This window comes from Boleophthalmus pectinirostris, unplaced genomic scaffold (assembly GCF_026225935.1).
Source record: "Boleophthalmus pectinirostris isolate CB_2022bp ecotype Guang Dong unplaced genomic scaffold, ASM2622593v1 HiC_scaffold_10, whole genome shotgun sequence".
Lineage (NCBI taxonomy): Eukaryota > Metazoa > Chordata > Actinopteri > Gobiiformes > Gobiidae > Boleophthalmus > Boleophthalmus pectinirostris.
This window is the reverse complement of record NW_026570971.1, coordinates 28589052-28661140: the sequence shown is the minus strand read 5'-3', so window position 1 is coordinate 28661140 and position 72089 is coordinate 28589052. Positions and strand designations below refer to the sequence as shown.

General features: G+C 39.1%; 2 protein-coding genes across 2 annotated transcripts; both read left to right on the top strand.

Annotated features, from left to right (window-relative positions):
* Nucleotides 1–34427: 34427 nt before the first annotated feature.
* LOC110170855 (E3 ubiquitin/ISG15 ligase TRIM25-like) lies at nucleotides 34428–35746 on the top strand. The gene has a single exon (XM_020936539.2). It carries the CDS (start codon nucleotides 34491–34493, stop codon nucleotides 35379–35381), a length of 891 nt encoding a protein of 296 aa, XP_020792198.2. The 5' UTR covers nucleotides 34428–34490; the 3' UTR covers nucleotides 35382–35746.
* A 5533-nt stretch (nucleotides 35747–41279) lies between these two features.
* LOC110166441 (tripartite motif-containing protein 16-like) lies at nucleotides 41280–44510 on the top strand. Its single transcript, XM_020931676.2, is given in 2 exon segments — nucleotides 41280–42506; nucleotides 42509–44510. Coding segments are annotated over 2 exon segments (1668 nt in total). The 5' UTR covers nucleotides 41280–41326; the 3' UTR covers nucleotides 42997–44510.
* Nucleotides 44511–72089: the final 27579 nt, after the last annotated feature.

Sequence of the window (72089 nt, the reverse complement as noted above, 5' to 3'; positions counted from 1 at the left end):
CGTTTTTTAAAGTTTTTTTTAAGTGATGCAAATGTCCGGGTTTTCATGACCTTCATTGGGGGCATTAAACTGCGGATCTCTCGTAGCTCTTCGTGACTCAGAAGGAGCGAGCAGACACAAACAGTCGGTCAGTCTGCAACATGCCGTAACGCAAATGTGCATTTAACAATGACTTGGACAAGAAATTCTCCGTTTTCCGTCCCAGTCGCAACAAGTGGGAGGCCATGTACACAGGTTGCGAAGTGTGGTCCCTCGTTTATCGCGGGGGTTACATTCTAAAAATAACAATAGGTGAAATCCACAAAGTAGTCAACTTTATATTTTACAATTATTATATCTGTTTTAAGGTTGTAAAACCCCTCAGCACACACTTTATACACTTTTCTCACAAAGGACAGTTACAACCCTTTTTGCATCCGTCTTAAAACTTATTGCTGTTGTCGTCCTTTTGTTATTTTCCTCCTTCTTTATGTACCGAACTGAAGATTCATTTATTCCATAATGGAGCCCTACAGTGCAGAGTCCTGCACGGGTCTATTTTTGGAGACCCCCAGTACAGCTCCGCACCTGCCCGTTAACCCGAGATTATATCAAACTTTTGCGCTGCACACACCATGAACTGAACCAAAACTAAACCATGACTAACCCAGAACTAGCCTACAACTGATTCCAGGACTGAAGAGGAGGAATAAACCAGGACTGAACTAGAACTAAACCAGAACTGAAACAGGACTCACTGTCGGGACGGGCCCGGAGGTGACCGCAGGAGAAAGGACCGACGGAGAACTCCACACCTCATGGAGGTATATGTTTGCAGACAAACTTCTCGGCGTTCTCTCTCTTAAAGATTAGTCCTGGTTTAGACCTGGTTTGGTCCTGACCCACCCATGTGTAAAAAAAAACAAACAAAAAAACATGCAAAATTGACACTGGGACGACTGTAGCTCAATGTCGAGGCCTCACCTCCCACCCCCGGTAAGGTGTCCAGGTTTTCACAAATGGAAATATGGTCACCTTAGCTCGAAAAGAGACACACGTCCCAGAGCCAAAACATGCAACTGTACCTGCTGGCCGTGTATTTAACATGACTGTGAAAGCCTCAAAATCCATTCTACTGACACAGAATCACAGTATAGTCGTGTCAGAAAGGTGGTTGTTCCCAGATAATGAGAGAAACCTGCCACGATTTGCAGTTGGATTTTATGTCCGGGCGAGTTTGAATCTTTCTGACACTTAGCGCTGTCTTTATGAGGCCTCGGGTGACGGCGGCCATTCTCCACGTGGTTCATTATCCACATCAAGTCAAACGCCATAGACTGTGCGCTCTTCTGTTTTCAGAGCGTGGGATGAAGTCCTCTTTAAGGCACACCAGCAGTGTTCGTCATTTAGAGTTTCGTAACCTGCCACTCAAGGCTGACCTCCCGTTTCCAACAGACAGTGAAGGCAGCGCTGTGAATTACCCAAGGCTTAAACCCATTAGAGGGGATATTTTTAGTCATCATTATGGTATTATCCACAAAGCACTGGGGGAGATGAGAGGTTTTATTTGGATGCATATGGATAAAACAGTTTGGCTTATATCAACACATTCTGTTCCAAATCAGTCTACTTTAAAGAGTCCATATTATGCTATTTTCTGATCTGATCTATGTTATAATGTAGTTTCCTCATATATATATATATTTTTTTAAAGAAGGTAACAACATTATAACATGTCTTAAAGGTGCAAATCTTAAAGGTGCAAAAAATGGGTCAGATCTGTGGAAAGGCAACCCTATTCACCAAGAGAATTATTGTATTTTTGAGTAACAGAAACCCCTGCAAAGAATAAATGTTAGACAGGTGTGTTTCATTGTTACGGCCCCAGGCCTTGGCTCTAATTTCTTTGTGTGATTTTTGCCGGCTTCTCTTGATTCCTGCTGCAGGAGCCCTGGTCTGTGATTGGTGGGGCAAGTCTACGCCCACCTCACCTGCAGCCACCGCCCCCTATTTAAGGAGATTGCCAGCACCTGTTTGGGGCTGCTGGCCTTGGTGGCCAGTCTGCCATTTTGTGTTTCGTGTATGTAGTTTACTTTAGTTCTGTTTTGTGCCTTTTTTGATTTGGTCACTCGATTCTGTTTGTGGGCTTATGTGGTTTAATTTGGGGAACTTGTGTTTTAGTTTAGTGTCCCTTAATTTTACCACTCGTTTTTTGTAAGCCTGCGTGACCCCTTTTGTGGCACAAAACTCGGTTTATTCTGTTGTTCTGTTTCTTAGTTAGGTTATTTTCTGTATATTTTAGTCTTTTGTTAATGTACCTTTACATTCCTGTTAATTAAACATTATTTAATTTATTCCATTTTACATCTTGGTTTTATTTTTTGTTACTTCCCTAACCCCAAACGACCTGGGTCGTAACATTCATGTCATACAATAACATCTCCATGGAGACGATCAGGTGAAAATTATTGGTATAATCCATTCATCCATTTTCTCTCACTTATCTGGGGCCGGGTCGCTGAGGGAGCAGTCTAAGCAGGGACTCGCAGGCTTCCTTCACCCTGGACACTTCCTCCATCTCCTCCAGGGGGACCCCAAGGCTTTCCCAGGCCAGCTGAGAGACATAGTCCCTCCAGTGTTTTCTCAGTCTTTCCCTGGGGCCTCCTTCTGGTGGGACATGCCCAGAACACCTCCCGAGGGAGACACTCAGGAGACATCCAGAACAGATGCCACCTCAACTGCTCCTCTCGACATGGAGGAGCAGCGGCTCTACTCCGATCTCCTCCTGTGTGACTGAGCGCCTCACCCTATCTCTAAGGGAGCACCCAGCCACACTGCGGAGGAAACTCATTTCGACCTCTTGTGTTTCGCAATCTTTTGCTTTTGGTCATTACCCAAAGCTCATGACCATAGGGGAGGGGAGGACTGACGGTAAATTGAAAGCTTCGCCCTTTTGGCTCAGCTCCCTCTTCACCACAACATTTTGATACAGCGACCGCATCACTGCAGACAAAATTTTTAATTGGTTTAATATAGACCTTTGATACATGAAACCCAAATAGTATCACACCACCTCACTTTGAACTTATGTAAACAACAATAACATTTAAAAAAAAGAAAAAAAAAACATGTCTCCCTGATTGACACAGGCAAACACAGCCCTGAGTCATTGCATCACTCTGTTGATTTCACAGCTCAGAAGGCAACAGGATTCGGCATGTGTGCGGCACGTAGCAGCCAACAGAAGGTGTCTAAAACAGGAAGAAGAATTTCTCTGGCATGGTTTTAGCCCTGTTGATTGGGGTTTAGACTTTCATTAAAGACTTGATGCATGCAGGCTTTGGCAGGCTCCTTCTCGCACTGTTCTCCCCTCATTTCTTGGCGCACTGCTTTGAAATAAACAGTGGTGGAAGGTACTAAGTACAAAAGTAAAAATACAACATTTAAGGTATCTGTGCTTGACTTAAGTGCATTTTACAGTGGATACTTAATACTTTTACTTCACTACATGTGAGAGCACTATACTTTCTACTCCATCTACTACATTTTAAATCAGGACTGGAAAGTAAAAAGTACTTTTCTTTATGGTGTGGGCACATTTAATTTAACATCCCAACTTTAAGCAAACCAAACACATAAAAACACAAAACAGCTGGAAAAAACATCAACTGAATCACTTAAAATCCACTTCACTCGTTACCAAAATCGCTGCATGTCATTCTTTAATTGTTCTAAAACTCTCTGCAAAACACTAGTGCTAGAGATTAAAAACAATTGAGAGATTAATTATGATCTGTAATTAATTGATCTAATTAATGTTTTTTTTTTTTTATTCTCACCTAAAATTGCTGAGAAAAGCTCTCAACTTGAGGTATTTTCATTTAAATTATTATTATCATTATTGTGACTTTATAAAGTCGTTTCTTGTTTAATAAACTTTAGCAGATGCAGTCATTCTCCTGTGTTCTTTTGTCCAACTCCAAATAATTTGAAAATACAAATAAAATAAAACACCAGGTTAGAGCCCTGCACCTGCAGGACCTGACACAAAACAGTGCAGTGCAGGACACATTCTGAAAGCTCACTGCGGCACTGGAGCAGAACGAGACTGCACGATGTGGGATGATAAACTACAGTCCCACAAACTAAATATGAGAGTGAAGTCAAATATACAAATGATGAATGTTTGCCCATCATAGATCATTTGTGCTGGATATTTTATTTTGGCATTAATTAAAACATTTTAACCAGACAAAATTTGTGGTCAAACCTTGCACACATTTTAGACAATTCCTTTCCTCTTCTCCATGTTTGATAGAGCATAAGAAAGTGAACATTCCCATTAGGGATGGGCATTCCATGAAATGTTATTAATCGATCGTCGGGAGAATTAACGATTGATTTTCGATTAATCATTAACATTTTTATATAATAAGTATCATAATTATTATTACTGTTACTAGTCTGCATAAATAAACTGAACTTTACAACATACAAACATCACTACTCTAGAGCCACATCAGCCCGTCTGACATTAGAATGTGTTTAATGCAGCTTTGTGCAAGTCTCACAGAAACAAAACTTAAAACTGCATGGCTCATTTGGATTAAACTAAGCGGAGAAAAAAAAAAAATGCTCTTGTGTGCTGATGCGGTTCAGCTTCTGTCGAACTAAAGGATTATATGTGTTCTCTCTGTGACAGAGGGATGTTGATGCTGAAGGTGAGTCTGTTCTGTGTCTGTGTCGCGATGTTTTCAGAGATCAGACATGTGCAAGTTTATCGAAGATGCGGGCGGGAACGGGATTGAAAATTACAATTCTTTGTCATTTTCATTCCCGTCTGCACAGTGCGGGAGCGGAACTGTGTCCAAACAACACATAAAAACAGATTTTATAATAAGGCAACTCGCATACAGAAACAGTAAAGTTAGAGATTAAAAATAAGATTAACGTGATTAAAAAACATAATGCGTTAAACATGATTGTAATTAATTAATCACAATTAACATGATAATTTGACACCCCTGCAAAATACTTTTACTTTTACTCTTTAAATACATTTTTAAACAGGTACATTAATACTTTTAGTTAAGCAGATTTTTTTCATGTGATACTTTTACTTTTACTTGAGTAATCTTTTGCTCCTGTATCTGTACTTTTACTTAAGTAACAAAAAACTAACTATCACACTGGAGTACTTCTCACCATCCTTACAATCACTCTGTAAATACTGTTAAAGGTGCCTACTGTATGTAAACCATATTTTTTAAACTTACAGCAATAAAATCTGTAAATAAATATATACAAAACAGATATGTTAAAGGTGCACTACTGTATGTAACTTTTTAGTTGGGGGTGTGTCGCCTGCTTGTTTCTGTGGATATGTCATTTATCTGTCTAGAATGTTCCACAGTATGACATTAAACAGCTCTACCTTATATTTATTACATTACAGGTGGTTTTATAGCTCAAAAATACCTACAAAAACATGCATTCTGACACTGAGCGGGGTCGCCTCTCCACAGATCTGACCTGTAACTCGGTCTGGTTTGGTCTCCACAAAGATAGAAAAGTTTAATGCCATACTGTGAAACATTCCAGACAAAGCAATAACATCTCCATGAAGAAAAGCATGAAAAGCATTTGACAGACCCTCCACCAGAAAAGTTCCTCAGTGCATCTTTAAATACCATACGGCGCAACATTCCAGGCGAAGCAATAACATCTCCGTCGCACTGTTCTCCCCCTCATTTCTTGGCGCGCTGCTTTGAAATACACGCCATTATAGAGCCCAGTGTCTGCCTCACTCTTCCACCAACGCACTGAAAGAATTTAATTACACAAAGTTCATTCATGTCAATTCCCATCGGCCTGCTCCGGCGATTGAAAAGCCAAGAATCTGAAAAGGGATTCCATTTCTGCAAGAGTAAAGTATGTGAAATAAACCATAGCATACTATAGAAACCCTAGATTAAAAGAGAAATGTTAAATTGCACTAGGCCCATATTACGCTATTTTCTGATCTGTGATATAATGTTGTTTTTTTCTATAAAGACATACCTGGAAGTGCGTTTTTTTCAGGGGTGTAGTGGGCGTGGTATGCGGGGGTACGCAGTCCACCCACTACTCCCGTTGTGAGATATAAGAAAATAACACATTTGAAAAGCTACAACTTAAAAGTCAAACCGGAGCGATTGGCAGTGGTGAAAACAACCTGCATAGGCTCATGATGTCTGCTCTTCTGTTCTATAGTGACCTGAGACATGAGGGACCGGGACTGATCCCAGGTCTAAACCAGAACTGAACCAGGACTAAACCAGGACTAAACTAAAACTGAACCAGGACTGAGTGTCGGGATGGGCCCTCAGGTGCGCCTGCGTAGACCACAGGTGCACCTCCGGGCCCGTCCTGGCACAAAGCTCAGAGTCCCACGGGGCTAAGCGTAGCTGTAGCCCGATTGTGCTTTGAGGACACCCTACTCCATGGGTTTGGGATTCTTTCTCTTGCTTTCAAGTCCTGGTTTAGTCCTGGTTTGGTCCTGGTTTAGATCTGATTTAGTCCTGTTTTAGTCCTGGTTTAGTCCTAGTTTAGTCCTCCTGGTTCAGTACTGGTTTAGTCCTGGTTTAGACCTGATTTAGTACTTCTGGTCCAGTCCTGGCTTGGTCCTGGTTTAGTCCTGCTGATTCAGTCCTGGTTTGGTCTTGGTTTGGTCCTGGTTTAGTCCTGGTTCAGTCCTGTTATTGTCCTGGTTTAGTCCTAGTTTAGTCCTGGTTCAGTCCTGGTTTAGACCTGGTTTAGTCCTCTTGGTTTAGACCTGGTTTAGTACTTCTGGTTCAGTCCTGGTTTGGTCCTGGTTTAGTCCTGGTTCAGTCCTGTTGTAGTCCTGGTTTAGTCCTAGTTTAGTCCTGGTTCAGTCCTGGTTTGGTCCAGGTTTAGTCCTGGTTTGGTCCTGCTGATTCAATCCTGGATTGGTCTTGGTTTGGTCCTGGTTTAGTCCTGATTTAGTCCTGTTTTGGTCCTGGTTCAGTCCTGGTTTAGTCCTAGTTTCGTCCTCCTGGTTTAATCCTGGTTCAGTCCTGTTTTAGTCCTGGTTCATGTGTTGTAAACTATGATTTCTGTTCTGTAGGTGATTCTGAACAGCGTTAATGTTAATAACATCAATAATGTCACGAATCATGTAACCCCACTTAAAAAAATCCCCACTACACCACTGGTTTGTTTGATCCACTCCAACCCTGCATATTTAGGCTGACTTCTTCTCTCAAACTGAAAACACTCCGTTCCACCTTGTGATGTCATGAAGTGCTCCAATATGTTTTTAAACTCTGTACAACTTCACTAAACACATTTGGACAATTTCAGATCTGGAATTGCCAATCTCTTCTGAACAAAAGGTAAAAGGAGCTGTTTACTTGAAAACTACCACTTCATTACATCACAAGGTGGAACAGATCATTTTGAGCTTTGAAGATGTAGACAAACTAATAATAAAGAATAAAAATGAAATAAAACGCAAATCCAGGTGTGTTTTTGTGGAGGTAAGAGCATTATAGCATGACTTAAAACTCACACGACACAATTTTGGAGCATTTTAACACCGAATTGTCTCCATGGCGATAAATATAGATATTTTAAAGCAAGTGACTAAATCTAACAGTGACATTTTCCCATAATTCCATCTTCCTCTCTCATGGTGATGTGAGACAATATCAAAGTGGATCTATTTGGTCTAAACTCATTTCATTTTCAAATATACAGCTGCAAACACACACTTCCTGTCGTGGTCTTGAGCTTCAAAGTTGGAATTTGAATGCGGCCCTGACATGTGATCCTCCCCGTCCAAACATCCTCAGAAGTCTTGGATAAACCTCCCATTGTTTTGTAAAGAAATAGGCTTCTTTGCATGGTGATACTGGACATGTTTTTAACCACCAAAGTTTGTGGGTCGATGCTGGGAAAGGCTGAGTCGAGCGGTGGAACAAAAAACTGAAGATGTAAGCAAGAGGATTGAGTATTTGAGAATCTAGAGTAAAAGCGGTTCATGTTTTTTTTTTGCAAGGAAAACAACAACAAAAAACTTTCTCCCGTGATGTCACCATAAACTGTATAAAACAAGTGAACTACTCAGAGGCTAGTGGTTAAAGGGAAGAATTTGGAGTCAGTTGCATAGTAGGAATAGAAACAGATTTACTGACAAAATAGAAATAAAAACACTAGGATCATGTAGAGCAGGTTAATACTTCCCTTCACTGGCTGCCTGTGTGTTTTAGAAGTGATTTTAAGATTTTACTGATCACTTTTAAAGCTCGTTTAGGTCTTACACCAAGTAACATTCAGAACTTTTAACTCCATACGAGCCTCCCGCAGCCGCAGATCCTCAGGCAGGTCCCTGTGGCTGTTCCAACGTTCAGGCTCCGTACGAAGGCTGATCGAGCCTTTTCAGTCCAGGTGCCTCGGCTTTGGAATGACCTGCCTGAGGAAATAAATCACTTCTTAAAACTCAGTTTTATCAGTTGGCCTTCTGGGACTGGTTTTATCTTGATTTTATTCCTTATTTATTTTTATTATATTTTTATTTTATTTTATTTTGTTTTTTTATTTTTATTGGAACAGTCTTCCTGAACATGTGAGACAGACTCTTCTGTGACGCTGTTTAAATCCAGGCTCAAAACATTTCTGTTTAACTGTGCATATAACTGAAAGGTTTTCAGTCCGCACTCTTCTCTCCAATTTATGTCTCTCTTTTTTTTTTTTTATCTTCATGATTATTTATGTTTTGATTTGTTTTTATTATGATTTTAATGTATTTCTTATTCTGTAAAGCACTTTGAATTACTTTGTACGAATTGTGCTATACAAATAAACTTGCCTTGCCTTTATTTATTTATTTATTTATTTAACAAAGCAACGTGGTCTACTCCATGCACTGTAGTGAAGACTGCAGGGAGCGCTACACTGGAGAAACAGAACAGCCACTTCACAAGAGGATGTACCAGCACAGACGACAGAGCAATATTGGACCTCAGTCTGCTGTGCATCTCCACCTAAAAGCCTTGGATTACTCCTTTGAGGACAATGAGGTATAGATCTCAGCCAAAGAAAAGAACTGGTTTGAGAAGAGAGTTAAAGAAGCTGTTTTTTGTTAAGAAAGAGAATCCTTCTCTAAACAGAAATGAGGACTCAGACACCATCTATCTCCTATTTACAACTCCAACCTCAAACAGAAATCAAACCAAACAAAGAAAAAAATAGGGATGGCCAGGTCAGGCCCAGAGGTGTGAAAGCTCCATTATGGCCCTGAATGATTATGCTAATAAAACCCCACAGTCAGTACAAGATCAATAGGCCTAGCTAGCTAACAGAAACTGTAAACAAGTAGGTGTGTTAGTTTCAGAGTAGTTTCAATGTAGTTAGCTCCTCCCTGCAGACAGATATAAAGAAGTGTCCACAAGCATCTGATCAGAAATAAAGCAGCAGCTTGGATGAGCTACGAAATGTCCATCCATCCATTTTCTTCCGCTTATCCGGGGCTGGGTTGAGGGGGCAGCAGTCTAAGCAGGGACTCCCAGACTTCCTTCACCTCAGACACGTCCTCCAGCTCCTCCGGGGGGACCCTGAGACATTCCCAGGCAGCTGAGAGCCATAGTCCCTCCAGCGTGTCCTGGGTCTTCCCCGGGGCCTCCTCCTGGTGAGACATGCCCGGAACACCTCCCGAGGGAGGCGCCCAGGAGAAATCCAGAACAGATGCCCGAGCCACCTCAACTGGCTCCTCTCGACGTGGAGGAGCAGCGGCTCTACTCCGAGCTCCTCCTGTGTGACTGAGCTCCTCACCCTATCTCTAAGGGAGCGCCCAGCCACCCTGCGGAGGAAACTCAACGACACGTATTCGACCAAATATACTTTTGTCCAGTTGACAAACTGAATTTCACCTTTTGCCTTGTTTTTAAAAGTGCTTTATAAATAATAATAATAATAATAATAATAATAATAATAATAATAATATAATATTATTATTATTATTATTATTATTATTATTATTATTATTTATTATTATTATTATATATATATATTTTTGGCTATTCTTGGCAAGTGGCAGTTACACGCCCCAGCACAACTTTGAAAACACTGCAGATGTTTACAGTTATAACTTTACACAATTTAATTATTATATTAACAACAAACGCACTTTCTTTAAGTCTTGGAAACACAATCTGTTGTAGGGTTTATAATTAAGTAAATAAATTAATTTCTGACAGCAGCCATAAGGCCACCAGACTCCTCGCGCTGCTTTAAACCACTGCACATTCACATTTGAAAGCAACACGTCTCTGTTTGAACCTCTTATTCTTGATATTTTTGTCATCTAAACATATTGAGGATCCTAACAGTGCACCTCATTAAAAAGAATCTATCAGCATCTGTCTGCCTCCTGCTGCTCCAATGACAAAAGTACGACTTTGAGACAACAGTAAAGAAATCAGACTCACCGCAGTGCTCTGAGAGAGGAGGGAGGGCATCAGGTGCATTTTAATGACGGCGCCGGGGGAGGCGTGGAGCGCGCTGAGATGACAGCGAGATGTAGAATGAAAGGTAAAAGTTGCATTCTTTCAAAGATCACTAAAGAGTATTATCAAATATATTTCAAAACATTCATGTATATGTTTGATGATTAAAAAATGTATGAACATGGGTTTGTATGCAACGATATTCGTCGTTCGATAGGTGACATGATTCGATACACATGTCCAGATTTGAAATATTCTGACGGGTTTTATCTTTGAGACTTAATGTTTCCAAGGAATGACAAAGATATTAACTTTGAAATACTTCAGAATGACTTTAATCGGGTTTAATCAAATGCACTTGTATACGTCGCGCGGTTTTCTCAGGTGGTCCGGTAGAAATTTGAAAGTGTGGATACCTGTTTGACACTGTTGTCCTTTTACCTTCTCCTCTCTCACTGATTTCTTTAGTCCTCCAGGTACTCCCCACTTTATTATCTTTTTTTGAAATGTGGTTTAGGTCGGTGGAGTTTAGGTGTTTAAAAGGTGCTTTAAAAATATTACTGAAGCTGGAGTAGTCTGACAAAAAACACTCTTGTATCTACCATTACACATTTCTTATTTTAGTATGTAACAGGGTAGTTAGACTGTTTTCCTACCGTAGTGCGTCCGCGAATGCGTCCGCCCGCGCTCGCCGTAGTGTGACGGTCGGGGCTTTCGGTTGCTTGTGAGCGCGGCGCGTGTAAGTACCGGGGTTGTTCTTTCAGTGTTTCTCTTCGAACTTGTTTTAATGCGTTGTTTCTGGTGACTACAGTTAAAGGTGTTGTCTGGAACAGACGGTGATGGTGGCCGCTCCTAACGCACTCCCAGCCCCACGTAGAGTACGCCCTTTCTAGAATCCAGGTAGAGGCTCTGGGTGGTGTATGTTTGGGGGCAGTGGCGTTTAATGGCGTGTGCTGGTATGTGGCAGATTACGCTGCTGCTGTTCGTTTCTGCTCTCAAATTCTCTTGAAATTGTCGTGAAATTCTCTTGATATTCTTAAATTCTCTCGAGTCTTAGCAAATTCTCTCATAAAGTCTGATTCCATAGTTCCTTCTGTAGTGTAGTTGCTATAGTGTGTGTATTTTATCGGCTAGGGTGGTTTGTGCAATAGTGCAACGTAGCAGCAACGTGCACTTTAAAACATCTAAATTCTGAGCACTTAAAGGTTGTAAGAGGATTTTTTTAAGGAAGAGAAATACAGTGACAGTCCTTGTGCACATTCAGAATTACTGTTGAAGTTTCCTGTCTAGAAGTAATTCAGCGACAGTTTTAGTTTCAGTTTTTAGACGCTTCGTCTGCTTCGGTCGCGCCATCGCTGGACGAGATCTCCAAGAATCACCTCAGTTTGTCTTCGCTCCTTTTCCTCTTCTCTTCTTCTTTCCTCAAAAACAGACTTTCTTTTGGGGCGAACCGGTCGTGGATTCTCGTCCGCCGTCGCGACAAACTTTGTGCGAAATGTGAGGAAGCGACAGTTCGAAAAAGCCTCTAAGAACCGCTGCGTAAACAACGTAATCCCCGACGAGTCAGTTACTAGAGAGTTTGATTGACAACCTAACAGCCAATAGAAAATGAGGGAGCCTCGTTTTCTATTGGCTGATGTTTATCTGGCCGCACTGCGTCCAAGTTGATAATTTTCGTTCTTTTTTTTTGGTCATCATAATTACAAAGCTGCTTCGTCTCTGTAATGGTATTTTAATCTTTCACTGACAGTTTGAAACAAAAAAAAATCCTCCATACAACCTTTAAGACCTGAAGACGCACCTAGCACTTTACATCTAAAAAATAAATATACAACAGCACCGTTTTAATATGTACTTCTTAAAATGTGTAAACTGAACTCTTTTTAATATTATTGATAATTAAAATAAAGAACTGTATTTTCCCACTATTCACTGCCTTCGTCCTATGTTTTAGCCAGATTTACCTGTGTAATAAATAATTAAATAAATAAATAAAAGTGGGGATACACTTTGAAGCCCCCCCCCCGCTACAAGTAGTTAAGACATCACTTTTTTTTTTACTTTAATTTAAATATTTTGAAACAAATTACAATGAAGTTTGAGTAAAACTGTGACACAATCCTAGACAAGAGTGGCAAGCACAAATCACAGTGCGAAAACAATCCGTGTATTATTCGTTCAATCATTTTTCAATATAAAACCAAAAATAAGAAAACGAAAAAACAACATGTTTTCTTCACTATTTGTCTCCAAAGCCAAAATGAAAAAACGGATAACGATTCGTTTCTTCAGTTTTCGATTTTGTGTTTAAATGAAGAACGGAAAAAACGGATAACGGTTTCCTGTTTACGTGACTTCCGTGACTGCGATGCCGGATTTTTGCACCGGGTACGGACTGAACCAGGACTGATCCAGGTCCGGGACCAGAGCGGGACTGAGACCGGGACAGACCGGGACCAGAGCGGGACTGAGACCGGGACCAGAGCGGGACCAGGGCGGACTCCGAGCTTTGACTCCGAGCCTCCGCGGGGTCCGATTCTCAGCTTTGAGCCTCCGGTCTGGTCCCGGTCTGGTCCCAGTCTCAGTAGCGCTCTGGTCCCGGTCTGGTCCTGGACCTGGTCCATTTGAACCAAAAGCTCTTAGTTCGGATCGTTTTCGTTGATGTGAAAGCGTCAGTTGGATGCTTTGCACCACCTCGGAACCAGCCGAGGTTCTTGAGTGCGGAGGACTGGAGCAGCTCTGTCCGGACCTGTAGTCCACAGCACATTCTCGCTTTCCCCGCACGGAACCAGCGCGCAGACGATGACATTGAACCGCTCGGACCGCTGGTCTCAATCTCAGTTCCACTCTGGTCCCGGTCTCAGTCCCGTTCTGGTCCCGGTCTGTCCCGGTCTCAGTCCCGCTTTGGTCCCGGTCTGGTCCCGGACCTGGATGAGTCCTGGTTCAGTCCGTACGCGGTGCAAAAGTCCGGCATCGCAGTCACGGAAGTCACATAAACAGAAAACCGTTATCCGTTTTTTCCCATTCTTCATTTAAACACAAAATCGAAAACTGAAAAAACGAATCGTTATCCGTTTTTTCATTTTGGTTTTGGAGACAAATAACAAAGAAAATTGTTGTTTTTTCAATTTTCTTATTTTTGGTTTTATATTGAAAAACAAATGAACGAATGATACATGGATTGAAAACGCCATATAGATTCACATCCAGTGCATTTCTATATTATTGCCTGTAAAACCTATAAACTCATTCAGATTAGTTGTTGGGACTTGAACCAGGGCCAGGAAACGGACCCACAGGCTTCTACGTTAAAGTCGGGTCAACTGAGGAAGAGAAGTCCTCGTATTCCGCACTATGATAAATAATTCAAACCAACAAGAAGGACTCTGGAAATGTTTTATTCAAGTGTAAAGACAAGAGGCTTAATTGGGTTTGAGTTTTCTGCACAAAATAATGTTAGGAGAATTACGCTCATGAAGAGAGGCAGATGTGAAAGTGCAGATTTATTAAAACCTTAGAAAACCTTGACGGAGCTAATCCACATGAAATAATAACGGCATTCTTTATTAGGCTTTGTTCATTCAAGGGAGGTCAGTAGTTTGGCCTGATTGCTTGAGAGGGAAAAGTTATCTTGCGTGATGAGGCAATTTTACCTTGAAAATACTCGATTTTGTCTGATCGGGGAAGATTATCGAGACCGGGCCTAGTGGTTGGATGGGACACCGCTGGGAATGTCAGGTCCCGCAGTTGGTGGGTAGCAGAGGCTCTCAGACAGACTGTTGTTGTGTCATTGGGCAAGACACTTCAAATTCAGAACTTGGTACGAATGTGGTTTGGAGCTGGAGGATAGGCCAGGATTTTATGGTGGAGTTTGCTGTATAACTGGTGTATGGTTATCTCTGCGTATCTCTATAATTACTGCAATTAAAAGCATTAACTTCGTGGAGTAAAGGTGCACTATGTAACTTTTCAGTTGGGGGTCCGTCCATGGATACATCATTACTCTGCCTGGAATGTTTCACTGTGACATTCAACAGCTCTACTTACATTTATGAAATTACAGGTGGTTTTCTAGCTCAAAAATACCAAGAAAAGCATGCATTCTGATTGTGAGCGGGTCGCCTCTCCACAGATCTGACCTGTAACTTGGTCTGGTTTAGTCTCCATGAAGATAGAAGGGTTTAATGCCACACTGAGAAACATCATAGACAAAGAAGTAACATCTCATTAAAGAAAAGCATTTAACGGACCCTCCAGAAAAGTTACACAGTGCACCTTTAAAGTTCCTTAATTGCCGTATTTTTCAGACTATAAGTCGTACTTTTTTCATGGTTTGTGTGTTTCCTGTGACTTATACTCCGGTGTAACTTATATATTAAAATTTTCACACTGACAGCCGCAAGAGGCTCTAGGCTCGTGTGTCAGTATCTAGTACTACTATTGCTCCTGTACCACTGTCACTTTGCTCTACTGCGCATGTCTCCTGCAGAAAAAGCCCCTGTCCTGCTGCAAGTAGTGAAATATTCAGCCGAAAATGGTAATCGAGCAGCAGAAAGAAAGTTTGGAGTGAGTGAAAAACTTGTGAGGGAGGGAAAGTGGGGATGGAGAACACAGCTTCACGGTAACCGGGCGGGTGCACCATGTGACTTTCCTGGAAGTCACTGGAAGAATTGACAAAGCCTGGACTTCAATGACAACCAAAACCATCCTGTCGGGATTCAGAAAGGCCGGAATAATTCTAAGTGGAACTGATGCTGAGTCTGACGACAGCTACACAGAAGAGGAAGCGGCGCTCCGTTTACCTCATGGATCTACGGTTTACCTATGGAGGTCGCGCAGAAGTGACACTGAGGATGAAGAATTCAATGGATTTAGTGATTTGGAGTGAGATCGTGAGTTTGGTAAACTTATGTTATGTTGTTAATATGTTACATTAACATATTAACGCCAGTCTGTTGTTCTCTGTTCTATTGTTTTTACTATAACTTGTCTTTCAAGATAAAATGTCGGTTCCTGGTCTGGTGATTTTATAAAATACATTTCCCCGAAAAGTGTGACTTATATATGTTTTTTTCTTCTTCATTGTGCATTTTTTAGCTGGTGCGACTTATACTCAGGAGCGACTTATAGTCCGGAAAATAAGGTATGGAAAAATAATTCTTGTGAGTTTTGAAGCCGTGTTAGAATATTGTTACCTCATCAAAACTGCCCTACAAAGGCAAAAGTCCTTAACTCGCCAAAGTGTGAAACTGAGAAAAAATACTTCAAAATTTCTCTTTGACGGACCTTCTATGATAAAAGTTACAGAATGCAGCTTTAAGAGTCTTATCACAGCAGGAGCAAAAGTCTTTGATGAAGTTGCAGAGGAACTGTTCTGTGTGGGCAGGCCAGCTCCTACTGAGTGAATAGGCTGCAGTCGAGCTGTCCTTCTGTTTGTGTAACCTCAGGTACCACTGTGTTTTTCCTGTATGTTTCTGATTGCATAGTACACAGAAGAAGTTTACTTCTATGGGGTATTAACAGCTAACACGTAACATACTGAGATCACCATGTTACCTTTTATAGTTTTGAAAATTCTATTTGTTGACGTATTAACAACGTATTAACATCAACACGTGGGAGCATGGGTGATGTAGAATCTGTGTATCGTTCGTTCATTCGTTTTTTCAAAATAAAACCAAAAATAAGAAAATGAAAAAAGCAACTATTTTCTTCATTATTTGTCTCCAAAACCAAAATGCCTTAACAGATAACGATTTGTTTTTTAAGTTTTCGATTTTGTGTTTAAATGAATAATGGAAAAAGCGGATAACGACCGATTCCCGATTACGTGACTTAAACTGAGATTCCGGACTGAACCAGGACTAAACTAGGACTAAACTGGTCTCAGTCCTGGTCTTGGTTCCGGTCTCATTTCTGGTCTCAGCCCTGGTCTCAGTCCTGGTCCTGGTCTGGTCCCAGTCTCAGTTCTGGTTTAGTCCTGGTTCAGTCTGACATTGCAGTCATTATCCATTTTTTTTCCATTATTCATTTCCAATATTCATTCATTCAAAAGACAAATAAAGAAGAAAATAGTTGTTTTTTCGTTTTCTTATTTTTGGTTTTATTTTGAAAAACTAATGGTACATGGATTATGTAGGCTTGTGGGCGGTGCATTGGAAAGAATCTTGCAGCTAACAATAAGACAGGCTCGAAGAGGGCACAGAAGATTGCTAAATGTTAAAAACTGGATTTTGCGTAATCCCCGTCTTTATCAGCAATTCCCGGTTCTATATTACACAACACTAACTCTTCTGAGCTTTAAGCCAAGTTATAATGTTGTTATTTTCTCAAAAACATACCTGGAGTTGTATTTTGTTTCATTCATACATTTTTGAGTAATCTTCAAAATACAATTCAAGTTAACAGTTAGATTTTACTTTTTGATCAGTAGAGATTGACAATTACAGGACTGAAATCTTCCAAATGATTCTAGTGAAGGTGTATGGAGTTTAAATACACAGTGGAGCACTTCTCGTATTACCACATGACATCACAAGGTCGAACAGATTTTTTTTGTTTGAGAGAAAAAAACTTGTAAATATGCAGGATTTGTGTGTCAAACATGTGTGCATGAAACAAACTCCAGGTATATTTGGGATGATGAAACATTATAACATAGATCAGAAAATGGCGTAATATGGGCCTTTTAAACTACATCAACTCCATCTTTGTTTTTTAAGATTTTCAGTGATGAAGAAAATAACATTATACCCAAGGTCCCTTTACTCATGCCCGGTCTGTTTGAATGCTTTTGTTTTCTCTCTGACTAACAGTATGTGCTCTGAACCTTGCTTTCTAAACACACTGCTTGGATTGAGTCACAGGAACAAAACCACACCAGAAATCCAAATGCAGATTCCAGCGCGGAGGATGAATTTCCCTTAAGTGCACGAGATATTTCTACAATTTATTCAGGCAGCTCAGGAATGCCCCACTTCTCTGTCCTCACTCCACTCTTAGTACGACCTCCACTACAGCTGCTCGCAACAGACTGCTGTAGGAATGCACAAGATGTAATAGCATTTTGAGTTGGCATTAATTAAAAGTGCTGCACATGACTTTAATTGTCTTAAAGGTGCATTGCGTAACTTTTCTGGTGGAGTGTCAGTCAAATGATTTTCTCCAAGGAGATGCTATTGCTTTGTGTGGAATGTTTCACAGTATGTTATGAATATGTTATGAATATGTAATACATGTGTTATGATTATGTTATGAATATGTAATTAATATTGTATGAACATGTTATGATTGTGTTATTATTATACAGTGAATGTGTTATGATTGTGTTAAGATTATGCAATGAATATTATGATTATGTAATGAATATGTTATGGATATGTTATGATTATGTAATGAATATGTTATGATTGTGTTATGGTTATGCAATGAATATATAATGGACATGCTGTGATTGTATTATGATTATGTAATGAATATGGTATGATTGTCTTATGAATAGGTTATGATTGTGTTATGAATGATGTTATGGAATGTTATGGTTATGTAATTAATAAGTTATGATGGTGTATTGAATATGTTATGATTGTATAATACACGTGTAAGGGTTATGTTATGAATATGTTATGAATATGTTATGATTGTGTTATGAATATGTTATGATTGTGTTATTATTATGTAATCAATATGTTATGATTGTGTAATACATGTGTTATGATTATGCTATGAATATGTTATGATTATGTTATGAATATGTTATGATTGTGTTATGATTATGTAATGAATGTGGTATGATTAGGTTATGAATATGTTATGAATATGTTATGATTGTGTTATGATTATGTAATGAATATGTTATGATTATGTTATGATGTTATGTACTCTTGGGTAGGGGTGTAAGAAAATCTATTCAGTGACATATCGTGATACTTCATTGCGCCATTCTTATATCGATTCAAAATGTGTCTGAATCGATTTTTAAAAGTCATGTTTTTCATGAAAAATCCATAAGGTCAATTTACTGTTGTCATGATTTAAAAATTGCATGCAACTAGCATGCTTACAGCGTATTTCCTGTTTCTCTCCCAAATTAAACATTGTATACAGACAGCATACAGTGGTCTCATTTTGACCCTAAAAGCTGCTTTAACAAAATATCTATGCTGGGACAAGACACATTTGCTCAACTACTGTAAAAAAAAAAAAAACAACAAAAACAAAAAACAGATACAGCCACTAATGCATTTGATTTCCAGCATAAAAAAAAAAAAAAAAAAAAAAGGCAATTTTTTAAAACAGCAACATAAGCAAAAAGAAAATCCTGTGAAAATAAACAGACAAGAGTTAGTGAGAGTTTATTGGATGATATCTTGAAACCTTTGGCTGCCAATTTCTTTAAAATCCCAAATGAGATTCCCTCATGTGTGCAGTGTTTTCATGGTGTAGTGACCGTTATCCACAGAGGGAATATCAACACTACTACCACTCTGATGGAGCCAGTGTATTCTCCAAGCTAATGGGCGTCTTTTAAGGAGTTGGTTATATTTAGTTGTTATGGGAAAAATATTTGAAAACTATTTTATAAAGGTGGAAAATGAAAACGGAAAAATAAATTGTACCTTGCTCAAGTTTTAGTAACTGTCTCTCCATTTTCAGCAAGACCAAAAGTAAGATAAAACTCTTCCATTCAGGGGATGCGTCATTTTCAGACTAAAAGTGGGAAAGGTAAGAAAATGCACACTGTGATTTTGATTTAAAAAGTTTTTGTTCCTTTTTGCTCAACTATTTTTCTCCATGAAGGATGCAATATTACGAGGTGTCTTGGCATTTCTGCAAGGTAGATTTCAAAGGTAATATTATGATTTTATATTAATTTCAAATATGTGGAGGTCACTTATTGTATGTTGTATGTGCTGTATTTTCCGGACTGTAAGTCGCACTTTTTGTCATGGGTTGTGTGGTCCTGCGAGTTATACTCTGATGTGACTTCTATATTAAAATTTTCACACTGACAGCTGTAAGAGGGCGCTCTAGGCTTGTGTGTCAGTACCTGCTTCTCCTATTACTCCTGTACCACTGTCACTTCGCCCTCTACTGCGCATGTCTCCTGCAGAAAAAGCCGCTGTCCTGCTGCAAGTGTCACTGTCCAAGAAGAAGCCTACAAAGACTCTACCTCCACCTATAACATCTACAGTCCATTGGCATCTCCGGCACTACACTCTCCTTGTTCTCGTCCTGCCTGTCTGACCATCACCACTACGTCTCCACAAACAACTCCAAATCCCACTCCTCCCCCGACTCCAATGGAGTTCCCCAAGGTTTGGTGCTCGGCCCCCTCCTCTTCATCATCTACATGCTTCCCCTCGGCCACACCATGGACTAAATGTTCACTGTTATGCCGATGACACTCAGGTCTACATCTCCACCAGATCCATCTTCCTTGTCATTCTCTCCACCATAACTAACTGCATGTCTGACTTTAAAAGCTGGATGGACCACAACTTCCTCAACCTCAATACTCAAATTCTCCATGAAGGACGCAATATTATGAGGTGTCTTGATAATTCTGCAAGGTAGATTTCAAACGTAATATTATGTTTTTATATTAGTTTCAAAAACGTGGAGGTTATTTATTGTAGGTTCTATGTGCTGTATTTTCCAGACTATGAGTCGCACTTTTTTCATGGTTTGGGTGTTTCCTGCGACTTATACTCCGGTGCGACTTATATATTAAAATTTTCACACTGACAGCTGCGAGAGGCTCTAGACTTGTGTGTCAGTATCTGCTACTTCTATTACTCCTGTACCACTGTCACTTCACTCTACTGCGCATGTCTCCTGCAGAAAAAGCCTCTGTCCTGCTGCAAGTGGTGAATTACGCAGCGGAAAATTTCTAATCAAGCAGCAGAACGAAAGTCTGGAGTGAGCGAAAAACAGGAATGGAGAAAACAGCTTCACAGAAACCGGGAGAGTGCACCATGCAACTTTCCTGGAAGTCACTGGATGGATCGACAAAGCCTGGACTTCAGTGACAACCGAAACCATCCTGTCGGAATTCAGAAAGGTCAGAATAATTCTGACTGGAACTGAAAGCAGTGAAGAGGAAGCAGTGCTCTGTTTACCTCCGGAGGTCGCGGAGTTGCTCAGAAGTGACACCGAGGATGAAGAATTCAATGGATTTAGTGATTTGGAGTGAGATGGAGAGTTTGGTAAACTTGTTCTGTTCTGTTGTTTATGCTATAGTTATCTGAAGAACTGTTCATATGTGACATTAACAGTCTGTTGTTCTCTTTCTGTTGTTATTACTTGCGTTTCAAGATAAAATGTCGGTTCCTGGTCTCGACTTATAGTCCGGTGCAACTTATAGTCCAAAAAATATGGTATGTATAAAGAACAAAAATGTGGCTGTTTGCTGCAGGTGTTCCAATCAGCAGGAGCAGGTAGAGGGCGCTCTTGGAAAAAGGATCAAAACTTAAACACAACATATTCCAGGCACTCCAAAAAAGTAGAAAAAGTAAAAAAAAACACACAAGGAAAAATATAGTTAAAAGCCTTTACTTGAATGGCCAAAGCGACATTAACTGGTCTTCATCAGGGCTTAATTAAGCTGAATCCGTTGTGTTTAAATACAGTATGTATGTTCAATCTGGTGGAGGTACAGGATTTATAAAGTTGCACTATGTAACTTTTCTGTTGGGAGTCCGTCACCTGCTTGTTTCTATGGATATGTCATTACTCTGCCAGGAATGTTCCACAGTATGACATTAAACAGCTCAACTTTATATTCATTCCATTACAGTTGGTCTTATAGCGCAAAAATATCTAGAAAAACAAACATTCTGACTGCGATTTGACCTGGAACTTGGTCTAGTTTGGTCTCCATGATGATAGAAAGGTTTAATGCCATACGGTGAAACATTCCAGACAAAGCAATAACACCTCCATGGCATCTCCAAAGCATTTGAAAAGTTACACAATGCACACAACTTCTACTGTATATTCTGGCCTTACTATTTCAGTGTCAACTCGATATAGATTATGAATAATACACTCTACTGTACCACCAAGGTATATGCAAATGTACAACCCAAGCATGATCCAAAATCTGGCTCCCATGAATTATAAATACCAGCATGTTTGGGTCTGACAGCTTGTTAAAGTTTAGAGCAGTGTCATTTCTGTCAGGGCAGAGCGATATTAGACACTGTGTAAGAAAATGTGAGGAGGTGAAAAGAATGAATTTCAATGAGACGTGTCCATTGTGTTGAGTTTCTCTAATTATTCCGCCAGGTAAAACGGGTAATACATGGGTTTATTAGCATGGATGGTTTGAGTTGAAATATTCGTAATGTTAAAAATGAAGTGAAGAGATTAAAATGCTCTGTACCTGATTTTTACCGTGTTAAAGGGGCTTTGTAACTTTTCTGGTGCTTGCTTTGTTTAGAATGTTCCCCAGAATGACATTAAACAGATTTATCTTGCATTTATTACATTTTTATAGCTCAAAAATACCTAGAACAGGGGTGTCAAACTCATTTTCACCAAGGGCCACATTTGGATCATGTTTGTCCTCAAAGGGTCAGTTGTAAAGTTCAGACTGCAACTGTAACTATAATATCAGTGTGTTACAAATCTGTAAAAGTCTGTATTAGATTTTTAATTTCATATTTATTTATTTTGTTTATTTTTATGTTTTTTACCTTTTTATTATTTACTGGTATTCTTGCTCTTATTTGATTTTACTGTTTTTGTTGTCTTAATGAGGACTAGTAGAGCTTTATATTTTTATTGGATATGTTTTATCTGTCTTGTGCAGCACTTGGGAAACTGTTTTGTTTCTGAAACTTACTATAGAAATAAAGTGGATTGGATTGGATTTAAAGGTTTAAGTTAAAACATTCACATTATTCCTTCAGTAACATTCATGAAATAGCCGTCCTTCTGCATCAGTTTTTCTTTTCTTTGACATTTTTGGGGAAATTTGATGAGTTTTCTTGGCCTCTCTGGTGGCGAGATGCAGTCACTTCACGGGAAACAACTGCGGCGGTGCATTGTGGGAGATGTAGTAGCGACACAGAGTCACAACATAATAATAAATTATACCTTTTAACCCCTTGTGGGCCACATAAAATGGCTTGGTGGGCCAGAAGTGACCTAGAAAAACAGGCATTCTGACTGTGAGCGGAGTTGCCTTTCCACAGACCTGATCTGTAACTTGGTCTGGTTTGGTCTCCATGATGATAAAAAGATTTAATACCATACTAGAAACATTCCGGACAAAACAATAACATCTTCTTGGAGAAAAGCATTTGAAAAGTTACACAATGCACTTTTAAAGATCCTTTATTATACAAAACTAAATGATTCTTGTGAACTTTAGAACATTGTTACCTCATCAAAACTGCCCTACAAAAGCAAAAGACCTTAACTCGCCAGAGTGTGAAACTGAGAAAAATGACTTCAAAGTTTCAGTTTTTTCCAGACAAAAGTGTAATAGGGAGGGCTCCCAAAATGTGTCTCCCAAAAACAGTTGTTATAATGAAGAAATATTTGTATGCGAAAAATATTGAGCTCAAAATTGACCTTTGACCCTTATTTGTCATTTCCTGTTCTCTCCCTTTGTATCATGAGCCAAAAATAAAGCGTCGTGCAAAGACAAAAGGAAGTAACTGACATGATCATTATTTGCTTGAGTTTTTTACCCAGACTTCTATCCATTAGAAGAAAAACACTTCACCAAGGTCGAGTCATCATCGAGTTTGTTTGAAATGATGTAGAAGAGCTTCCTGTTTATTGCTGATCAGGACAGAAACACTTACACAGTTAAAAAGTTTGACAGACAAGTGTAGTACAGTATAGTATGTACAATATGAATAAATACACCAAATACTTTCACATTTAAACATAATTGAAGTATAATTGAATAGAAAGGTATATTTATAGAATGTGTTGAGATCCTGTACCAAGGTCGCAACAGAAAGAAGGAGGCGAGAGGTTGGATTTTAAAATGAAATATGTTTATTAACTAAATCACAAATAAAACATACACTGTTTCTGCCTTTTGTCTTGGCACGACTCCTTACTTTTTGGCTCATAATACAAAGGCAGAGTACAGGAACTGCCAAATAAGGGTCAGAAGTTAATTTTGAGCTCAATATTTTTCATGATATTTATTCACAGTGATAAAGGAGGTGTCAAATACAAACAAAATGGCATGAACCAAACATGATGTTACAGCATTCTGCATTTGTAGGGCAGAAAAACATACTTGGAGTTGTGTTTGTTTCATTCACACATGTTTGGGTAATCTATCTGTAAGTCTGGCTACAGCTCCAAAGATCACAATGCTCTGTTCCACCTTATGATGTCATGAAGCGGTAGTTTTTAAGGCCCCATCCACACTAGTATGTATCATCTTCTTTGTGGATGCAGTGTTTGTCCACACTAATTCTGACTGAAAACGGCTCCAGAGACGGAACAATCTGGTGCCACCAGCTCCCACAGATTCATCTGAGTACGGATCTGAGCTGGCACTGTGTGGACGCCTGAACCGCACCTTCCCGATTCACTGGGTTTGTGACATCGGTCATGTGACGCTACGGAAAACAGTTCAAAACAAACCATAGACAAACGGGAAACAGCGGAGCTAGAACTACTTGCTAGTGCACGGTCCATGAAAAGACGTTTTTTACTCTTGCCATCTTCCTCGGCTTGAAATCGGCCGCTGCAGCTTACTAGTGTTTCAGCTTTAAAGGGCAACGTATAGTTCTATAGATCTATGACTTGCAGATGTATAATCCCTGAAAAGTTTAACATGAACCATCTCCAACGCGATAGAAGCACAGAACAGACTCACCATCAGCAGAACATCCCTCTGTCACAGAAAGAACACATATAATCCACTGAGTCATGTCCTTTAGACTGACAGAAGCTGAACCACATCAGTGCACAAGGAGTGAGCTGGTTTTTTGAACTCTTAGTTTATGCAAATTAGCCATGTGGTTTTAAGTTTCGTTTCTGTAAAACGTAAACAAATATGCTCAAAGCTGTGTGGATAGGGAAGACTTCCACACACAGAAACAACGTGTGATGCAAATCGTTTCTGACACAGTTATACGGTGATACAGTGATTTGTTTCAGTGTAAACGTAGCTTAAGTTAACAGCTACCTTTTACATTTTGTTCAGTAGATTTAAATATCCAAATTATAACACAAGGATCCACGGGTGTCATATATTACAGTATAACTACAGCAGACACAAGCACAGTAGGTCTTCTTTAAGAGATTTGCAAAGGGTAAAATGATAACAGCCAACATATTGTAAACCACATGCTTTGGTACCTGTGGCTCACGGGTCTGCGTCGGTCTTGTATACAGAGATCTGCAGCAATAATCAAAATAAATAATGTTCCTCAATAAACTTTATGAGCTGTGAGCCCTGAGCTCGATGCGTCTTTATGGTGAGTGCTTACAGTATTGGAGCAGCTGAATATAAGGCCAATAATAGTATTCACACAATTATACCATGTTTTATAGGCACTGAACATCACCTGGATAAACTATAAAACTATAATAAACTATATAATAAAGTGATTTGAATAGAACCATGAACTGTATACACATTTCTATACTGATGAAAGGATAAGCCAAAAGAAGCCGACTCTCCACAGATCTGAACTGTGATGTAGCGTCGTGCTGTACTGCTTATCTCTCTTGTTTGATCTATACTGTGGAACATTCTAGACCAGGGATTTTCAAACTGGGTGAATGTGAGCCTCCCCTTACTGTAGAGTAGGTAAAGACAGCCGTGTCCCGCTCCCGCCCGCATGTGCAATGTTTTGTCCCGCTCCCGCCTGCAAATCCCGCAAATTGAGGATGTTTGTTTTAAGATCTATCAAACACGGAGAAGAAGAAAAGCTAAAATGTGTGCAAGATTAGACCACATATGCAAATTTAGGCTGCTTAAAATGTTTTTATTAATGCCAAATAAAATATCCAGTTCAAACGATGTATGATAGGCATTCATTAAAGTCGCACTGTTTTACGTGAGGCCCTCGTGAGGCGGGAGCAGTACTCCACCACGAGACCGCAGAGGGTGTCCACAAAGCTCGATCAGCTGACGGCTACACTTAGGCTACGTTCAGACTGCAGGGCTTAACGCTCAATTTGGATTTTTTTGTGAAATCCGATCATTCACATTTCCAGTTAAATGCGACTTATATGTGAACTCCAATGTGAACATTAAATGGCCCAAAAGTGTTCTGCATGTGCACTGGAGGACACGACGACGTCAACCACAGCGAGCGTGCTCTGTGTTTACGGAAGTTGTCCAAACATGGACGCGAGCATTGAGCACCTGGCAATTTTTAAGTTCCTCTCGTACTGGAGCCAGAACATGAACAACTTACTTGTTTTAAGGAGGAGATTGAGAAGGAGAAGGATGAGGTTTTTGGCTGTGGTGTTTTGTGGGACAGCGGCAGCGACGTCCGTTGAAAGGAACATGTGGATGCGGAGTCACAGCCAAGAGTGGTGAGTGGAGATGTACTTCGCTTCAGTGACATGGAGTTCGTTAACAATTTTCACCTACTTCAGCACAGAATAGTGACATTTGTGCCTTGTTGATAACATGTAGGTTGGATGAATGTGATTTGGCCGTTCACACTGAAGTCACATGTCAAAAGATCGGATATGTATCGGTTTTAGGACCACATATCCAAGTGGCCTGGGTCACATTTGAATAAATCAGATCTGTGTCATTAAAAGATCAGATACAGGTCACATAGGGGCCAAAAAATCGGATTTGGGTCACTTCAGGCTGCAGTCTGAACGTAGCCTTAGCTCCATGAGGCGCGGAGCTCTGCGTGGGTCCTTTCACCTGCGGTCACCCAGTAGTCTACAAGGGTGCACCTCCAGGCCTGTCCTGACACTCCTGTCCTGGTTTAGTCCTACTTTAGTCCAGTTCAGTCCTGGTTCAGTCCTGGGATCAGTTCTCACCTATTGAAAACTGCTGTTCTAGACAAAGCAATAACATCTCCATGGAGACAAACAGGGAGCAGACCCCACACTATATGCAGTGCAGCTTTAATATATTTTATAGTATTCCAGTAGATCTTCATCCATGTGGGGTGTTTCTATTGCTCACAAATACAGTGATTACTTCTGTGAATACGGACGCCTCTCCACAGATCTGAACTGTGATGTAGTGTAGTGCTGTCACCTGTTTGTGGGCACGTAACCGTCAGAAAATTCAAGGCCATCTACTAGACTTTTTGTCCATGGATTTGAGCTCTTGAGGTCTAAATAAGTTCACTGCTGCGTGTTTTATAGCCCAAGTGTGTTTTAGCGTGCTAGTTGTTGGTAGTTCTACCATCACTGTTAAACTCTGCAGTGTTCTCTGAGATATGTGAAAAGTGAATAATTAGGATGAAAGCATCGGGTAAGTTAGGAATAACTTTGGACCACTGCAAATTGTATAAAATGAACTAGTTCTGTTTTTCATGTTTCATCATTTAAAGTCCTGTATTACACAACACTGACTCTTGTGAGCTTTAAGTCATATTATAATGTTGCTACCTCCTCAAAACATACCTGGAGTTGTAACCAGTGATGGGAAGAATATTTTTTAAAAACTGGAGAGCCACACTTCCTGCTCCATTTATTGTGTATGAGTTTCCTATTACTAAGTGGAGAAGGAAAAATCACACCTGCACTCACCACAAGAGCACTGTTATATTTTTCTCATTAATTCTGTGCAGTTTGAAGCATAAATTGTGTGATCAAACACTGCCTTGTATTCCTTTGCTTTTAGGAAACTGACTATTCTGAAAACCACCAAATGAAAAATCAAAATACTAGTCCATTGCAAAAACAAAAAATAAAAATAAAAATAAAATAAAAAGTCTGTAAGTCAAACCCATACATTATATACACTCATGACACAGAGTGAATTATTTCTTGACATTTTTATGATTGTGTATTACACATAATGAAAAAAAAACAAAAAAACTGTGTGTCTCAGAAAAAATGAATATTGTGAAAAAGTTCACCATTGGGAAGTCATGGTGTCACAACCTAAAAAGTGAATGAGCTGAAAACACCTGTAAAGGGTTCTTGAGCCCTTAATGATCTCTGGGTCAGTGGGTTACACAGTCATGGGGAAGGCTGCTGACACGACAGATGTCCAGAAGACAGTCCCTGACAGCCTCCATGAGGAGAAAGCCACAAAAGGGCATTGCTAGATGCTGTTTGTTCACAGAGTGCTGTATCCAGGCATATTTATAAAATATGCGTTCAGCCCTGAGAGGATTCTCCAGCAAAATCCACTCGAGAATTTGTGGGAACTTAATAAAGATGGAGTGAGGCTGGAGAGAGCCACTACACACAGATGAAAAGAAAAGTTAGAAAAGTTCCACCTGCTGTCAGTGGTCCAAAGTCCTGTTTCAGATGATTACTTTCATCTGACAAGAGGACTTTGCAGGATGTTGCATATTATTTGGAACTCAAGGTCCTAGAGTCTGGAGGAAGAGTGTGGAGGCACAGATTCCCCGTTGCTTGAAGTCCAGTGTGACGCTTCCACAGTCAGTGATGATGTGAGCTGCCGTGTCGTCTGCTGGTGTTGGCCCACTGTGTTTTCTGAAGTCTGCAGTCAACACAGCCATTTTAAAGCACTTCATTCTTTCTTCTGCTTTATGGGGATGTTGATTTCATTTTCCAGCAAGACCCGCCCACACAGCCAAAGGTACAAAAGATGGTTGGTGTTACTGTGCTTCATGTACTTGATGATGTATTTTGTTCTGTGTATGTCTGGGGCCCCTTTTATGAGCTAAGGTAGCTTCTGGGGAGTTTCCTTTTTACAAGACTTCCATAGAATTGTATGAACTATTTTAAAATGCTTGTATATGTTTTGGAAAAAAAAAAAATATATAAATATATTGGCCTACAAACTCCTTAATGCCACACCATATTGATGCAGTAATTAATGCCAAAAGAGGCCCAAGTCTTGTGTACATATGGACACACACACACACACAAAGGCACTCTACCCCATATGTTTATATAATATATGGGGTTGACTTTTTGAAATGAGACACAAAATCTATTACTTTTTTTTTAATAACACTTTATAATAAGGTGCCATCATAAACAGCAAACTAATCATTACTTAACCCTTTCTTAATATGTATTAATTATTACTAAAATATATATTTGGCACAAGTTAATAGTTTTTTTCATCATCAACTAAACAGTAGTTGTTTACATAAAAGCTGTGCATTAATATTTTAACAAATAAAAAACAATTAACTAATATCAAATTTATGTTTGTTAATCATTAAATAAATGTCTTTCTGGTACTAATTAATAGTTATTTTTACATCATTTAAATGTTAAATGTTTATTTACAGATTATATGTTAATATAAAAGTTAATGACACATTATTATTTAACTGTTATTAAACTGTGCTTCTGCTTACCTTATTATGAAGCACTCCTCATACAATCCTTAGAATAAAGTTAAGATAAGCGTGGAGCACCTTATAATAAAGTTGGAACAGTAATTATTAATTATTTACAAATATTTCTCATAATATTTATTAGCAATAGTACTTTACAGTGGGTCTCTCACTTATTACAAAAATACATTTAGATAACTATTAACAAATGTGAATACAATATTAGTTAACAGTAATAGTTAATAATGCAAACAACTAATGTTTAGTTAATGATGAAAAAAATAATAAAAAATTAACTTTTGCCAATCTGATATTTTAACAAATATTAACAAAGGGTTAGGTAATTATTAGTTTACTATTTATACCTTATTATAAAGTGTTACCATTTTTTCATGACATTCATATTTTCTGCAATGATCTAGTATGTATTCTGATAACATATTCTCATCCATGTATCCAACACTGAATGTAACTGAGTAAATGTAACTACCCACTTCGATGAGACAGAATATAATGCTTACAGTTCTTTTCACTCGGCGTCGCTTCTGTGCTGTTAACATGCATGAGCTCCACGCCGGCCTCCTCCTCTGTCTTTTCCAGCCTGCAGAATTCACCACACCTCAGCATATTATTTCAAAGTGCTCCCCAAACCTGCAAAGTGGTTTCATGCTTCAGGGTGAGAGATGATGCGGAGCTACTGGAACGAACGCCGCGAAAACACACACGAAATATGGACTACAAAATGGTTTCCCTTTTAGCTCCCCCCTGTAGACCTGAGACAAGCTGTTTCATACGAGGCCCATCCTGGTCTCTGGACTATCAAGTGAGCCTGTGGAAAATGTATGCTGTGTATTGACTGCAGACTATCTATAATGCATGTAGTAAACAAATAATAGTGATCCTAGCTGGGCGGTGGTGGGCTTTTCCTATAGGGTGGAATAATAGTTCAGGATAAGAAAAAAAAAAAAAAAAAGCTTCACCATTGACTCTGCTATAAGCACATTTTCATTCACATTTTCATCTTTTTTTTTTTTTTTTTATTTCATGGTATTTTTGAGAATTAAAATGTTTTTTTTGTGTTTTTTTTTTTTTGTCTTTTTTAGATCACAAAATCACAACTTTTAGCTTTAAAGGGCCTAAATTACACTATTTTCTGATGTTCTATGTTATAATGTTGTTTGCTCATCAAAAACATACCTGGAATTGTGTTTTGTTTTGTTCCATTCACAGGTTTAACACACAAATCCCACATATTTAGGCTGAGTTCTTCTCTCAAAACACACTAATACAGGAAGTGCCCCACTGTCTCTACTGAACAAAAGGTTAAATGTAGCTGTTAATTTTGAAAACTACCCCTACATCACATCACAATGGCCACGTTTACATGATGTTTTTTAATTCAGATTTAATTATTCCGAATTAATTAATTGGGAATTAAATTATTCTCATTTGAGTTTACAAGGAAATAATAATTTCAAATGAAGGTTTACATGGCTTTATTTAATTCTGCCCAACGTCTGGCGGTGGGGGAGGGTTCTGATTGGACAGAGACACGAATGTATTTACGTCTACCGGAAGAAAACACACACACTTCAGCTGCTACCAGCTTTTTTCTCATCTCGGTTTGTTGTTACGCATGGGGATGTGTACCGCAGGTCGGGCCCAGATCAGATGGAGCGGGGAGTGGTGTTAGGTGCCTCGGCCTGAGAAGCACTTTCCCTGGGGAAGAACTAAGAACACAGAGGACAGACGCTCAAAACAAGATAAAATGAACCAAACGGGATTCACGCTTCTGTCTGAATGCTGCACCACTTCGGTACCAGCCGAGCTCCTCAAGCACGGAGGACAGGAGCAGCCACAGTGCATTTTCACTTTCACCACATGGATCCCGTGCGTGGTCTTGCTCGCCCTCGTCTGGAACCAGCACATGGAGGACGGAGCCAATGATCTATCTGACCAGCCCACTCGGAGAGGGGCTGCACATTATGATGAATTTCCCCGTATATTTACCTCTGTTATGCGACCTCAGAGCTTCTGCTCCGGGCTGATGTGCAGTGAGTTGTATAAAGTTCTAGGCCACATGCTGCTGTTTTATGAGTTCATGATGATAACTCGGGATGAGGACGGCTCGCGGTGTTAACGGGGAACCTCGGTACCTTTTGCAAATAACATAGGCACCAGGAAGAGGAGAGGTACGAGGACACAAACATGATACAAACATTTTTCACCATATTGTAGTGCATCATCACGTCAGAAGTTTGATCCTGCACGCTGAACAGTCGGAATTATGTGTTAAGAGGAATAAACATTTTCCTGACAGTGGAATAAAATAATTCTGCTTTAAAATCAGAATAAACCACCCACTTAATTCAGATTTAAGTTTTATTCTGAATGATCATTAGGAATTAAGTATTTACATGGTCTTTTTAAAGCGGAATACATTTTTATTCCAAATTAAATTATTTTTTAATCAGAATTAAAGCTCTCATTAAACGGGGCAAATGTGGAACTCAAATGTATGAATGAAACAAAACACGACTCTGGGTATGTTTCTGAGGAGGTCACGACATTCTAACGTGGGTTAAATCTCACAAGAGCCAATTTTGTGTTATATAAGACATTTACAAATACAATGAAATTCTTAGATTATCGGTTCTGCCCACATTGTCTGCTTTGTTACACTATGATAGATTTAACTTTGTGCACATTGTCTGATGACACTGTCAGATTGCAGCGAGGTTTGAGCAAATCCTAACCCTTTGCCTGAAATCTTCCACAGTATTCCAAATACAAACTTATCTCCACGGATGGCAAAAGAAAAATTCTGTCAACTGGACACAAGTTTTTTTGAGTTCACTAGTTCAGCAGATCTGAATAACCCACTTGGATGAGCTGCAAAATATCTTCACTTAAAAAAACTAAAAAAACATTTGTCCAGTTCTTTTGCTGTGGATCTTACGTGGACAACTGAGGGATTACACAGACATCCTATCTCCATGGAGACAAGAAGATGATGCCACTAGGCCAAAACAACAAGTCAGATCTGTGGAGAGGCAAGACTCACAGTGAGAATTCAGGGAGCATTAAGAGGTTGTGGGTTTGATTCTCAGGCTGACTGGAACACTTTGATTTATGTGGTGTTTTAGGAAGGATATTTATGCAGAATTTCACCAGATTTTCTATGTTTTTAAATATAAAGTCAAGTCCAAATCAAGGAACTGATAATATTATAACTAATCTGAGTTTAAATTAAAAAAATGATTCTCCAAATGATTCAGTAAATACATGTACTAATATCAGTGCATTAAAAACAAAATGAAAGTGTCCTGCATAACTTGTTTGTTAGTACGATTGTGACCTGCTTGACATTTTATTGCTTCATTTGCAAGTTCCAAAAAAAAAAAAAAAGAAAACATTTGTCCAGTTCTTTTGCTATGGATCTGACCTGGACGACTGAGGGATTACACAGACATCGTATCTCCATGGAGACAAGAAGATGATGCCACTAGGCCAAAACAACAGGTCAGATCTGTGGAGAGGCAAGACTCACAGTGAGAATGAATGATTTCCAAGGTCATTTTCAACAATAGAAACTCGTTGAATAAATGCAAGATAGATAGGCAAAAGGAATTTTGTCAACTGGACTAAAGTTTATTTTGGTCAAATACGTAATTTTGCCCAGTTGACAAATTGAAGCTTTTGCCATGGATTCTTCCTGGACGACTGAAGGATTTTACTCATGCCAGATAGACAGGTTAAACAAGGGATCTTTTACTTCTATGGGGTATTAACTTAGCCAGGTCGGCGCCACCTAGTGCCTCCACTCAATTTAATTTCTCTCCAGCAACTAGGTCAGGAATCTAAATACACTAGACGATTTGCAAGAACCCTGGAAGTGCAAGTTCGGGCACCAGTCAATTATCGAAGAGCCATATTTTATGTGTTGTCAACGATTCCCGAGATCGAGGATATAAAGCTGGAACAAAGAGAATGTTTGGTGAATTTTATCAAGGGGAAAGACGTTATTGCCCTTCTTCCTATGGGATTTGGGAAAAGCTATTGTGTCACGACCAAATAGCAGCGATTGGTTAAATGAAAAAAGTACCGAATCCTCATGCCGCGAGAATCAGGCAACACATAATATATTTAGATCACTGTTACCTTTTATTGTTTTGAACGTGCTGTTTTGCATCATGTTTTTGTAGATTTATGGAGAAATGTCGTGTGGGAGCATGGGTGAGGTGGGCTTGTGGGCGGAGCATTGCACAGAATTTCACAAATAACCATACGGAGGGTTTGAATAGGGCTCAGGAGAGATCGCTAAATTAACAAAACATGTATGGATCACAGTTTAAACCTTTTCAGGCATGTTTTTGAAGAGGGAGACAACATTACAGCATGGTAGAAAGAAAAAACAAAGAAAAACATGTAGATAAAACATTTCTGGCAAAGCAGTGTCATCTCCATTCATGATCTCCCCTACAGAAAAGTTACATAGTGCACCTTTAACCATATATATGTGTATTTTTTTTCCAAGCCCACCTATCCGTCTGGAGTAGCAAAGAACATTTTCTCACCAACTTCTCTTGGACTTTTGGGACTAATTAATAAGACATGTTTTTGATAACAGTGGAGACGGTGCAGATAGTGCGGGTAAGACAGGAGTGAAAACAGAGAGAGGAGAAAGGAATGGCAGGCATCCCGAGGGAGGAGAAACTGAAATATGACACTGCTTCCTCTTCACAGGAGCTCAGACCAAAGCAAAGAGTCTGTATAATGTTTATGTCAAAAACTCATTTCAGCTCAGTTCCAGTTTAGTCCGTATGTAGCCATGGTTTAGATCTGGTGGGTTTTTTGTTTGTTTTTTGTTTGGTTTTTTTGTTATTTTGGTTGGTTTAAATTTTTATCAATTTTTTTTATAAGTTACATTTTATTCTTTTTTTGTTTGTTTGTTTGTTTGTTTGTTTGTTTTGTATATATGTGATTCATGTAACAGCACATGAAGAGAACAAATTATTTCCATATCTTGAGCCAGGTTTGGTCTGGAAATATGAAAGGAAAAGGACTTTTTTACAAAGGAAATTATGAGCCCATCAGCCTTACACTGAATATGAGAACAGAACATATACATACAAAACAAATACATAAAGAGATGTGTGCTGGTGAAACAAAACGCAATGTAATATAAATGAAACATGTGTTTCCTCATCTAGAAGCAGCACTGATGAAGAGGAGATTTGTTGTAAGTTTAGAAAAGCTGCCTCCTCACACCAAAGCACTGTCCAGTTACACTGATCCTTTAGATGTGCGTCTCTTTTCTTATCTCTTGTGTTGTTGGACTTGTGTCCAATGAACATGTGTGTGTTACATTGAACTGTTGACAGAGTCTCATTTGAATCCACAATAAAACATGTGTGTGTGTGTTTAAATGGAGCTGCTCGCTGCTTCCTGCTCACATCTACACAGAGCAGTGGTGCAGTCTGGCTCCTCCCACAGCTCTCACTCCACTCTTAAGTTTCATTTGTGTCAAAGTGAAAGTGTTTCTGATTCAGGAGAGATGGCGCAGAAAGCAGTCGACACAGAAGCCTTTTCCTGCTCCGTGTGTTTGGATCTACTGAAGGATCCCGTGACTATTCCCTGTGGACACAGCTACTGCAGGAACTGTGTCCAACAGCACTGGGACCAAGAGGACCACAAGAGGCTCTACAGCTGTCCTGAATGTCGCCTCACCTTCAGCCCCAGACCTGCCCTGGTCAAAAACGTCCTGTTATCAGGTGTAGTAGAACAACTGAGGAAGACTGACAAAGTGCAGCTCACTCTGGAGGAGGGTCTGACCAACGTCTCACAGGCTCTGAGTCGTGTGGATGTTTTACTGTCACCAGCTGAACCCAGCTCCAGAGAGGACTTCTTACAATACTCTACAGAAATCACTCTGGACACAAACACAGCTCAAATCAAACTGTCTCTGTCTGATGGAGACAGAAGAGCAACAGTTATGACTGAACGCCAGAGTTATCCTGATCATCCAGACAGATTCAATTACAGTATTCAGGTCCTGAGCAGAGAGGGTCTGACGGGCCGCTGTTACTGGGAGGTGCAGTGGAGCGGGAAGTGGGTCTTTATAGCAGTTTCATACAAGGATATTCAGAGAAAAGACTCTGATGAATGTGTCTTTGGAAACAATGATAAATCCTGGGCCTTACGCTGTAACAAAACAAGTTATTCATTTATATTTAACTCAGTCGTGTCCCAGGTCTCAGGTCCAGTCTCGTCCAGAATCGGGGTTTACCTGGACCACAGTGCAGGGGTTTTGTCGTTTTACAGCGTCTCTGAAAGTACCATGAGCCTCCTCCACAGAGTCCAGACCACTTTCACTCAGCCTCTCTACACTGGGGTGTGTTTCTACTGGAGTCCTGGAGCGACTGTACATTTCCCTAAACTCAAATAGCAGCTTTGTTCTCCACAGTCAGAATAATTTTATTATCCCATATTTGCTAAATACTTGTGTGATATTCTATGCCTATGAGTTAACCATTTATGTACTACAATTCTTTGATTTATAATGTACCAATCACTTGTCACTTGTTGAATAACCTCTGTGTGTTTGACAACTGTGTGCAGTGTCCTATCACTCTTGTGAACCTCGAGATGATTCCTAAAGTATTAAAGTACCTGTTTAAAATGTACTTAAAGAGTAAAAAGTAAAAGAAGATCACAAAGACTTTGAGCTTCTCATATATATTCAAATGTAGTGATTTTGATAAATATTTGTGTTAAATTTGTTCAACAGAAACAATAGAATCAGTCATTTTTTTAGTATGTGTTTTTATTTGTAAATGTTTTTTTGCTCAAACTACAAACATGTTTTCAAATAAACCCTCAGCCTTTTCAGAACGTCTCAGACAATAATAAAAAATACTTAGACTTTTCAGTTCAGTTAAAAAATGTTGTGGAGTTAGAAAGTACAAATACCTGCTCTCAAATGTACTCAAGAAAAAGTAAAAAGTATCCAGTACATATAAGTAAATATTTACTTAAATACAGTACTTTTCTACTTTTACTTTGTTACATTCCAGCACTGATTTCCAGCTGCATTATGGTGATTATTTTGTCAAACATTTATAAACTTGATGAAACATGTGGAGAATTAATCTTGTGACAAAACCTGCCACACGTTCCATAATATTGAGTCAGAATGTTGTGTGTCGCACTACAACACAATGATGCACTATTACTGTCACACTATTAGTGGAAAACTACACACATATTCTCAACATGTTTCAAATCAGAGCATTTTCACTTGATGTTCACATGTTCTTCCTCATGTCATGGAACTGTGTCACTCTTTTCTTTATCATCATGTCAAACTGGGATTGTCTTCTATCATTTCAATCAACACCAATCACACTGTGTTTGTTCTGGGTTTCCTCTGTGTACATTTGCAGTGTGTTTTTGTTCACTTTTAAAGTCTCACTGTGGAACTTTTGTGCTGGAGGTTTTGTCTGGAATGTTCCACAGTATGGCATTAACCTGATCTATATTGTGTTTATTCAATGACACATGTTTTATTGCTCAAAAATCCATCATAGTTCTGATGTGTAACTTGAATCATAATTGTAAAAGTTGTTTGTGGTCACATCATGGGGAACACTGGTTCTACAATGGTGAAGGTTTTACACTCTTTAAATCAACAATAAATTCATAAATCACTTTGTTTTCCTGTGGCCTTTTCTGTCCCAAAATCTCAAATCCAGTGTAAAGTAGTAAAATAGTGTGTGTTCACCTGACATCACAACACTATAGGATCCTTCTAGTTGAACAGTGAGCTGGAGGACAGGTCACAATTCACTGGTGGAATGTGCTGTTTCACTGTCACACTGCATATTCTGCTGAATATCTCTGTCATTACTGGGCCTATCCACATGAAACACAAACAGGTTTGGCTCCTGCTCTGGACAAATCAACAAGGGTGTGTCATTATTCAAACACAAACACGTGCTTGTCGTCAGCTCCAACAACTTGAAGCCATAAGATCAAATATGACAAGTGTGTGGAGGCCATCCATATTTAAAGCTCCGTGTGTGGAAGCAGAGACACACTAGAGACACAATACAAGCTTTATGTGACAATTGTCTATGTGTCTTTATCATGTTCTGCCTGTTCATGTTCTCAAAACAAGGATTTATTTACAAAAGGAAGATTCACTGAGAAGAATCTTGATGTGAAAGAAGGTAAGAGGTTGTGAGTGTGGAGTTATCAGTAGTGTAGTGTGTGTGTGTGCGTGTGTGTGTGTGTGTGTGTGCGTGTATGTGTGTGTGTGTGTGTGTGTGTGTTGTGAGTGTGTAAAACTACAAGACAAACTCAAACGTGCAGAGTCCAAAGGAGCTTGGAGACGCCCAGCAGCAGAGATGCAGGGTGAGAGTGCGCACGCCCAGTGGGAGAGAGCTCGTCCACTTCCTGTTTTAGGGNTGGAATGTGCTGTTTCACTGTCACACTGCATATTCTTGCTGAATATCTCTGTCATTACTGGGCCTATCCACATGAAACACAAACAGGTTGGCTCCTGCTCTGGACAAATCAACAAGGGTGTGTCATTATTCAAACACAAACACGTGCTTGTCGTCAGCTCCAACAACTTGAAGCCATAAGATCAAATATGACAAGTGTGTGGAGGCCATCCATATTTAAAGCTCCGTGTGTGGAAGCAGAGACACACTAGAGACACAATACAAGCTTTATGTGACAATTGTCTATGTGTCTTTATCATGTTCCTGCCTGTTCATGTTCTCAAAAACAAGGATTTATTTACAAAAGGAAGATTCACTGAGAAAGAATCTTGATGTGAAAGAAGGTAAGAGGTTGTGAGTGTGGAGTTATCAGTAGTGTAGTGTGTGTGTGTGTGTGTGTGTGTGTGTGTGTGTGTGTGTGTGTGTGTGTGTGTGTGTGTGTGTGTGTGTTGTGTGTTGTGAGTGTGTAAAACTACAAGACAAACTCAAACGTGCAGAGTCCAAAGGAGCTTGGAGACGCCCAGCAGCAGAGAGGCAGGGTGAGAGTGCGCACGCCCAGTGGGAGAGAGGCTCGTCCACTTCCTGTTTTAGGGCCCATGTGACCAGGAGGCGGAGCAACAGCAGAGAGACAGCAGTGTGTGAGGGAGCAGATCTACACAGACAGAGACACACTCCCTCCAGAGAGACACACGAGCCTCCAACTCCAACTCCGGACTTGTTCAGAACAACAGTCAGAATAAAATCTCTGTTTTTATTGTAGAAAAATACAATAAGTGGAGTTGATGAAAAGAGGTTAATTTACAGACATGAGCATTTGCACAGGACTAGAATCACCGTCACTTTGAGTTTGCAGACATACAGGACGTCAAATTCTGTGGAATTTTACAGATATTTTTACACAAATGGGTGAATTAACTGAAACACAGATGACGTCTGTAATTATAACAATTTTACCAGTGGACCTTAAAAACTAATCAATAATTAGATCTACAGGAAGCAACAGACTAGAGGTGTGATAAATAAAATGTATTGATCACTTTTACTCCTAATTTTACAGAAATAAAACAGTTTAAAATTAAAATAGTACAATTGTGTTATCATCTTGTGAATGTTTGAATCACTGTATTAGTAAATTAATATTTGTCTAATTCTTAAAACATAATTGGGTTGAAGTATTTAAAATGGGAAAATCTGTCTTATATTAGCAAATACTTGTTTCAACCATCTTCTAAATATTTCTTGATTTCAAAGATGGTTAGAACAAATATCTGCCAGTCTAAGAGGCATTCCACCTGAAATATTCAAACCATCAGTTGGGTTAAAATGACCCAATGTTGAGTGGAAAATATAATTCGACATATAAATATATTCATTACCTGCCATAAAATATAAATAAATAAATACATAAATAAAATGACATGTGTAGTGTGTGTAGAGACTTGTCCATGTGTTTGTGTCCAGTTGGTTCGACTAGTGGAACGTCCTGCTCACTGGTCTCTCCAAACCAGCTGGACGACCACTGCACTACATCCACAACACTGCAGCTCAGGTCCTGACTCGAGCCAGGAAGTACGAGCACATGCATCCTGGTCTCAGGTCTGTGCTCTGGCTCCTGTGGCTCACAGAATCCACTTGAAAGACTTTAAAGCGGCTCTGTTTGTGTCCAAGTGTCTCCATGACCGAGCCCCAAACTCCATCTGTGACAAGTTAGAGCCACATGAACCATCTGACCAGGACTAAACCAGGACTAAACAGGACAAACCAGGACTAAACGCGGACTAAACCAGGACCAAACCAGGACTAAACAAAAATTAAACCAGGACTAAACTTGGACTAAAGCAGAACTAAACTGGGAGTGAACCAGGAATAAAACTGTGAATAAACCAAGAATAAACTCAGACTAAACCAGATTAAACCAGGACTAAACCAGGACTAAACCAGGAACTAAACATGTTGAGTTTCAGTTTTCTGGAGCTTAAACCTGGAACAGTTTTCTGAACATGTGACACAGGCCTCTACTTTGACTCTGTTTAAATCCAGACTCAAAACGGTTCTGTTGAGCTGTGCATGTGACTGAAAGACTTTTATTCTGCACTTTTATCTTTTAATGTGAATTTTATGATGATTATTTATGTTTTGATTTGTTTGTTTTGTGATTTGAATGTCTCTTATTCTGTAAATCATTTTGAATTCATTTGTGTAAGAATTGTGCTGTACAAATAAACACACTTTGCCTGTCACAACCACACACTATGAGAAAACATGACAAAGACATGTGGGCCCCGTCTCCCTGATTTAAGTTGGACATGATTGACAGGTGGATCAGCCAATCAGAGACACACGTGGTCTGTTGGAGTCAAAATAAACATGGCGGCTTTTGAGTTTAAAAGAGGGAAAAATAACACAGAGGAATCAACAAACGAATGACTAAACTGTTCTTTATGTCTGTGTTCCAGGTCTCAGGTTCGGCCTGGTGCAGAATCGACTTTTCGTAGATTCAAGCGGCGGCTGTTGGCGTCTGCGGCTCCTGTGAACACTAAACACACATGTGGATAAACCTTCAAACACACTGATAATAACAGAAAATATCACACCTTCATTGAGCTTTGGTGTGGAACTCTCAAGCTTGGGAGAATGCAGCAACAACAGGCTCTCAACTGTCAAAAGTTCATAATGCAGTTTTGTTTTCATGTGGCCTTTAATTCTGTCCTCAAAAATGTCAAATCACAAATATCGTGATGGATGGATGTGTTGTGTTTCACTGTCACTCTGCAGATGATGGTGAATGTCTCTGTTGTGGAACCTTCCTCCAGTTGGATCATTTGATTGTGGTTCGTTGGATCGAACTGTTACAGAATGTTTCCTTTAACATTCTCAGTGTCTTTGGTCAAATCGTCTCAAAGAAGTTTTATGCTCTGCTCTTGTGACGATGAAGATAAGTTTGAATATTTCTTTCCAAACAGTGAATATCCCAGAGAGTTAAATAGGCCCCTGTCCTCCGTCTGAGATGAAACATCATCATATTACAGAATGTGAACACAGCCTATGAGAGGAGAAAACACTCAGGTACATTGTTGTCTGTTTAAAGGACTTAAAGCCACAAGATTAACATGAGCAGTTTGTGGAGCTATTACCTGACAAAACTAAAACACTTCAACATTTGTGTCATTTCACTTTTTATATTTATGTCCAAAACAAATGAGAAAGGCCCTGAATCTAACACCTTCTTTTTGTTTTCTTTTTTTCTTTAGGGAGATGTTATTGGTTTGTTTGGTGTGTGCCACATCACACTTGGGGCTTCAAGATTTAAAACTAGACTGACACAACAGTAAATATATTATAAGAAAAGTAATGATTTGACCAAGAACATTTGATACAAATAAAACAGATTAAATATGAGAACAGAGTAAAGGTGTGAAACAAGTGCAAAACCTGAGACTAAACCAGGATGAAGAAGATAAATAGTGGGATCTGTTCTGGTAAAACAAAACTTAATAAAATTCTCATTATTTTCTAAATGAAACATGTGTTTCCTCATCTAGAAGCAGCACTGATGAAGAGGAGATTTGTTGTAAGTTTAGAAAAGCTGCCTCCTCACACCAAAGCACTGTCCAGTTACACTGATCCTTTAGATGTGCGTCTCTTTTCTTATCTCTTGTGTTGTTGGACTTGTGTCCAATGAACATGTGTGTGTTACATTGAACTGTTGACAGAGTCTCATTTGAATCCACAATAAAACATGTGTGTGTGTGTTTAAATGGAGCTGCTCGCTGCTTCCTGCTCACATCTACACAGAGCAGTGGTGCAGTCTGGCTCCTCCCACAGCTCTCACTCCACTCTTAAGTTTGATTTGTGTCAAAGTGAAAGTGTTTGTGATTCAGGAGAGATGGCGCAGAAAGCAGTCGACACAGAAGCCTTTTCCTGCTCCGTGTGTTTGGATCTACTGAAGGATCCCGTGACTATTCCCTGTGGACACAGCTACTGCAGGAACTGTGTCCAACAGCACTGGGACCAAGAGGACCACAAGAGGCTCTACAGCTGTCCTGAATGTCGCCTCACCTTCAGCCCCAGACCTGCCCTGGTCAAACACGTCATGTTATCAGGTGTAGTAGAACAACTGAGGAAGACTGGACTCACAGCGCCCCCTGCTGACCGCTGCTATGCCGGACCTCAGGACGTGTCCTGTGATGATTGCACTGGGAGGAAGCTGAAAGCTGTCCAGTCCTGTCTGCAGTGTGTGGCCTCTTACTGTGAGCGCCACCTACAGCCTCATTATGAGTCTGCAGCGTTAAAGAAACACCAGCTGGTGGCGCCCTCACACACACTCCAGGAAAACATCTGCTCTGAACACGACGAAGTGAAGAAGATGTTCTGCCGCACTGAGCAGCAGAGCATCTGCTACCTCTGCTCTGTGGACCAGCACAAGGGCCACGACACAGTGTCCTCTGCAGCAGAGAGGGCTCAGAGACAGGCAGAGCTGCCGGCCAGGAGGGCCCTGCTGCTCCAGAACCTCCAGCACAAAGAGACAGACCTGAAGAAGCTCCAACAGGAGGCCCAGGAGATCAGCCGCTCTGCCCAGACAGCAGTGCAGCGCAGCGGGGACAGCTTCACAGAGATGGTCCTTCTCCTGGAGAAAAGACGCTCTGAAGTGGAGCAGCAGATCCGCTCCCAGGAGCAGACCCAACTGAGCCGAGTCCAAGAGCTCCAGGACCAAGTGCAGCAGGACGTGAGTGAGCTGAAGAGGAGCCTCTCGGAGCTGGACACACTGGCCCTCACCCAGGATCATAACCAGTTTCTACAGCTCTACACTTCACTGTCCACAGACACACAGAGCACAGAGCCAGTCAGGATTGACACACGGCCCCGGAGATACTTTGAGGACGTGAACAGAGCTGTGTCCAAGCTCAGGGACAAAGTGCAGCTCACTCTGGAGGAGGGTCTGACCAACGTCTCACAGGCTCTGAGTCGTGTGGATGTTTTACTGTCACCAGCTGAACCCAGCTCCAGAGAGGACTTCTTACAATACTCTACAGAAATCACTCTGGACACAAACACAGTGAACAATGGCTGTCTCTGTCTGATGGAGACAGAAGAGCAACAGTTATGAGTAAACAGCAGAGTTATCCTGATCATCCAGACAGATTCAATGTCTGTATTCAGGTCCTGAGCAGAGAGGGTCTGACGGGCCGCTGTTACTGGGAGGTGCAGTGGAGCGGGGACTGGGTCCGTATAGCAGTTTCATACAAGGATATTCAGAGAAAAGTCTCTGGTAAATCTACATTTGGAAACAATGATAAATCCTGGGCCTTAAACTGTACCAAAACAAGTTATTCATTTATATTTAACTCAGTCTGGTCCCAGGTCTCAGGTCCGGTCTCGTCCAGAATCGGGGTTTACCTGGACCACAGTGCAGGGGTTTTGTCGTTTTACAGCGTCTCTGAAAGTACCATGAGCCTCCTCCACAGAGTCCAGACCACTTTCACTCAGCCTCTCTACACTGGGGTGTGTTTGTACGGGAGTCCTGGAGACACTGCACATTTCCCTAAACTCAAATAGAAGCTTTGTTCTCCACAGTTTGGATTAAATTTGTGCCTTTTATTTTTAAATAATGAGTTGAAGGTTTAAAATACTGTTTATGAGGGTTTCCCAAAAATACTGATACCTGCTAATCTATTCTAGAACTAATATCAAAACTAGATTCTCATTTGAACAAATGTCAATACTGAAAAAAAATAAATAAATAAAAAAAATTAAATTAAATAAACAATGGGGGAAACTTTTTTTTTTTTTTTTTAACCTTTGCTGAATATATATTTTTAATTGATCTATCTAATTTATCTGAGGAAATACTCTTCTTATTGTTGTTGTTTTGGTTTCAAAATCAATCTTTAATCTTTAGCATCGATTTTTATATAGAAATGTATTTTCAACTGTGGTGAAAAAAGTACTCGATTTCTTTGGTTAAATAAAAGTACAAAAAATAATTGAATAAAAGTAGAAGTATTACATGTTAAAAAAAAAAAAAACAAAACCTTTATTATAAAGTATTAAAGTTTAAAAGTAAAAGTAAAATTACTTTATGCAGATTTTGAGCTTCTCATACATATTCAAATGTAGTGATTTTGATAAATATTTGTGCTGAAATTTGTTCAACAGAAACAATAGAATCAGTTGTTTTTTGTATCTGTTTTTATTTGTACATTTTTATTTGCTCAAACTACAAACATGTTTCAAATAAACCCTCAGCCTTTTCAGAACGTCTCAGACAATAATAAAAAATACTTTGACTTTTCAGTTCAGTTCAAAAATGTAGTGGAGTAGAAAGTACAAATACCTGCTCTCAAATGTACTCAAGTAAAAAAAAAAGTATCCAGTATATATAAGTAAATATTTACTTGAGTACAGTACTTTACTACTTTTACTTTGTTACATTCCAGCAGTGATTTCCAGCTGCATTATGGTGATTATTTTGTCAAACATTTATAAACTTGATGAAACATGTGGAGAATTAATCTTGTGACAAAACCTGCCACACGTTCCATAATATTGAGTCAGAATGTTGTGTGTCGCACTACAACACAATGATGCACTATTACTGTCACACTATTAGTGGAAAACTACACACATATTCTCAACATGTTTCAAATCAGAGCATTTTCACTTGATGTTCACATGTTCTTCCTCATGTCATGGAACTGTGTCACTCTTTTCTTTATCATCATGTCAAACTCGGATTGTCTTCTATCATTTCAATCAACACCAATCACACTGTGTTTGTTCTGGGTTTCCTCTGTGTACATTTGCACTGTGTTTTTGTTCACTTTTAAAGTCTCACTGTGGAACTTTTGTGCTGGAGGTTTTGTCTGGAATGTTCCACAGTATGGCATTAACCTGATCTATATTGTGTTTATTCAATGACAGATGTTTTATTGCTCAAAATCCATCATAGTTCTGATGTGTAACTTGAATCATAATTGTAAAAGTTGTTTGTGGTCACATCATGGGGAACACTGGTTCTACAATGGGGAAGGTTTTACACTCTTTAAATCAACAATAAATTCATAAATCACTTTGTTTTCCTGTGGCCTTTTCTGTCCCCAAATCTCAAATCCAGTGTAAAGTAGTAAAATAGTGTGTGTTCACCTGACATCACAACACTATAGGATCCTTCTAGTTGAACAGTGAGCTGGAGGACAGGTCACAATTCACTGGTGGAATGTGCTGTTTCACTGTCACACTGCATATTCTGCTGAATATCTCTGTCATTACTGGGCCTATCCACATGAAACACAAACAGGTTTGGCTCCTGCTCTGGACAAATCAACAAGGGTGTGTCATTATTCAAACACAAACACGTGCTTGTCGTCAGCTCCAACAACTTGAAGCCATAAGATCAAATATGACAAGTGTGTGGAGGCCATCCATATTTAAAGCTCCGTGTGTGGAAGCAGAGACACACTAGAGACACAATACAAGCTTTATGTGACAATTGTCTATGTGTCTTTATCATGTTCTGCCTGTTCATGTTCTCAAAACAAGGATTTATTTACAAAAGGAAGATTCACTGAGAAGAATCTTGATGTGAAAGAAGGTAAGAGGTTGTGAGTGTGGAGTTATCAGTAGTGTAGTGTGTGTGTGTGTGTGTGTGTGTGTGTGTGTGTGTGTGTGTGTGTGTGTGTGTAAAACTACAAGACAAACTCAAACGTGCAGAGTCCAAAGGAGCTTGGAGACGCCCAGCAGCAGAGAGGCAGGGTGAGAGTGCGCACGCCCAGTGGGAGAGAGCTCGTCCACTTCCTGTTTTAGGGACCTGGGACTCCAAGAGCTGTTCAGAATAACAATCAGAATCTAAGAGGCATTTCACCTTAATTATTTATTTATTTATTTATTTGAAAAGGGACAATGCACATTAATCAACATCAAAACAATGTAAATGTGCCTGAGTTAGCTGATAAGAGCTCATTTGTATCGGTAGTCCCTTTGCCAGATGTCAAAAAGGCATCCTAATAGAAAAATTACACAAATGTACAATAAGATTACAACAATACAATAAAAGTTTTAGTTTTCACACATTTGCGTTTCTAAAAGCCACTTTTTAACATTCTTTTTAAAAGCAGAGAATGAGGGAGATGTTCTGATGTCTTCAGGGGCAGAGTTCCACTGATGAGACGCTCTGACGGACAAAACACACTGACCAAATACAGTTTTTCTATGAGGAATAATGCAGTCTTCCCTCGCTGCTCCTCTGGTCACTCTGCCCTCACTAGATCTGAAATGAACAAAGTCATTCAGGGAACGGGGAGCCGAGCCATGTTTAATCTTGTACATTAGACAGACATTTTTAAATTTAATAAGATTGTCCCAGGTCATTAATGTGTATTTCTGCACAATGTGACAATGGTGGTATCTGTAGTGTTTTTTTGTCAAGTGTTTTTAGAGCTTGTTTATAGAGTGATTCAATGGGTTTTATTGTTGTGAATGATGTATTAGACCAGCTGATGATACAGTATGTGATATGTGAGAGGATAAGGGCAAAAAAGTAAGATTTTGCTGCCTCAATTGATCATGAGTCTCTGATGTAACTGAAATTAGATAAACAGAATTTTATCTTATAAAATATAATATATTCAACCCAATAGTTAGGTTAAAATTAGGGGTGTCAATTTATCGCGTTAATTGTGATTAATTAATTACAGTCATATTTAGCGCGTTATGTTTTTTAATCACGTTAATCTTATTTTTAATCTCTAACTTTACTGTTTCTGTACGTGAGTTGATTTATTATAAAATCTGTTTTTAAATGTTGTTAGGACACAGTCCCGCACTGTGCAGTCCTGCTCCACTCGCTCCAGCAAAGAATTGTAGCCTCATTTTCATTCCTGTTCTCGCCGCATCTGCGATAAACCTGCACACGTCTGATCTCTGAAAACATCGCGACACAAACACAGAACAGACTCACCTTCACCATCAACATCCCTCTGTCACAGAGAGAACATCTATATTCCACTGAGTCATGTCCTTGAGTAGAAGCTGAACCGCATCAGTGCACAAGAGCTTTTTTTTTTTTTTTTCGCTTAGTTTATGCAAATGAGCCATGCACTTTTAAGTGTCGTTTCTGTGAGACTTGTGCAAATCTGCATTAAACACATTATATTCTAATGTCAAACGGGCTGATGTGGCTCTAGAGTGGTGATGGTTTATATGTTGTAAAGTTGAGTTTATTTATGCAGATTAGTAATAGTAATAATAATGATGATACTTATATAAAAATGTTAATGACAGTATGAAAATAATAATAATAATGAATTCAAATGAAAATACCTCTAGTTGAAGGCTTTTCTCAGCAATTTTTAGGTAAGATTAAAAAAGAGATTAATTAGATTAATTAATTACAGATCATAATTAATTAAACTCTCAATTTTTTTAGTCGCTTGACAGCACTCGTTAAAATTACCCAATGTTGGGTGGAAAATATAACAAACATGTCGGGTCAAATCATGTAACTCAACCCGTTGGCTCGGTCTATACTGGACTTTTTAACTTCTGAACTTTGGGTTAAAAGTTCAGTTATTTTAACCCAGTATTTTTCAGGGTGCATGGAAACGGGGCTTTGATTTAGTCTTGGATTATAGTTTTTATTTATTTTTTTTTTTTTCTGGTTTGGTCTGGTTCTAGTCCTGTTCTGCATTTACAGTAAATATATTAGAAAAAGTCCTTGTGAACCTAAATGACACAGCCATGCCTCCAGCTATAAACTCATGGGTGGAAATCATTACCTCCACAAAGATACAAATGAGCGCGAACTCAAACCACAGTTGGGTAGAGACTGTGTGGAGTATTACTTATCCTGGGATCAATTTTGCGTGTGATTAAACCCAGTTAACTAATTATGGCGACAGCATGACTTATGACGATGAGGAGACCATATGAATTACCAATGAAGAAATGAGAGGAAAAAGCCTGGAGGTAATTTATCTACAGCAGGATCACTGGAGAGAGAGGAAAAATGGTATTAGCAGATGCAAAACATATTAACGAAGAGCTAACGAACATCGGGCTAGAGGATATCCGTCAGTGCTGGGGCTAATGTAGCATGTCGAGGGGAAACTGTGGACTATCACTGGTCATTTGAGATAAAATGGACCATTCAAGATCTGGGAAGAAAAAAAATCTTAAGAAAATGGTGTAGGAAAAGTCATTTGATGGGGGTAATTACTGGAGGAAGGCAGAGCTTTGTCAAAAAGATACAGAAACGCTTCACGGTCCATTAGTCCAATCAGCGGGGCGTCGTGGTGTAATTGTTAAAATGATGGTGAGAATCACGCTTCGCTGTGCCATGCCTGTTTTAGTCATTTTTATTCATTATTTGGGCCACGTGAAAGGGTGAGTTTATACATGTCGCCGTGGAGATGTGGGTAAGCCTGGTTAACTCAGCACAATGGGTCTAATATGAGGAAATACAGGCTCAGCGGGTTCAACGTAGAGTCTCTGTTTACCACAAGTATGAGTTTACTTTGGTTTACCAGAGGCTCTGTTCACGCTGACGTCACAAACCAGGAAGACGGTTGGAAACATGCGATGACAACTTCAACTTCCGGTGTAGTTCCCGACACTCAGTGTTGGGGAGTAACAGATTACATATACTGGAGTTACGTAATCAGAGTACAAATTATGAGTAATTGTATTCAGTTACAGTTACTGTTTCAGTGAGTGGTAATTGGATTACAGTTTCTTTGTTGAAATAAATGGATTACACAGCAGTATTTTCCTGTTTTCCTGTTTTCACATTTTGGGCTATACCCCCCCCCCCCCCCCCCCCCTTTTTTTTTTTTTTTTTTCGATAATTCCACTCATTGCCAGAAACTAAACCAGGTCTAAACTAGATCTAAACCAGGTCTAAACTAGATCTAAACCAGGTCTAAATTAGGTCTAAACCAGGACTAAAACCAGGACTTAACCAGGTCTAAACTAGATCTAAACTAGACCTAAACCAGGTCTAAACCAGGTCTAAAACAGGTCTAAACCAGGACTAAAACCAGGTCTAAACTAGATCTAAACCAGGTCTAAACTAGATCAGGTCTAAACCAGGACTAAACCAGGACTAAAACAGGTCTAAACTAGATCTAAACTAGACCTAAACCAGGTCTAAAACAGGTCTAAAACCAGGACTAAAACCAGGTCTAAACTAGATCTAAACCAGGTCTAAACTAGAAACTAAACCTAAACCAGGTCTAAAACCAGGTCTAAACCAGGTCTAAACCAGGACTAAAACCAGGTCTAAACTAGATCTAAACCAGGTCTAAACTAGATCTAAACCAGGTCTAAACCAGGACTAAAACCAGGACTTAAACCAGGTCTAAACTAGATCTAAACTAGACCTCTAAACAGGTCTAAAACAGGTCTAAACCAGGACTAAAACCAGGTCTAAACTAGATCTAAACCAGGTCTAAACTAGATCTAAACTAGACCTAAACCAGGTCTAAACCAGGTCTAAAACAGGTCTAAACCAGGACTAAAACCAGGTCTAAACTAGATCTAAACCAGGTCTAAACTAGATGTAAACCAGGTCTAAATTAGGTCTAAACCAGGACTAAACTAGATCTAAACTAGACCTAAACCAGGTCTAAACCAGGACTAAAACCAGGTCTAAACTAGATCTAAACCAGGTGTAAAATAGGCCTAAAAACAGGACTAAACCAGGTCTAAACCAGGACTAAACCAGGACTAAAACAGGACTAAACCAGGATTTAACAGGACTAAACCAGGACTAAAACAGGATTTAACAGGACTAAACCAGGACTAAACCAGGATTTAACAGGACTAAACCAGGACTAAAACAGGATTTAACAGGACTAAATCATGCTGCGTGGACATGTCTCCTTCTCTATCAATAATATTTTTAATACGGTTCAGTAAAGTCTGGGCTTTTTATTTTCTTTTAGCAGACAAAACATTTTATGTTACTATTTCCTTGTCTTTGCTTCGCTACAGCAAATCAAGTAATCCAAAGTATTCAGATTACATTACTCACTTTAAGTAATTTAATAGATTCCGTTACAAACTACATTTTGGTGTATGTAATCTGTAATCTATAGGGGAATACATTTCTGTGCTCACCAACCTACTGTAATAAAACCCATTGAAGTTTTTGTCTAGGATCTTCTACGTTTGCTCTGCGGATGTTTGAAAGCCGTTTAATTCACCGTTAGCGGTTCTTTTCACTCAGAATACGAAAAAGACATTTTCCTTCTTCCGTGCTTCTATTTTTGCGTCCGATAATGCAGCAGGAATTTACCATTATCGAGGAGAAATACGCGAGGTTACGCACTGTGTTTGACGCTATCCTGTTTCTTGCCTCCGACCAAAACATTTCCCAGCATGCAACGCGGGCTTTTAATAACAATGACGTCAGCTGAAACTCGCCTATAATAATGATGATAATAATGATGTACCTGATTTTTACTGTTTTAAAAATGTGAAGGAAAAAAAATAAAAAGGTTATAGTGGTCCAAAGTAATTTTTTTTTTTTGAGTTTTGAGTTTTGCAGTGGCTGTAAAGCTAACAATAACTAATATGCAAACAGTGCACTCCCTGATTATTGGACAATACAATATCTTCTTTGTTTCTTACTAATTTCTACATTTTAGATACATACAGAAGACAATGAATATAAGAAGTAAAATATATGGAATTATTTACTGTAGTGATAAAAAAGTAAAATAACTCAACAAAATATTTTTCAACAAAGCAAAACGAAGGTAATTTGAAGATTTGGTTATAATATCTTACTTCATATATTTGATGTTGTCTTTATGTATATCAATTTCAGAAAGACATACAGTTTAAAAAAAAAAAAAAGAATGGGATAGTGAGTCTAAACTTTTGACTGGTAGTGTTCTTTACCTTATTTTTTACTTTTACTTTTAGAAAACACTTCTTGACATTACATCGCTTTGCCAAACGTAATTAAAAAAGTTATTTACTGGAAAGGTGGTGTAAGCAAAATGTGCCCCATTCAGAGTCATTCAAGCAGGAGAAAGCTGATTGTTGGAGCGGAGCTTGTTCAGTTGATCCGGTTGATTAATAACAGGCTGAGCTTCAAGAGGAAAAATATATACGTAAATAAAAGTGTGAAACCAACAGCTTGTAGACTTCAATGACTGGTTATCCGTGCATGAATTTTTGACACTGATGATCTGAGATGACTAAGTGTTGACTCAAGTGTTTTCTAATAATATGGGCTGTTTTGCAGTTTGTTACACCATGAACTGCTCAGGGAGATTTGAATCATTTACTAAATCACAAAAAAAAAAACAATATGCATCAGTAAAGTGCCAAAATATTGTAACTAAAGTTTGAGTATGTATTATTAATGTTATTACTTCCTCAAAAACAGACCTGGAGTTGTGTTTTGTTTCATTCACACATGTTTGAGTAACACTTTATTATTAGTCTGTCTACAACTCCAAAGCTCAAAATGCTCTGTTCCACCTTGTGATGTCATGAAGCGGTAGTTTTTAAATGAACAGCTACGTTTTACTTTTTGCTCAGTAGAGATGAGCATATGACATCGCAAGGTGGACTGTGTTCTGCTTGAGGGAACAACTAAATATGAAGGGTTTGTGTTTTAAACATGTGTGAATGAAGCAAAACACAACTTACTATAGCTGTGATTAGACTCAACGCACACTGCCGCCGTCGCCTCGTCGCCGTCGTTTTTGATGTATGGATCTGCGTCGAGGTCTATGCGCCGCAAAGTAATTCACCTCCACAACGCGAGGAGACTAGGATTGCGTTCGTGTATACAAAATGAAGTGGCAAAGCGGAGTACAGGAAATGTATGTAGAGCGGATGTAGAGAGGACCAATCACAGCCCTTACTGTCTGCGTCGCTTCCCCTTGCTCTCTGCGTAGTTTCAAGGTGTAGTTAGAAAATTTCAGAGGCGCACGTCGGTCGACACAAATGCTCTGCGGAGGGAGTTCAAGGCGATGCAGACGATTTGACGCATGACCATAAATTGGGCTTGAGCTGTACATTTTCTCACACAAAACAGTCAAACATAATACTCATTTCAGTTGTCGTGTTCCTGTGTTTAAAACATTGTAAAAAATCACAGCGCAATTTCAATTTAAATTCTGTCATTCTTGCAAAGAGGAGAAAAAAACAAAAAACAAAAATTAATTCACTGTGTAGCTTGCTTCTTGTTTAAAAGGGCCCATATTACGCTATTTTCTGATCTATGTTATAATGTTGTTTCCTCATCTCAAACAGACCCGGAGTTGTGTTTTGTTTCATTCACACATGTTTAACACAGAAACCCTGCATATTTAGGTTGAGTTCTCTCAAACTGAAGACGATCCTTGTTCCACCTTGTGATGTCAAATGGTAAAACAAGAAGTTCTCCACTGTTTTTAAACTCCACTAGAATCATTTGGATCATTTCAGCTTTGGAAGTGCCAATCTTTATTGAATGAAAGATTCACGGTAGCTGATGACTTCAAAACTACAGCTTCATGACATCGCAAGGTGGAACAGAGAGCATTTTGAGCTTTGGAAATGTAGGCAGTAACAACATTATAACATGGCTAAAACAACTAAGGCTACGTACAGGCTGCAGGACTTAATGCTCAGTTCTGATTTTTTTGTGAAATCCGATGTTTTTGCGAGGTCGTTCACATTTCCAATTAAATGCGACTTGTATGTGAACTACAGTGTGAACATTAAATGGCCCAAAAGTGTCCCGCATGTGCACACGGACATGATATCAACTGCAGCGAGCGTGCTCTGTGTTTACAGAACTTGTCCAAACATGGACGCGAGCATTGAGCACCTGGTGATTTTAAAGTTCCTCTTGTACTGGAGCCAGAACATGAACAACTTACTTGTTTTAAGGAGGAGATTGAGAAGGAGAAGGACGAGGTTTTTGGCCGTGGTGTTTTGTGGGGCAGCGGCAGCGACGTCCGTTGAAAGGAACATGTGGATGCGGAGACGTAGCCAAGAGTGGTGAGTGGTGATGTGCTTCACTTCAGTGACACAGAGTTCATTAACAATTTCCACCTACTTCAGCGCAGAATAGTGACGTTTGTGGCTTGTTGATAACATGTAGGTTGGATGAATGCGCTTTGACCGTTCAGACAGAAGTCGCATGTCAAAAGATCAACTATATATCGGTTTGAGGAGCACATATCGAAGTGGCCTGGGTCGCATTTGAAAAAAATCTGATCTGTGTTGTTCAGACTGTCATTAAAAGATCAGATACAGGTCACATAGGGGCCAAAAAATCTGATTTGGGTCACTTGACGCTGCAGTCTGAACGTAGTCTAAAAGAGCCACTAAAAATTGCCATACTTCTGATTGTGTCTGTTGTAAACATTTGTACATAAAGATTTACTACGTACCTTTCCTGGCGGAGGGAACAGCGCCTGCTTACGTCCATGGAGATGCTCTGATATTGCCTTGCATGTTCCACAGTATGTCATTAAACACATTTCTCCATGGAGACAAGCAGGCGACACCACCAGGCCAAGTTACAAGTAAGATCTGCGGAGAGGAGACCCACTGTAATTACAAATGCAAGATAGATTTTCAGCAATAAAAACTCTGTAATTGAATAAATGCAGTATAGATATGTTCAAAGCCATACAGTGGGCAAAAACGTGTCCATGGAAACGGAAAAGTGGCATCGTACAGCTTTAAAAATGAATAGCTATCGTAAAAGAATAATTTGAACACTGATGAGCTGTTAGTCGCACAGTTCCCGTATTTTTCCTGTAGTAAAAAAAGATATATCTGTTTATCTTTGAGGTTTTCTATCAGCTCCTAATCAGTAATCCTTTAGCGCATCTCAGCCTGCGATTCTGAATTCTGAGAAGATCAAGTACTTTCAAACATGTCTGAAGGCAGAAGAACTTTTACACTCATTATAGGATCCTTTGAAGTCTATTTAGCCTCACAGTCTCTCCAAATACTCGTCTGTCCTGCTTTAATCTTCCAAGTACGAGAAAAACAGGTTAAGAGACGATTTAGCGTGTATTAAAAAGCCACTTGGAAATGTATCACAAAACAATGTCTGTAAATATCGTGTTCAGAAAGTGGTTATAATGACCTGAGTATGATTTGGACCATATCTCATTATGTGTATTTTGTTTTGTCTCAGAGCTGGAAGTTGCATTTTAGTTTTGGCGTAAGTATTAAGTGCAACCTGCTGCCTTGGAATACTGGCTTGGCATCCTCTAAAATGTTATCATAAAACAAGGAAGTATCACAAAAAAGTAAGTATCAACATATTACTCTGCATGATATAGAAATTTCGCCAAGATAATCGCGATAAACGATTATATCACGATAATTATGAAAGTTGCTGGCATTTCTAAATGGTTATGGACATGAATAAAGCTGATTTGAATATTATGAATAGGCTCCATATTTAAACAACTGTTATAATGTTGTACTTTGGTAGTGAAAGTGAAAACAGCAATGACCTAGAAGAAAGCATCAAGGTGAAGTATATTCTTCAGCACATTCTGGTGATTTTGTGGAGATTATCTTTGTTGGCAATTCTCACCTTAGATAAAATGTCCCACGAACGATTGTTGTCTACCATTTTCATCACGATAAACAATATTATTTTTTACTGTCACATTCCTGCAAAGTACCAGTAAGTATCACTACAACCACCAGCCAAAATACCAGTAAGTACCAGTATAATTACCAGCCCATGTAGTAGGGATGGACATGATTAGTCGACTAATCCATAATTGATTGTTAAGAATGTCATCGACTGAATGTAGGTTGCTGTGCGTAGTGTAGCGTAAGGAGACGAGGCTGTGTCTGACAGCACAAACACTAGACTTGTGGCCTCACAGTCCCACGTTTGGGCTCTGGCTCTTTGGAGATCACTGTACCTCTCAATGAATGTGTTTACATGCACATCAGTGTCCGGGTTTCATCATGGTGCATGTATACACAGTATCCCGTATAGTATTACTGCAACATAAAGTCGAGTGCACATGTGTCCAAAAGACAAACGCTTTTCAGTCTTTTCATCACAACAGTAGCCAAAATAAATAAAGTGACCAACATAAATAAAGTGAGTGAAAAGGTGAAATGTTAAATAAAGAGCTGTGCTCAACCTGCACACGTCTGATCTCTGAAAACATAAACAATTACCAATGCGACACACACACAGAACAGCATCATCACAACATCCCTCTGTCACAGAGAGAACACTCATATTCCACTGAGTTGTGTCCTTTAGTCCGACAGAAGCTGAGGCATCAACACACAAGGAAAGAGCAGTTGTTGGTTTTTTTCAGTGCTTATAGTTTATGCAAATGGGTAATGTGGTTTTAACTTTTGTTTCTGTAAAATGTAAACAAATGTGTCAAAGCTGCATTAAACCCATTATAATGTCAAACAGGCTGATGTGGCTCTATAGTGCTTATGTTTTATATGTTGTAAAGTTGAGTTTATTTATGCAGATTAGTGATAGTAATAATAATGATGATCATTTTAATATAAAAAACTTAATGATTAATCAGAAATCAATCGGTAATTCTCCCGGCGATCGATTAAGAAAATTTAATCGAATGCCCATCCCTAGTGTAAATACGCATACACAAAACTCAATGCAAGTTTGATTATTATTTACATTAATCTTGACAACATCAATCGACAATGATAACAGCTAGAGACACAAAGTTATTCAAAAGAAATATTTAAATCAATAACATACCTTTGTGCCTCTTCAGAGACCAATACCAAAGAATATATGTGAAAATTTAAATAAATGCCCATCCCTACTATGTACTACTGCAAGAACAAATTTAAAGGTGCACTGTGCAACTTTCTGGTGGAGGGTCTGCCACTTGCTTGTCTCCATGGTGATGCTATTCCATGTTATGACTTTAAACATATACATCTAGCATTTATTCATTACTAGACAAAGTAATAACATCTCCATGGAGACAAGCACGCGGCAGACCCTCCACTAGAAATGTTACGCAGTGCACCTTTAAGTACCACTGTAACTACTACTGTAATATCAGCCTAGTATCTTCTAACTGCCATAATAAGTACATAGTAAGTCCTGACCCTATTTTAAAGTACGACTGTATAAAATAACAATTATGTACTGCAAACCTTATAGAACCTTTAACACAGTGTTGAGAAGTAACTGAATACATAACTTAAGTACGTTTTACAGTGGATACTACACCACATTTGAGAGCAGGTATCTGTACTTTCTACTCCACTACATTTTAGATCTGTACTGAAAAGTAAAAGTACTTTTCTTTACGTTTTGAAAAGAAGCTGAGACTTATTTTGAGCACATTTAATTTGAGTTAAGAGTCCAACTTTGAGCAAACCAAATACACAAAAACACAAAAACAGATTCCTTAACAAAATCACTACATTTTATGCTTTAATTTTAACTCTGTACTCTTAAAGTACATGTTAAACAGATACATCAATAGTTTTACTTAAGTCGTATAGTTTTTTATGTCATACTTTTACTTTTACCGGAGTAAACTTTTGCTCCTGTATCTGTACTTTTACTTAAGTAACAAAATTGATTCATCCACTGTAATTTTGAGAAACCGTGTTGGTGCAGAACAGATGTCTATGGAGGAATGGTTGTGTTTGTTAGTGTGTCCATTGTGTTACCATGGATCGTCAAAAAATAAAATAAAATAAAATAAAAAAACACATAAAACATAAAGATAACAGCACATTTTATAGGAGCCTGTGATCAATACAAGTGTGAACATCTTGATAGTACTGACTGACTTCATTTATGTGGAAGTGACAAATTGAAAATCTCTTGCCTAATGCTGACCCACTTGTGACTTTTATGTGCAAGAGACTTGTTTGTTTGACGGTAGCTTCACCTAAGTCAGATTTTTATGGTGTGATTGCGTTAAAACAACGGTCAAAGTCTAATTTGAGTAACAGAGCTTCAGAGTGAGCAGTTGAGTACATCACCAGCAAAGTTCAGTCAATGATGTAACTTGTCATTAAGTCCAAAGTAACATGCAAAGGTGCTGTATTAAGCGAAATGTACTTTTCTGAGTTTTAAAGTGCATTGTGTAACTTTTGTGGTGGAGGGTATACTGCGTTTTCATTCATTAGGGACAGAGTCTCCAACCTTTTTCCTCTGGTGAGCTACTTTTACAAAACAAAAATGCCAAAGAGCTTCTTATTTTAACAGATGCAAGAAATGTAGTTAAAAAGCCACAGCCTTAGATTAGATTAGGGACAGTTAGATAGATAAAATATAAACCATTATTAATTTATTATTGCACAAAACTGGGCATTAATATGGTAGATTTACAACGATAATTAATCAAATTTTACTTATTCAGCATAAAATTCAGAAATCCCTTGGTGATCTACTTGGAATGGGGTGGAGAGCGATCAGGAGCTCCCGAGCAACAGATTGGGGACCCCCGCATTAGGGAGATGTTATTGCTTTGCTTGGTATGTTCCACAGTATGGCATTAAAAGTCTATTCAGCCTTTGTTTCATTAGAGGTGATTTTATGGCTTAGAAATACCTGTAAGAACATGCATTCTTGAGCCTGCCTCTCCACAGAACCGATCTGTACCTTGGCCTTCTTGCCTCCATGGAGATAGATACGCTTAATGCTTTACTGTGAAACATTTCAGGTTGAACAGTTAAGTGCATCCACACGGAGACTTGCATGCGGTGTACCCTCCCCAAGAAAAGTTGCACAAAGCACCTTTAAGTCATGTTATAGTGCTGTTACCTCCTCAAAAACAGACCTGGAGTTGTGTTTTCTTTCATTCACATGTTTGTGTAATCCTACATTACAGTTGTCCCTCACTATATCGCCATTCACTTTTCACGGTCTTGCTGTTTCACAGATTTTGGGATTGGGTCAGGACTAAACCAGGTCTAAGACAGGACTAATCTTGGATTTAAGAGAGAGAACCCCGAGCAGGGTGTCCGCAAAGCGCAATCAGGCAATTGTCGCGTTTACCTCCGTGAGGTGCACAGCTCTCAGTCGGTCCTTTGTCCTGCAGTCACAGTGAGTCCTGTTTCAGTTCTGGTTTAGTCCTGATTTAGTCCTAGTTCAGTCCTGGTTTAGTCCTCCTCTTCAGTCCTGAAATCAGTCCTAGGTTAGTTCTGGGTTAGTCCTGGTTTAGTCTTGGTTCAGTCCGTGGCATAGGCAGCGCAAAAGTTTGATATAATCTCTGGTTAATGGGCGAGTGCAGTGTTGCACTGCGTGGGTGTGGATCTCCAAAAATGGACCCGTGCAGGACTCTGCACTGTAGGATTCCATTACGGAATAAATGAATCTTCAGTCCGTTACATAAAGAAGGAGGAAAATAACAAAAGGTCAGCAGCAATAAGTTTTAAGAAGGATGCAAAAAGGGTTGTAACTGTCATGTCTGAGAAAAGTGTATAAAGTGTGTGCTGAGGGGTTTTACAGCCTTAAAACAGATATAATAATTGTAAAATATAAAGATGACTACTTCACGGATTTCACCTTTCGTGGGTTATTGTTAGAACGTGACCCCGTGATAAACGAGGGACCACTGTATTAGTCTGTCTACATCTCCAAAGCTCAAAATGCTATCTTCCACCTAAGTAAGTAAGTTTTTATTTATCTAGCGCTTTTCACAGACACATGTCACAAAGACGCTTTACAGAGCATTATTCATGCACCATCTGCCCTTCAACCACCACCATCACTCACGCACACACCACTTTCATACTTGGCAATGTGGGTGAAGTGCCTTGCCTAAGGACACAACAGTTTTTGTGACTGGCGCCCCCCTGTGGCACCTGATTTTCCCGGTGGTCTCCCATCCAAGTACTAACCAGGCCCGGCCCTGCTTATAGCTTCTGAGATCTGACGGGATCAGGCTTTGACAATAGTTGGGTTTCACGTGACGTCACAGGGCTACGTTTGTCAGCAATCAAAATCAGATGGAGGGCAGGAAGTGAACTGACTGGAGGAAAATGCCGATGTGTTGTGTAGTTTACGGCTGTGCCAATCGTTCTAACCAAGAGAAGGAAAAGCGATTTTTTTAGAGTACCGAATATAGTCGTCCACAAAGGTCAGAAATGGGAAAAGCTGACAGAACAACGCCGTAAAAAGTGGATTACAAACCTGTTTGCAGTCGGGAGGAGCAGAATTCGCTAATGCTCGTGTCTGCAGTGACCACTTCGTCAAAGGTTTGTTACAAAGCTAAATTGTTTTTTGTGGTTTACCTAAACATAAAAACGACATTTAGGTAAAATGCAAAAATTGTGCACTGTCCCTGTCTCAAATAAATAAATAAATAAATTTTTGTTGACATTAAATAGTTCAGATAGAGGTTACTGCCGATACACTGCAGTTTTTTCCCATAACAGTCGATACACATAAAATAAGAGAAGACCAAACAATAATCATCATTTAGGCATTTTGCACCAAGGTTGAGGACCCATCCACTGACAAAAAAGTGATATGCCTCCAAACTTTTGTACTTCTTCATCTGTTGTCTGGTGTAGAACGATGTCTGGAGAACTAGATAGTTCGTGATATCCTCTGCCTCGATTGTCGGCAAATCTTTTACTTCAGTTGAAAATTCTCTCATTTTCAACAAGATGGGGTCACGCCCAATATATTTGTCGACTAACTGCTCGTACTTTTGCCTTGCTACTGCCTCTAAATCCTTACAATAAGAACTCTTCTCCATATCTGTGTTCTCCAGAGCCGTGTTTGTCGTGTTTGTCTTCACTTCCTGCCCTCCACCTGAAATTCGCGCATCATCGTGATCATGTGACTGAAACCCTCCTATTCTGTATGGCCACCTTGTGATGTCATGAAGCTGTAGTTTTCAAGTGAACTGCTCCTTTTACCTTCACCTGAGTAGAGAATGTTAATTCCAGGTCTTAAATTATCCAAATGATTCTAACGAAGATGTAGGAACTTTAAAAGCACAGTGAAGCACTTCCTGTATTACCTCATGACATCACAAGGTGGAGCAGAGTGTTTTTAATTTGAGAGACAAACTCAGCCAAAACATGCAGGTTTTGTGAGTTAAATGAGTGAATGAAACAAAACACAACTCCAGGTCTGTTTGAGATGAGGGAAGTACATTATAACAGATCAAAAAATAGTGTAACATGGGCCCTTTAAGCCACACAACCTTAACGCACACTAAGTCAATTCTTCGTGATATTAAACTATACCATTTTTATACAACACGCCGCTAAAGTGAGTTTTCAAAGTTTGTCAAAAGTCATCTTGAATCTGCTAAGCGTGGCCTCTGCGCTGTAATGGGGTGTCTTGTATCTGCCTGTGTTTGATTGACACCTTTGAACAGAGTGTCATCTTCGCTAACATCACCTTGAGCATTTCCTGTCTGCACCCAAGTGTCCGCGCCGGTGTCACGATGATTAGGGCGAAGCGTTCGTGGCACCCTGAGTGAAAGCAGATACGGGTGACAGGCGCTGACAGGGGCATCGGGAGAGGGTGCAGACAGGAGGGCGTGTTCGACCAAGGGCAGGGGGTAAGGGGAGAAGGGGACAACAGCGCTGCCTTGGTGTAAAAGGAAGTGGATAGGCCGGTAATAGTTCTGGACAATGTCAGAATCACCCGCTGACCTGAAAACGAACTTCGGCTTTAGTTTTCAAAAGCGTTGTGTGTTTTATTTTTTACAAACCCAGCGCAGAAGAGACAAAAGAACAAGATCAAAGTCTGAACTTCTATAAAACCAGCTCTAATTGAATAAATGTAAGTGTGGTGGATACGTCTGCCACCGCTCCACAGTGTTAGTATTATTTTATTTCATTTACATTTTCATTCAGTTAATTATAATACAAATAGTTTAATTTAATTCCTTTATTTAGACTTATCTTTCCTCATTTAGGTGCACATGTTTTAGTTAATATGAGTCTGAATTATTTATGAATTATACTTACACTTATTTTCTTTTTTTTTCTGAGTTGCCAGACGAGGGACTAATAAGGAGTTGACCCTTTACAGCAAAAAGTGGAGTGTTAAAATTGACTCTCACAGAAACAATTTTAATATTTTCTCAGAGTTTATATCAGTCCAATCTGTTTTAGAGTTAATTTAACATTTTTTGGAAATGTTAATTAAGTAACACTGGACCAAAGTTCCTGTTTAACCCCAAAATCAAGAGTTAAATTAATGTTTTGAGAGTAAATGTATAACACTTTGTAGGGTTATGGGTGTGTGTGTGTGTGTTGTTTTTTTTTTTTTTGTTTTTTTTTTACACTTTATTTTAGTTAATTTAACATTTTGAGGAGTAGTAACTAAAACACATTCAGTGCATATAAAGCCTTTATTGTCTTTAATACATTGTAATAGATGAAATTATGTATAAAACTGGTTCAAACTGATCTTCTCTTGTGGGAGTTTGAAGTGGGGGGTGGGAGGTGCCAAATTAACACTAGTGGAAGTTGAATGAACAGTAGGGAAAACTGAATTAATCTCAACCATATCAACTCTACCTCAACTTGAACCCCCATTTAACTTTCCAATAGTTAAAATAACACTTTATGTGTTCAAAACAACTGAAATATTTTACCCTGGAATTTTAACTCTCCACTTTTGCTGTTGCACAACCTGCACCTTTAATTCTAAAGTAGTAGTTGTTTCTTTAAAACTGTGACACCGTCAAACATGCATAGATAATACAGTTTTAAAACTTATTTTTTCATTATCAATACCAGTTCAAAATTGTATCTATCTTTTTTTCAGAGATGATAAAGATAATAACACTTCTATGTGGTATTAACTGCTAACACCTAATATACTGTATTTAGATCACCATGTTACCTTTTATTGTTTTGAAAATGCACAACATGTTTAATAAGTTTCACGTTTGTTTTTTAATGCTACACATTTTTAAATTGGCTCTCACAGAAGCAATTTTAATATTATCTCAGGGTTTATATGAGTTCAATCTGTTCTAGAGTTAATTTAACATTTTTGGAAATGTTAATTAAGTAACACTGGACCAAAGTTCCTGTTTAACCCCAAAATCAAGAGTTGTACTTTGTAGGGTTATCCTGATTTAGCTAAACAACACACGGATGTGTTTTATTTTTACACTTTATTTTAGTTAATTTAAGATTAAATTATGTACAAATCTACTTCAAACTGGTCTTTTCTCGCAGGAGTTTGAAGTGGTGGGTGGGAGGTGCCAAATTAACACTCGGGGAAGTTGAATTAACTTTTGAATTAACTTCAGTCATATCAACTCTGGTAAATAACCCCAACTCGAACCCCCATTTAACTTTCAAATAGTTAAAATAACACTTTGTGTGTTAAAAACAACTCTGAAATATTGTACCCTGAAATTTTATCCCTCCAGTTTTTGCTGTATATAAGTCCCCCTTCGCATTGCTCCATACGCTTAAATCACTCCCCCGTCAAAGCACTATGACATTACAATTGACCTACATCCTGCTAAAGAAGTGACTGCACATGGTACTGGGTTTGTGAAGCTGTAGTGTATTATTTTGTATCACGCTTTTGAACATTTACAGAAAATGTTGGTGAAGAATCATGGATGATGAACTAGGCTTGTCGGCTAAACATCGAACAGAATCTCACTGTTGTACAGGAAATGAGAAGTCTATATGTAAGGACAATTTGTGTAACATTTAATTTTGCCTGTTATTATAGAATAGAAATATTTACTTTTTGTGTTATATCTATGTATTTACGTTTTTTATTTATGTTCTGTGTATTACTGTCCGTATAAACATGCATTCATTCATTCATTCATTCAAACCATGAGGAGGGTTTGAATAAGCCTGAGAGAGATCACTATATTACTCAAACATGCATGGATAACTAGTTCTAGAACAACATTTCCCATTCATTTTTCTCATAGACTTTCAGAAAACAAACAAACAAACAAACAAAAAAGTATATTAAAAGTTTGAAAGCTTGCTCAGGGCATAATCAGCTGTGGTAACCGATGACCACAAGACTTAAAATTTTATTGGAAATTTGTTTTTGAAACTGAATAAACCAAACACAGCTGGTTAGTCGCCATGTTGTATTTGAACTCTTAATACAGTAGTTATTTTTTGAAAAGTCTATGGGAAAAAATAATGGAAGATTTACTTATGAAACTTGTATACTACTACTACTACTACTACTACTACTACTACTACTACTACTACTACTACTACTACTACTACTACTACTACTACTACTACTACTACTACTACTAATAATAATAATAATAATAATAATAATAATACATTTTATTTATAAGTACCTTTGCTTTGAAAACACCCAAGGATTCTGTACAGACCAAGTTAAAAACATAAAACAGGTGAATACAAACACACAATACAAGACAAAACTAGATAATGGTGCAGGATTGTCTGAAAAGGTAAGTTTTGAGTCATTCTCCACTGTTCAAAACTGTAAAAAACACAAATACATATAATTCTATACATTTTTTTCTAAGACTTGACCAAGGCCACTCCACACACAATAGCAAATATAATAGATATTGACGTTGCTTTGTTTCATCCAGTCAGCGGCCTGTGACTGTGCTGCTGTCCATCTCTCTGGGCGTCTGCCACACTCAACAGCTGGGCCTCTTTGTCCATGCACTTTGTGGTTTCCAATGTTATAATTAGCCTCCAGACTGTTCAGTTTGTCACATCAAATAATTATGTTTCTCCATTATGGCCTTTCACCACTCATATGTTGCTTGAGTTTGATTAATTTATTCCCTTTTGTTTTTGTTCAGTACTGATCATTGGCTCCATTCCACATAAATCATTAAAGGGCCCATATTGCACTATTTTCTGATCTGTTCTAATGTTGTTTCCATGTTTAACACGCAAGGCACATGTTAACTTGCAAACTACTTCATGACATCACAAGTTGGAACAGAGCATTTTGAGTTTTGGAGACGCAGACAGACTAATAATGCAGGATTACTCAAACATGTGAACGAAACAAAACACAACTCCAGGTCTGTTTTTAATGAGCTGACATGGCTTAAAGATCACAAGACCTTTAATAAGCACAACAACAATATGCAAATGTTTAATTCATAAATAATGGATTACAAGGTTGCGTCTCAATTTAGCACATTACACAGAAAAAAATGAACAATAATAACAAAAATCCACTGACTCCTGGATGAAAACTGCGGAGCCCCTTTCTGATACACAGCTGTATTCACGTAACTGTAGTGTATGTTTATTTAACGTTTAGTTTTGTTTCTCAGTCTGGGTTTACTACACACACTTGATAGGGCTCATATTACACTATTTTCTGATGTTTAAAGGTGCATTGTGCAACTTTTCCTGTGGAGGGTCTGTCACCTGCTTGTCTCCATGGAAATGTTACTGCTCAGTCTGGAATGTTCCGAGGTAGAGTTTTCAGCCGATCGATCTCAAGAGAGACAACTATAGGCTGCATTATAGGTCACATCTGTGGAGAGGCAACCCTATTCACACAGAGAATCCATTGTATTTTTGAGCAATAAAAACACCCGTAACGAACAAACAGGGTTCACCAAACTTTTTTCTCTGGGGGCCATATTATCACTCCTGACTGCGATAGGGGGCCGGGGTTGGGTCGGCCGTATCAGAGAATTGTATGACCCAGACCGGAATGACGCAGCCATCCACAATATTATATCAACACATCACTCCTGGCACATATTTGTTTATCATTACTAGTGGTAGTAGTACCGTATTTCCGCATGTAACCCAGGTTCTAAAATGCGCCTAACCGCGTCAAATAAATAAATATTTTCTCATTTTTACCTGTACGTCAAAGCACGTAAAGGTCACGTGTCGCTACGCACACACGGCGCGCGATCGTCCAATCACATCCCTCGCAGCGGCCGATACAAGCCTCCTGCGCCTGTTCTCTGTCATTCTGGAGTTGGGGAGAGGAGCCGCAGGACTGCTGTACAGGTTCACCTCACAAACTTCTGCTCGTTCTAAGATGTTATCCGCTCTAAAACTAAAATTGCAACTTACGTTTTAGAGGTCTCTTACCGCCGCGGAAGACGTGTTCTAGCAGCGCATCGATTTCAAAGTGGGATTGGTGAGTCTGTTTGTTTGTATGCTGAGTTGTTAGCATTAGCAACCAATGCCGCTAGCATCTTGCACTTGTTGCCTCTTTTACCTGCCGATGTCATACATAGGCAAATGTCGTCGATTGCAGGCCATTGTTTCCATTCTGTATTGCTTAACTAATGCATTTAAGAGCCATTTTAAGGCTATTTGATTACTGGGTCAAGTGCAGTTTGTTTGTGTTTGTTGTGTGTGTGTATTCTACTTTAAAAGAAGAATATTACTGAATGTTTCACTCTGTAAATAATAACGTGTATACACTGAGATTGATTAATTGAAATTTATATATAGCTAGCTAGTTGGCTTATTTCATTACTGATGGTCCTGTCTGTCACCATACAGGCCAGGTGTGCCCTACTGGGTACAAACCCCCTTCGATGGCGAGCTAGAACAGCCCTGAACCTACGTAAACCATATCACCATATCATCATCACCATCATCCTTCTGCGGTCTGGTAGGAGGCTTGTACAGCCAGTCGCTCCCCACCCTGTTTCCATCTCACCATTCGCTTCCACAGACAGGTTTTTCGCACTCTAAGGACAATTCAAAAACCCCCGTCATAATTCTGGACTCATTATTATTCAATATTACTTCATGGAAAGAGGATTAGCGACACTACTGCAGTTGCAGTAAATGCGTTGGGAGAAAATGCCATATCATTTTTTTCATAAATATTGTTTTTTTAATTGGAAAAAAAAAAAAAAAGGAATAAAAGATGCAGGTATGTAATTATTTGCCAAAAAGAAAATAAAAGTGAAAAAAAAAAGACGTGACTACTTTTGAGGATTGCCTCATAGGGCCAGTTCAAGTGGTGGGGGCAGAGGGGCTGGGGGGCTGGTCAAAGGGGCGTGGCGGGCCGGAGTCAGCCCGCGGGCCTTAGTTTGAAGACCCCTGCGCTAGTTGGTTGTGTTTACTGTCATACAATAGAGCATGACACTACACCAGAAAAGTTGTACAATGCACCTTTAACAAACAAATCCTGCATATTTGCTGATTTATTTTCTCAAACTAAAAAGAAGTCATGGGATAATACAGGAAGTGCTCCACTGTGTTCTGACTCCATATTACTACTATCGCTAGAATAATTTGAATGATTTCAGCCCTCACTTTGCCAGTGTCTACTAAAGTAAAGGTAAATTGTAGCTGTTATAACATAGATCAGAAATGTGCATAATAATGGGCCCTAACATCTGGTGTCCTTCCTGTGTAGCTAACCACAATTCTTGTCAGTTCCTGTTTCGTTTTGAATGTACAATTTGCTGCTCTACTACATGCACTGAATTGAACTGCATATGTCACAGATGGAAAGAAATCTGTCTCAAATGTATTTATATGTAAAATGTCAGAATGATTAGATGTTTTTCGAGACATTTGTGGTGACAGGAGGAACACTTTCTGCTTTCAAGTGTGGAGAAGTTACAAATCTGCTTAGTGTCATTTGAGGCTTAAGGCAGAGTTTACAGCCCTAAGTTGTTTATACGTTTTTAGAGATCCGCACTGAACTACTTTAGGCTTTTTCTGCATTTTCTGGCGCCTGCACTTCATAATACAAAGTTATTTCCACAAAAAATTCTACGGCATATTGTAACTCTTAAACATTGTAATTATTTTTGAAAGACTTTTGAAACTTTTGGCTATGACAAGAATGAAAAAAAGAAAACAAAGAGTGATAATAGTATAGTATAATGAACTAAAATGAAATTGTGCATGTTTTTTTGTTTTTTTTGTATTGTAATTTTCACTATTCAATAATTATTACTCAAAACACACTTTAGATTCAAAATGTGTTTTTTTTTTTTTCAATAATCAGGATGTGTGTGGTTAGCATGCTAGTTTTTGTAAGCGTTACCGTGCTGGCAAAACTCCACTATAGTCTCTGAAAGTCGTGAAAAGTGCTTATAAACTTATAAACGTGGCGAATAAGGAGGATGTTCTGAATGCATAAGGTCTGTGACGAAGAACTTTGGACTAGGGATGGGCATGATTAGTCGATTAATCGATAATTGATCATTAAGAATTTCATCGATTACGTTCATTTTAATCGACAAACCGAATGTAGGTTGCTGTGCGTAGTGTGACCAAACAGGGGTCGGTACATGTGTCTCTCTGCACTCAGAAGCAAGACACAAACAGTGGATCAGCCTGCAACAAACCGAAGCACAAATGCGTATTTATGGATGACTTGTACAAGAAATTCCAGGCTTTACGTTGCGTTCAAGTGTGAGGCCATGTGCACAGTGTATAAAGCAGCACATATGTTTCGGTGTCCAGTGGGAAAAAAGTTTTGCCAGGTGAGAGTCGCGCAATGACTAGAGTCGATGAGGAGTCCCCACCTCCCTCCCCCGTACGGTGTCCTGGTTTTGACAAACGCAAATCTGGTCACACTGTATTCCACTGAGTCATGTCTTTAATCTGACAGAAGTTGAACCGCATCACAAGAGCTATATTTTTATCTTCGCTTAGTTTATGCAAATTAGCAATGCGGTTTTAAGTTTCGTTTCTGTGAGCGTTGAGCAAAACTGAATTAAACACATTATAATCTCAAACAGATTGATGTGGCTCTAGAGTGTTTACGGTTTATATGTCATAAAGTTGAATTTATTTATGCAGATTAGTAGTGCAGATAGTAATAATAATGATGATCATTTTAATATAAAAACGTTAATGATTATTCGATAATCGATCATTAATTCTTCCGACGATCGATTAAGAAAATTTCATCGAATGCCCATCCGTACTTTGGACACTGCAAACCTAAATGAAGTAGGCCTGTTTTTCATTTGTAAGAGAGTAAAAATCAGGTATAGCAACTTTAATCAAACTGGGGCAAAAGTGAGTAAGCATTAGCCCACCAGCCAAATGGTAAGAGGTTTGAAAATTACATAAATATTTTAAAACTTTCCATTCTCAGATGATTGAACGGGGACAAAATGAGCTATGGTTCTAACTGAAATGTGTCCCTAATGAAGGTTTGATTTATTTATTTATTTATTTATTGGAGTCATACACACATTCACATCCCCCTATTGTCTCTCTTCCCCACTACCTCTATCTTTTTCTGTCTCCATGACCGTCTCTCTCTTCCTTCCATCATCTCTCCCTCCCTCACCTACGGAAGCCGAGAGGGGTCACAACAAACGCGAACGCCGCAACAAATACAAATGCGACAACACAACAAAAAGCCACAACACACCAAAAAAAAAGCCACAACGGAAATGACCGCGGGACTCTATTTTAATGCAAACGCCACAACAAATTCAAACGCCACAACACAAATGAAAATGCCGCAACACATTAAAAAGCCACAACACATCAAAAAGCCACAAACATTAAAAAACACAGCCACACATTAAAAACACAACACATTAAAAACCACAACACATTAAAATACCCACACATTAAAAAGCCACAACACATCAAAAAGCCACAACAGAAGTGACCGCGGGACTCTATTTTCTGACAGACCGATCAAGCGGCAAGTGAAGAAGAAGAACTACAACGTGAAAAGTAAAGGAAGAGAGAAGTCGGAAACGTAAGTAAAAGTAATTTATTGTAGTTATTATGTCTCCTGTACAGTACAGAATGTGTTCAGTTCGACAAATTTAAATAAATGTTCGATCTCTAGCAGTGTGATTCTGAAGTGCTGTATGTTTGCGAGTTTTCTCCCCGACAAAACCCACAATGTCAACGAAACATTCTGCACCTACAAAAGCTCCTGCGATTGCACCCAAAAGCCAGAGGAAGATGTAACCATCGCACAAAAAGGTGGACTTCTGGACATGCTGAAGGAAGGGGGAAGTTATGCGGCTGTAGGCGCCACGGCACGGTGGCTGAGTGGCTAGCACTCATGCCTCACAGCAAGAAGGTTCTGGGTTCGATCCCTAGGTCGCCTGGGCCTTTCTGTGTGGAGTTTGCATGTTTCTCCCCGTGTCTGAATGGGTTTCCTCCAGGCGCTCCGGTTTCCCCCATCAACCCAAAACATGCTACATAGGTCTCCATAAACCGTTGATTAAATACAATCAATTCAATCATTGTGTCCTTAGGCAAGACACTTCACCCACATTGCCTAGTATGGAAGTGGTGTGTGAGTGATGGTGGTGGTCGGAGGGACCGATGGCGCCGAGTGGCATGGCTGCCACGCATCTGTCAGTCTGTCCCCAGGGCAGCTGTGGCTACAATAGAAGCTTACCATCACCAGGTGTAGAGTGAATGAATAATGCTGAATAATGCTGTGTAAAGCGTCTTTGGGGACAAAAAATGTCTGTGAAAAGCGCTATATACATAAAGACTTACTTACATTGAGGAATAAATTCATGTTCAGTTTGTTACATAAAGAAGGAGGAAAATAACATAAAGAGGACAGCAGTAATAAGGATGTAAAAAGGGTTGTAACTGTCCTGTGTGAGAAAAGTGTATAAAGTGTGTGGTGAGGGGTTTTACAGCCTTAAAACAGATAGAATAATTGTAAAAAATAAAGCTGACGACTTGGCGGATTTCACCTATTGCAGGTTATTTTTAGAACATAACCCCCACGATAAACGAGGGACCACTGTAACCTCAACTCGAGCCTCCATTTAACTTTCAAATTGTTAACATAACACTTTTTGTGTTAAAAACAACTCTGAAATGTTTTACCCTAAAATTTTAACCCTCCAGTTTTTGCTGTGTATAACTGCGAGACCCATGAGCTTCTTTTGACTGGAGCTGAACGCTATGGGTGACTTCACACTGCCTTAGTCCACATCTTTAAACAGTCTATGCTCCCCTCGCCCCTCCTACACCTCCTACCGTAATGTCTTTCTTTCTCCCACCCCCTCCCTTTCTCTTCTGACTTCTCTCTGTCTCCCATCTCTCTCTCCTCCTCCTTCTCTTCCCACTCATTCTCTGTCTCTCCCATCACCTCTTTCACTTCCTAACTCGCATGCTTCTCTTCCAAACTCCCCTCTCTCTCATTCTTTCTCTCCATCCCTTCGTCACCCCCCTCCCCGCTCTCCTGTCTCGTCTGCAGGAGGGGCCAGACGGGGGCTTCAGGTGAGATTGGACGTGACTGCATGATAATGGAAGCTCTAATGCACTGACAGCCAGATTCACGCCGAGGAAAGGTTAGGGCCCAGGCAAATTCTTAATCTGCTCCAAATGTCACGCGCTCAACCTGGATCTGGATCAGGGCGGGTCCCAGGATGAGGAAGAGGAGAGAGCGGGGGACTGCGGATGAGAGGAGGGGCTCAGGAAACAGGCTAGAAAAGTTTACTTCACAACTATCTATTAAAACATAACTTATCTACTTAGAAAATAGGTGATGCTTCAAGACCAAGTTACAGATCAAAACTATGGAAAGGCAAGCAGGCTTATACTGTAGTTATATACATTTTATTCGAGATATAGATGAGCAATAAAACGTCTGCAAGATAGAATTTTAATAACATACTAGGCAAAGCAATGACATCTTTGTAGTTTGAGCAAACAAAAATTTACAAATAAAAACACATGAAAAAATGACTGATTCTATTGTTTCTGTTGAACAAATTCCAGCACAAATCCTTATGAAAATCATTACATTTGAAACTGTATTAGATCTCAAAATGTGCATTAAATACTTTTACTTTTTACTCTTTAGGTGCAATTTTAAACAGGTACTTTTTTTTTTTTTCCCATGTAGTACTTTTACTTAAGTATTTTTGCTTCATTATCTGTACTTTTACTTAAATAACAAAATGGAGTACTTTTTCCACCACTGCTGAAAACACATTTCTATATAAAACGTATGCTAAAATTTCAAGATTGATTTTGAAACCACAACAATAATAAGAGTAATAATAGTAATAAGAGTATTTCCTCAGACAGTAGAATGTAACTTTCAACACAAAATAACAGGAGTTTCTTTCTAGTTTCCTTATAATTTTACAATTTGCTCTTATACTAGATGTGATATAGACCAATTCCAAAATATATATTCAGCAAAGGTTACAAAAAAAAAGTTTCCCCTATTGTTTTTTTGTTTTGTTTGTTTGTTTGTTTGTTTGTTTGTTTTTCAGTATTGATACCTGTTCAAATGAGAATTTAGTTTTGATATTAGTTTTAGAATAGATTAGCAGGTATCAGTATTTTTGGGAAAGCCTCATAAATCGTAGAGACGCTGTACGAACCTGAGACCTGGAACACAGACATAAAGAACAGTTTAGTCATTCGTTTGTTGATTCCTCTGTGTTATTTTTCCCTCTTTTAAACGCAAAAGCCGCCATGTTTATTTTGACTCCAACAGACCACGTGTGTCTCTAATTGGCTGATCCACCTGTCAATCATGTCCAACTTAAATCAGGGAGACGGGGCCCACATGTCTTTGTCATGTTTTCTCATAGTGTGTGGTTGTGACAGGCAAAGTGTGTTTATTTGTACAGCACAATTCTTACACAAATGAATTCAAAATGATTTACAGAATAAGAGACATTCAAATCACAAAACAAACAAATCAAAACATAAATAATCATCATAAAATTCACATTAAAAGATAAAAGTGCAGAATAAAAGTCTTTCAGTCACATGCACAGCTCAACAGAACCGTTTTGAGTCTGGATTTAAACAGAGTCAAAGTAGAGGCCTGTGTCACATGTTCAGAAAACTGTTCCAGGTTTAAGCTCCAGAAAACTGAAACTCAACATGTTTAGTCCTGGTTTAGTCTGAGTTTATTCTTGGTTTATTCACAGTTTTATTCCCGGTTCACTCCCGGTTTAGTTCTGCTTTAGTCCAAGTTTAGTCCTGGTTTAATTTTTGTTTAGTCCTGGTTTAGTCCTGGTTTAGTCCTGGTTTAGTCCTGGTTTAGTCCTGCTCAGATGGTTCATGTGGCTCTAACTTGTCACAGTTGGAGTTTGGGGTTCGGTCATGGAGACACTTGGACACAAACAGAGACACTTTAAAGTCTTTCAAGTGGATTCTGTGAGCCACAGGAGCCAGAGCACAGACCTGAGACCAGGATGCATGTGCTCGTACTTCCTGGCTCGAGTCAGGACCTGAGCTGCAGTGTTGTGGATGTAGTGCAGTGGTCGTCCAGCTGGTTTGGAGAGACCAGTGAGCAGGACGTTCCACTAGTCGAACCAACTGGACACAAACACATGGACAAGTCTCTACACACACTATACATGTCATTTTATTTATGTATTTATTTATTTATATTTTATGGCAGGTAATGAATATATTTATATGTCGAATTATATTTTCACTCAACATTGGGTAATTTTAAATCAAATATTGGGTTGAATATTTAAGGTGGAATGCCTCTTAGACTGGCAGATATTTGTTCTAACCATCTTTGAAATCAAGAAATATTTAGAAGATGGTTAAAACAAGTATTTGCTAATATAAGACAGATTTTCCATTTTGAAATACATGAATGCAATTATGTTTTAAGAATTAGACAAATATTCATTTACTAATACAGTGATTCAAACATTCACAAGATGATAACATAATTGTACTATTTTAATTTTAAACTGTTTTATTTCTGTAAAATTAGGAGTAAAAGTGATCAATACATTTTATTATCAACACCT

Coding starts and splice junctions, on each gene's coding strand:
- LOC110170855 (XM_020936539.2), top strand. CDS start 34,491: ATGGCGCAGAAAGCAGTCGACACAGAAGCCTTTTCCTGCTCCGTGTGT.